Source organism: Gavia stellata, chromosome 24 (assembly GCF_030936135.1).
Source record: "Gavia stellata isolate bGavSte3 chromosome 24, bGavSte3.hap2, whole genome shotgun sequence".
Lineage (NCBI taxonomy): Eukaryota > Metazoa > Chordata > Aves > Gaviiformes > Gaviidae > Gavia > Gavia stellata.
In genome coordinates this window covers 9,089,256-9,158,678 of record NC_082617.1, presented here as the reverse complement: position 1 = coordinate 9,158,678, position 69,423 = coordinate 9,089,256, and the positions used below count along the sequence as shown (strand labels likewise).

Here is a 69,423-nt window from a genome sequence, read left to right as displayed (position 1 = left end):
ATACATCAACTGATTGAAAGATTTACACCGTGAATAACCCGTTGGTGGTGGTGGAGGAAAGCAGGTGATTATAACCTCAACGCTATACTTAAAACCTACGAACGATTTGGCTCCTGGCTGCTGCTGGTCTGTTTATCCCACAAACTTGGCAGGCACAGGACACTTCCCAAATGGCAAGAAGGGTTGATAAAAGTTGTGGCTGGCCAGCGGCCAGCTCTCGAGGCTATGGACTGGCTCCCAAACTGCGGATACCAATTAGCACTTTCCTTCTGTAAAAATTTACGTTGCAAAGTCTAGGGGACTCACGGCTTTTTGCGCTCTGTGTTTGTACAGCCCCCAGCACAATGAGACCGTGCTCGCAGCAGAGGTCTTGCACACCGCTGCAATGTAGAAATATATTATAAAAACCTTTGCCTCCTTCATAGGTAACTGATCTTCACAAAATTGCTCTTAGAGTAAGTGGACCTTGTGTTAGTCCAGAAAACAAGGTCTATATTTGCTCAAGGCAGCCCAAGTATTTGCTAAGTCCTTGTTATAACATTGGGTTTTTTCTTGCTTCTATCCTGGGCTCAGATTAGTGGAGAATTGCTTTGACATACCCACTGGGAAGCGAGGAGGCTGTTTATTGCAGTACAGGAGTCCAGGCATAGAAACCAAAATGAATGGCCCAAGCCAAGAACCTCTGTCGTTCATATTTCTGAACAAAGATACAATGATAAATTGCTAGACAATGACGTTTGACCCACAAAAGTAATAAAAAGCTAAAATTGTTCTTTTCCTGGCATAGCTTTTCAACGTCTTTTGCACATAGTCCAAGCAACCTTGAAGCAAAACTGAACAGGAACCATGACATAGACAGTTCAGTACTAACCGATATGGTCTATAATAATTAAACATTAATAGTCTTAAGTAGACTCTCTGAAGATAAACCATATTTTGCCCCCTTCCTTTCATTTCTTGTCATTAAACTTGGTGGCTTGCCTTCCAGATCTCTGCACAGGCGTTTGAACTGCGTGTAAAGTATGCTGAAATTACTGGCAGTAATTAGTTTATTTAGAGAGCAATTAATTAAACGCAACTGTTTCCCTCTCTATAGATTAAAAGAGTGCTATAAGCGATAGCATCTTAAAAAGAGCAGATGTGCTATAAAAGGACCAGGGACTAATTATTCTCATCAGTCAACAAGGACAGAACAAGCATCGACGGGCTAAAACTGCCAAAGAGAAAAATTAAGTTAGCTCTTTGGAATAACTTTGGGACTGCAAACGCAAGTCAGGCCAGGGAAATAAATGCTGTGGGCCAAAAGTCACGCATCCTGACAGACGGAGGCACTCCAGGCTGAACGCACTCATCTTCCCAGCGTCATCGCCGCGAGGCTGGAAGAGGCGGTGGCCTGCAGAAGGGTCCCTGCTACCCGAGGAGTTTGACAGCTTGCAGACAACGTGGGTGACAGCAGCCGAGGCTGGTGGCAGGGGGTGCAATTAGGCAGGGCTGGCAGGGCCTCCCGAGACGCGCTGAGCATCCTCCGTGCCCGGGGGAGCGAAGGCACTGCGCTGCTCTGCAGAGAGCCCGGGGACGAGCGGCTGCTGAGCCCAGGGGATGCAGTGGGAGAGCTGGGGCAGTTTTTGCTTCCCAGTCACACCAGCTTGGGGATGGGGGGACAACCTCCTCGCGGGGCTGTGACAGTCCTTTCCGTGCCAGTGCCTCTGCAGGTTGCCCACCTGCTGGAGGGGTAAGGGCAACTCGCATCACCGGGTTTTGTCCTAAGTTCTATTACCAAGCGCTGCTTTTTCCAGCTCTGGGTCGTGATAACCATCCTGACACTAACGAAGTCTTGCGAATCACCACTGCTAGTGCCGAATGTGCCCTGTACAGCGCCGGCGTCTTCAGAGGAAGCTGGGGACGAGGACTTCTAAAGTAGCTGAGGTTGTGCTGGAATGGGCACGGATTTGGGAAGAGAGAAGCTCCCCTCCCCGGGGGTGGCTGTCACCGAAACCCGACAGCAAAAGCCTCAGCGCAGCTCCTGATAAACAGCGCATGGGACAAAGTCACGTCACGGGCAAAATGCCCCGGGACCCTTGTGGGGCTCAACGGGGGACACCGCGAGGTTTCCCTTGGTTTTCCCCCCCTTTCTCACGGCGGGGGGGGGGGGGTGGGGGTGGTGGGATGCTTTCCCTGCGCCAGCACCGGGGATGAAGACTCCCTCGGCCAAACAGCCGTGTCCCCCGGGTGCGTGGGGGGGGTGACCCGGCTCCGTGGGGGGGTGACCCGGCTCCGGGGGGGGGTGACCCGGCTCCGCGGGGCCGGCCCCGCTCTCCCCCAGCGCGGGCCGCCGGGACAGGCCCGCATCCCGGGGAGCGGGACGCGGCGGCCGCCTCCCGCTCCGCCGCGGCCGGGGCCGGGGTGGGGGGGGCGGTGCGGGCGGGGGCCGGCAGCACGCGCGGCTGCCCGTGCGGCCCCGGTGCGGGGCTCGGGGGGGCGCCGCTCCGCTCCGCGCCGCCGTCATTGGCGGCACCGGCGGCGCTGGGGCGCGGGGCGGGGAGGGAGCGCTCCCCCGCAGAGCCGCCGCTGCCGGGCCCGGCCATGTGCCGAGAGGGTGTCTGCTGCCGGCTCGCCTGCTCGGCACCCTCAGCTGGCGCCCGCCTTTTCGCTCTTATTTTTTAATTAATTTTTTTTTTAATCATTATTCTTATTTTTTGTTTATTTTTTGCATTGGTGCTCTCCGAGCTGGAGACTTCGGGAGACGCGGTCCTCACCTGAGAGATCCAGCACAATTCCCCCGTTTGAAGGTAAGCGGGGAGGGCAGAGCGGCGGAGCGGGGAGAGGGCACCGGCGCGGCGGCTCCGCCGCTCGCAGCGGACCTCCCCCGGCTTTGCCCGGGCTCCTTCTCCCCGTCCTTCGCAAGGCTGGGGTCTTTTGCCGTGCTTTCCCCCTGTTTACTGCTCTCCCACCCCACCCCGCCCTCCTCCCGGTGCATCCTGAGCTGCCTTTCAGCAGCGGTGGGATTGCTGCTCCGGGGGAACCGGCAGCTAAGCCCCGCGTCCCGGGGGAATGCCTGCAAGGAGGAAAGCAGAGGATAGCCCCGGCTGCCAGAGTTGGGGCTGGGAAGGGATTTGGAGCGGGGAGGCAGAGCGAATAGGGACATGGAGAACTGCACAGCATCCGCTCCCCCATAGCCTGGCTCAGGGGGACTGGTCAAGTCCCACCACCTTAAACCGGGATGAAAAATACCGGGGTGCTCCAGGCTTGGTTTTCCCTGGTCCTACAGCACCTTTCGCTTCAAAGGCATGCCTATGAAGGAGGTCATGAAAGCATCTCTCAGGGATGGGGTGGGAAAGCTGCCCCCATCCCGTGCCTTGCCTGGGTGTGCGGGTCGCGTCCCTCTCTGCCCCGGGGACAGCTCGTCCTCCTTCGCGTGCTCAGCGTGGGGCTGAAACTGGCCTCTCTCGGTCGCTTGGCTGGGCATCTCACCTGGAGCCACGCGCCTAGGACAAAGGTTTGTTCCTGTATCATGTCCTGGCCCCGAAGGACGTAGGAACCCCCCACTCCATCCAGATGAGTTTGGAGAGACCACCCCAGCCCCAGGTTAGGCAGCAAGCCAGCGCGCTAGCTCACACACAACGAAGCGATGGCGATGGAGAGGAATCCAGAGGTGAATGCGAGGAAGGTGATAGCACAATTATCTGTGAGTTGTTTTTGTCACTATGTGGTTAATACAGCAGGCGTCTAGGTCCGCGCTCTCGGAAGCACATGGATGTTGTTCAGTACGTTAAAGGTAGTCTGCAGGCTCGGGGGGGCTGTGGGAGGGAGAGAGAAATCCCCCAAGGGAAGACGGCTTTTCATTTCCCCGTATCGACTGGTTTCAGACAGGATTATTTATATTTGACATAACAGATCACCAAACTTGGAAGGTAGTGGGGGTGTGCTCACACTCATTAAGGTAGACAGTTTTCTGACAGAATAAATTAAAGGTAAGAGAAGACTGCACTTTGAGGTTCAACAGATTGTCTTCTAGCCTAAAACGAGCAGTGAAATCAGCATAAAGCCTAGATGGTAAAATAATGCGCTTCAGTCTTTCATGATGGATGCCTGTCATTTTAGGAAAACTGGAGGATATCCCAACGTTTAGAGTGCAGACAGTGCTCCTGGGTGACCTCGTTAGAGCAAAACTACCCGGAATGATGGGGATTTTTAGTGATTGTATCTTGTCTTCACTGAGTAAGCATCTAAATTATAATGCTGTTAAGGGAAAATAGTTTATGTAAATTGTGCATGAGCTAAGCGCCTGAACTATCCACACACCTGTATTTAGACTCTTGCCCCGTTGCGATGGCATGTGAATAACAGAAGGTTGTTCGCAACCTTTTGTGGTTGGTTTTCATCTAGTCTGAAATGAGCAGAAAGATGCATTACAGCTGTCAGTTGGTGAAAAGTGATTTCAAACACCTTAAAGACCGTGCAGCTGTAATTGGAAGTGTAACCTCCTTCCTCTGTGTGTCAGGATTTCTGTGCAGAACGATGACAGGACCTCTTAGGGAACGGTGCTGGTGCTCGGTGGATATAAAGAACTTCAACAAAATCCCCCGCAAAGTGACTGATGTTGGTTTATCACCCTTCAGTGCATTGGTTCTCACTTAGGAAAGATGTGGGGATGTGAGGGGAAAGGAAGGAAACAGCATTTGTTCCTTTCTGCTTTATTGTCAGTGAACACAGATTACAAATACAGGCACTTCTTAAATCCCTCTGCCTAGCTGAGCACAAGAGAGTTGCAGAATGTTACCAGTGCCGTGGTTACGGGCTGTATCTCTGCCGTGTTTCTCCTGGCTTTCCAGCAAAGCCTGATAGATTGGTCTAGCTGTCACGTCTCCTCCTGATCCTTTTCCATTGCAACTGCAGCAGTCCCCAAACCCTCGTGTAGGTGACATGAGAGTCAAGCCTGAAGGTTTGGTCTCACGGGCTTTGCAATCTAAGGAGAAGATGTGCAGAAGTGGCTAAGTGACAGAGGACCCGCTCGCTGTCAGTGGCATATTGACCCAAGTCTTTCTGAAGGTATTCCCACGTCTAAAGCTGAAGAACACCTGCTGACCCCATAGCCATACCGGAGCTCCTCCCTTAGGACCCTTTAAAAGTTTTCCTGGGGGCCCAGTACAAAGAGGTAAAGGTACTTAATGCCCTCAGGCATTTATGTGCAGCCCGGAAAGCTTAGCTGCATCCTTGCAGGCTGAAGAAATCTGTGCCACCGACCTTTGGGCACGTCAGGATATGTCCTCGGTACCCAGCACGTAGGTGAGTGCGGGGTTTTGCAGCTGGCTAAGGTGTGAGCTATTTACGTAACTCGGACCTTTCCATTTGGCTGCGCGGTTCCTAGCTGTATTAGTGCTGGTGTAAGAAATGGGGATAACTTGGTGTCTTCTCACTCGTCGTGTTCTGGTACCTGGCTGTCGTGTTGTCATGGATGTGGATAAGGACATGGCGAGTGAAGAGGTGCTTGATGCTGGCAGGGCTCCCGCAGCCATGGCTTGTGATGCCACTTAAAACACTGAAGAAGAGCGGGGAAGGGGTGGAGGAGAGGTGGCAGGTGTTGGGGTTGAACTCGCAACTCGTTCCCGTTCTAATTTACACTTCTTCCCGTGTCATTGTCTGTTACCTCCTTCTCTCCTCATGATCTAATTTATTACAGTAGGCAGGATTTGTTCACCCTTTGCCTGAGAAAAAAGCGCCACAGGTTGGCAGAGGGATGATAAATATATGGGGTGATGGACTCTGACCCTCTTCAGACCTTCCAGCCACGTTCAGATCACAGCTGAGGCCAACCCGGACGAGGCTGGAACCTCAGGAACCTGCAAACCCTGCAATCCCTGCGAGAACAGCCCTGGGCAGAGGTCAGCTGGAAAGGCTGGGGAACAAAATTAAAAGTCCTAATAACATTTTGAAACATCCTTGGACGCATTTCTCCCTGGAAAGCTTAATAACAGCCTTGACCCGTTAATAGCAGTTCAGGGCACCGGAGGGAGGACCTGGCTCCCCTGGACTGTGCGGTTCTCGAGGTGCCTGTGTCAGAGGCAGCACCGAGTGGGGACGGGAGCGGAGCTGATTTAGGCAAAAATCTAAACACTGGTGATTTTGCCCCATCCTACACGGCCGGGAGTACGGATTTTTCACTGTAGTTAGGGGAGAGGCAGTGGGACACTGTCGGGAGATGCTGGCATCTCCCTCGGCATGTGCTGGTGCTCCTCTTGGCAGGCCATGGAGTGGAGAAAAGAGATGAGCTGGGGGCTGGGGGAGTTTTATTTACCCTCGCACTTCAGACAAGAGTTTTATCTTGCTTGTTGAAACAAGCACCTGTGATGGGGCACAAGATGGGTCGAGCCACCTTCCCCAAGTTTGCCTGACCACGAGGGCAGCTCAGCCCCTCCTTGCTGTCTCCAATGCTTCTCTCCCCATCTCTTACCTCCAGGACAATAGCCACCCGCAGCGACAAACCAGCCAGGATGGCAGTTTGTGAGCTTGCCAAGCTTTGCTTGACAGCAACGCTAATTTTCTCCCCAGCTGGAAAGCACATGCTGCTTTTACCTGCCCATGAGCTGCAAGGAGGGATGCTTCTCCTGCACGGGGCTGAGTTGAACGTGCACGCAGCTCTGCCGCCCTGGGAAACATCTCTCTGCTCCACAGCTTTTATCAAAGAGATGGAAACTTGTCACATTCTCTTTGCGACAATATCTGACATTATCCAAGCAATTTGCCCTTGGTGTGTTTCCAGAAATAGTTGGGCCTACAGTAGACAAGGGTGACATCTGGATGCATTACTGTTGAGTTCAGAAACATTCAGTAAACAAGACAGGATCTATTGTTTAAAGGTTATTTCAAGAGGCTCCTAGCGAGTTATCTGGCTGTGCAATGGGGAAAGCCTTAATGGTACTGTGATAATTGCCTTTTTCTGAAGGACATTTTAGAGGCAAGTTACCAGAAACACAAAAGCAAGTCTCAGCCCATCCTTGCCAGGCCAGGGACCTGATCCAACCTGAAAAATGTGAGGAGTTTTTCTCTTCACTTCGGTGCTGGTCAGCTCAAGCCCGGGAAGTGTGCGTCTGGCTGTGGGAAGAGCAGGCGGGGGGGCACAGGCGGGGGATGTAGGAGAGACCCCCAGCAGTTCAACAGTGAAGAAAAGTCTCAGATCAGCATAACAGGGCAGCAGGCTTCGCATCAGGAGGGAGGGGGAGAGAAAGAGTCTTCCCCGAGGCTTTGAAAAGAAAATAAATATCATTAGCAGTGGATAAAGCAACTGCCTGTGAGCACCTGAGACGAGGGCGGGAGGCTCTGCGTGGAGAGGGGGGCTGCAAGGTCTGCCAGCACTCCGAGGGCTCAGCGGGGCCGCTGCAGGAGACACTCTGCAGCCCACATCGTTATTCGTCACGTCCCTGTTCAGTTAATAGCCTCCTTATAAAAAAAAAAAAAGCAGGGCGAGTGAATTTTTGGCAGAAGCAAAGTGCCAGCCGTCATCCCCTTCCCTCGCCCAGGTGACAAGGATGCTTGCTCACATGTGGCAGGAGGGAAGTGATGTGGCTTTGCTGTCACTCACACCAGCCTTGCATCTGCACGCACTCCTGCCAGAAATCACTCCTGGCTTCTTTTCTTGGCCCCAGGGCAAACAGAATTAATTCTCACCGTTAATTTCATGCCTCTCGGAGAGCCGTGATGGGGAGGAAATCATGTCACGGTCTCCCACATCTGTCTGGTTTGCCACTGATTTTCTCTGAGGAGGGGGGGTTTGCCCACAGAGCCCTGGAGATGACCGGAGTGCTCTGCCCGCAGCGGGACCATCCCATCCCAGGCACTGGCTCCAGCCCTCCTCTGCCTTACCTGGTGCTGCCGTGAGGCTGTGGCAGTGCTGCAGAGGAGCTCTGGCAGCGGGTGCCGGCAGAAAGTCGTTCAGAGCTGTTCAGAGCCCACGCACCCCATGCCTCTCCCTATCTGCCTTCTCCCTTCTGCTCATCTGCTGGTGCTCCTGCCCTGCCCTCCCGTGGGTCAGTCACTGAGACATCACTTACGAAAACTTAGGTGGTGAGATAACCATTGGAAGCTGCCAGCCTGAAAAATAAGCTTTGGTGGAAAAGCTCATAGGTTTTTTCTTTCAATTGCCACTAAACTCCAGCTTAGGCTCTTCCAAGGCTGCACTGGTTGGCCTCTCTTGGGCAGGGGATAAAGGAGATGATCTTCTTGCTAGGTAGGGGACGAAGCCCGCCGCACTGCCAGCTTTAGGTATGGCTTTGAGGCCACGCTATGGCTTTTCTCTAGCTATAAATTCATCCCAGGGTCTGAGCTGCAGAAGCTCATAAGCTCATTACATTGGGGGAATTGCAGGCGGTGGGCACGCCACACAGCTGGGATTTCCTTCCTTTCTACTGGGGGGGAAACTGGGAGGGAAAGTCCTTTGTGGTTTCATTTTTTCCTGTGCAGAGCGGTCCCTTGTTCCTCAGCTGCCTGAAAATCTAGTCTGGACCGTAATGGACAAAAGTGTCCTCTTGTAGGACTGCCTGTTCCGCTCAGACCTGCAGAGCTGGCATCAGTCGAAGCCAGGTTGCCTCGTTACTCACTGAGAGTTTCGGACTGTTTGAGATTAAAGGGGAGAACACATCAGCATTAATGAAAGGAAACTGGCTGCCTGGGGGAAGACAAATACCCAGACTGCTGGGTGATGTGGCTGCTTTGAAACCCTCTGGGGACTGCCGCAGCCTTGTGACGGATTCAGAAGTCGTTGTCTCCCCCGACCTCTCCCCAGCTCGGGTCACTTCAACTGAAGTGGATCAAAATGTCTCGAGATTCAAAGACTTGTAAACCTGCACTGATCACAGCAGAGAGATGTCTTGAAGTTTGTTGTAAAAGATGATACCCGGGCTCCATCGAAGCGGGTATTTGCTGCGGTGATGCGGGAGCGTGCCTGGAGACAGAGGGAGTTCACAGGCAAGTGCCAGACGAGTCCCCAAAGCAGCGGCGTTACAGCATGCAAATCGCAGCTCTGCTAAAGCATTCACTTATGGGCGCCGTTTCCTGTGAGAAAAACAACTTACCTGCAAATAGCTTTGCTCAATTTTATTCCCAATATTCCACCTTCGCTCCTCTGGGTTGTTTGGTTTTTATTCGCTGGGAAATTTCTTTACTGAGAGAGTGGTGAGACACTGGAATAAACTGCCCAGGGCGGTGGAGTCACCATCACTGGAGGTGTTCAAGGAACGTGTGGACATGGCACTGCAGGACATGGTTTAGTGGGCATGGTGGGGTTGGGTTGGTGTTGGACTTGATGATCTTACACGTCTTTTCCAACCTTAGTGATTCTGTGAAATAATACAGTATTTTCTGAGGTGACCGGCAGGGAGAGTGCGATCCCAGTCCAGAGCTCCTGTTCTGAAACCCGTGTTTGCTTCCCTATTTAAGCGGAGGATGTTGCTTGGGCTTTGCTATGCGGTTTACATCTGGATTCCCTTTGCTCTCAGTGCGGATTTTTTTTAAGACTTGTCGTGGGTCTTCCTGCCTGAGCTTTGGCAAACCGTTAAAACTCTTCTTTTTGTTCCCTGCCTTCATTGCTAGATTACAGCTTGTGCGGTGCAGGGAGGCTCTCCCTAACGGGTGTCTGCCTGCATTGCCCCTCCAGGCAGTGATGCTCCTTCTTCCTCCTGGTTTCCCACCCTTGCATCCGCAGAACAAGAGTGTGCACGTTGTCACTCCTTAGTTTACACAACATACGTGAGTTACATAGCAAGACATGATGCTTTTTGTGGCAATCCAAGCTAAACTGCCTCCCCCCTGGGGAGAAAATCTAGTACAGAGGCTGCCAGAGGCTCAGTTTTGAGCAAGTGCTGCGGTGCTCCGGCTGCGGGAGGGTGGCCTAGGAGATGCACAGGATCTCTCCCTGTCTCTCTCTGCAAGCCAGTGCAAGCAGGGATTTGCAGGGATGCATTTTATAAGGCTCTCATGTGGAAGGAAAAAGAGGCATCTTCGTTTGATTGGTGTCGCCTGCTGGGTAGCTAAGCCCTCGGAAGATTAGTGGTGGGATCTGGGGAAAAATAGCCGTGCTGCGAGAGTGGGAGTGGAGTTGGGAGGGGAAGGATAATAAGTGTTGATTTGGGTTTGCTGTTAGGCGAATTTTGTGGGTTTATTGCTATATTACACAAAGGAGGGGCTGGGGGAATCATTCAAACTTATGTCTGTCCCATGGGTTTCCTTTGAGACGCCTTTCCCTGTGCAAACAGGGACAGGCAAAAAGCTGCCTGGTTCGGCGGCTGCCGGTAGCCGCAGCTCTCCCGAGAGCGTGCCGCTCGGCAGAGAGCAGGGCCAGCCCCCCCTTCCCCACCCAAATGCATTAAAGCACTTGAAAGGTGTTTCTCCAGGTGACCTCTCTGGTCCAGCTGTCTCCAAAGCCACTTTCTTACTGATCACGAAGACGTACCCGGAGAAGGGCAGCTCTGGTCTGCAGCGCCGGGTGCTGGCACCGCTGAGCTCGCTCTGGCTCGGGCAGAAGCTCCCAGGGCATTTGGCACCTCGGGGACACACAACCACCCTGTGCCTAATTCTGGGCTGTAAGAAGTGCCGGAGGTGCCTGCCGTGCAGGCGTCGCAGAGCAGAGGAGCGGGGCAGGCTGCCACGTCTTCACGGCTGCTTCTGTCCGGGTTCGTTCCATCCGGGTTCATGAGTGGGATGATCCCGGCTGCTCTTTGCAAGGGAGGCTGGTATCCCCTCTGTCCGGCTGCGGATGTGAAATCCTGTGAGCAGGCATATCCCCCTGAGATAAAGACAAGCATGATATTTATGCAATTAATATTAGACAGTTCCAGCTTGCTTTTTGTGATTTGCAACAGTTTAGCGTTACTGACTTCTCAAGAGTTATTCCTGATTCTCACGGTAGCTCGTGGGAGCAGATTCAGCCCACAGAAAATGGGGTTTTCTTGGTTGCACATATTTTCCCTTGTGTTTCCGGCATCACATCTTTGTTTTTGTTGTATTTTTAAATAAAACAACGTAGGTTATGGAAGACACAAGACTGTGATACTGGTTTCTGAGAAACCAAGCACAGATCTTACTTGCTTTCTGGATACCTTTGTAAATATTATGTTGTATTGTTGAATGTTAGGATTGGCAGACAAAGGGTTGGTCTTTAAAATACTGTCTGACTTGATTGGTAGTAAATATAAAGCATGAATATTGCTGAGCTATGGCAGTACTATTGACTGCAGAGGATTAGAGTTGCCCAGCCTCAGAAATGCGTAACACTGGCACGCTGCTGCTGCAGCCAGTTTTTGTTTTGCTCAAAAAGAGAAGATTTCCAAAAATGAATACGGATGAGAATATTTTCAGGAACCCAAAAAAGAAGAAAATGCTTTGTTTGATACAAATGCTAACATAGCCGTGTCACCTGAATATCACAACCCTGTGCAATTTCGTGATACCTTAATGAAACCAACCAGAAGCAGAACCGAAGCATCCTGTGATCACAGCAGAGGTTCCTGGGCTCCCATGCGCTGCCCGGTCTCTCCGCTGTCAAGCCCAGGAGCAGTGGCAGCCAGGGTGCAGGGTGTTTTATTAACCAGGCCCGTGGCTCGAATGAATGTATTCCCGATTCCCAGAGGAGACCTGTGGTCTGTTTAACCTTCCGAGGGGCCTCTCCGGCAGGCAGAGCTCCATCGCGAGTCAGGCACCTGCGTTTCGATCGGCTCTGCTCTGCTCACCAGGCACAGGGCAGTGAAGATGCTCACATTTGCAGGTCTGGGTTTTGTAAGAAAGACACAAACTTTCTGTTAGGCAGGTGTCTGTAGGGTTTACCATTGAGGCAGGCTGTTAACGAAGTGCTCGTTATGGTACTACAGCACCAGCGTGGCCAGGGTGATGTCTAGAGAGCTCAGAAAATCAGCGTAGGTTCAGTGGAATGTTTTGCTACTTTGGTGATGGGTTCCCCATTCATCACAACTGCAAGGTTAGCTCTGGCGTGGAAAGTGTTATTTAACAGCGTAACGTACCTACTTCCCAACAAGTTCAAGCAAACGTGTTCAAGTGAAGTGAGCTTACTCACCGTGCAAGTGAAGAAAGGTGAAATTCAGCCGGGATTCGGAGGGTGGAGTGGGGCAGCACTGGTGTGTGAGTCTCCTCCTGCTTTCCGGGCTGGATGGAGGCGTTTCTGCCTGCACATCCCTAGGGGGTTACGTGATCTGACCCCCCCCGGGGCTGCAGGAGGCAGAGCCCATCCCACAGCACGTGCAGGTGCTGTTGGTACCCTGGCCCGTTGCCCTTCGGCAAGGCCAAGGAAGGGCTCAAGCGCTCAGGGGTGATCAGGGTGCTGGTGTAAGGCTTGGCTTTCAAAGAGCAGATACTTGGCATTTTCTAGTCCTTTGAAGTGCCGCAAGCCAGGCATCGCTGAAGTGAGGAAGGCAGAAACAGCAGCCTGCTCAGGAAGATGCTGGCACTGATCTGCTGCAAACACGAGGAGCTGGGGAGCGCGGAGCCTGACATGTGCAGGCGTCGAATGCCAGAAGCGTCAGGAGCACCCTGCCCCACCAGCCTCGCCTGCCTCAGTTTCCCATGCTGTTCGGTGCCAGCCAAAGCCTTGCTTTGGCTCCTGGGGATGGCGAGAAGATGGGAGAGGGAGGGTGCAGGGAGCACGAACCGCCGCATCGCTCTCAAGGGCCTCTCTAGCATCAAGGAGTCATTTCAAAGGCAGGGGTTGCGTCGTCCTAATGCTGACACTAGGCAAAAAGATCCATCACGTGTGTTTTGATTTCTGAAAGATGCTGTCCCTGGGAACAGTCGATATTTCAAACATTTGATCCCAGCAGCTCTGTTAAGCCCACATGGTTCTGAGTAGAGCAATTTGTGTGAAGGTTTTTCTCTGTTTCTTTATTCGCCTAATGACGGTTGTCAGCTGAGCTGTATGAATTACTTTATCTTTTCTGCTTTTTTGCTTATGATTTTGTTGTTGTGGGTTTTGGTTTTTTTCCTCTGAGTTAAATCTTTCTCTTTCACATCTCCCAGGAAAAGCTGTAACAGAATTAAGGTGAGAAAAAAGGAAAATTTACTGGAACTGGTTCAGTGTAAGTTGCCAAGAATCTGAAAATTACCCTCTCAGACGGGTCTGTATTAATTCCCCTAATGCAGCAATGATAAATCCTTATGAAAAAGGATAACACAAGGAGATTTCACTGCCTGTAGGAAAACTCCTGGTCACAAACAATGAGGAAGCCCATTGCCTCCTTATTCATGAGCAGAGCGGTTTGCAAATGTGCGTGTCCTTCCCCATGAGCCGCAGTGCTGACACTGGCCCGAAGCGCGTGATGTTACGTTGTTCAAGGCACAGATACGAAGCAAGGTAAGCCCCATGTCCCCAAGTCCTGTGGACAGTGATTCTGCTTTGGCAGCAGCACTGCATCTCTGCAGATGCACTGCTTGCACCGGCTCCCCGGCTCCCTGGACGCCCAGCCCTGGGAGCACCACGCAGACAGTCATTTAAATGAAGCAGTTTTTGGCCTCTGACCACTTCAAGCGGCATGAATGTGCGTCTCCTTGCCGTGCTGATGAGAGGGGTGCTGTGAGGGTTCCTTCCCTCCCCGCCTGCAAATGCAACTCATGCCCCATGCAATCAATGGATCAGGCAGGGCAGGGAGCGCAGCGCTAGCGACAGCCTCCCTTGCCAGTCCTTAACATTATTTCCAAAATCACTGAGCTCTCTCTCTATCCCTCTCTCTATCCTCTTCGCTTCTTTATTCATGCGCCATGCTACCTTGCTGGGCTGGAGTGGGAAAAACACTCTGCTTGCTTCTCGTTACACGGGCTGAACCTGAGCCTTTGCCAGAGCAATGTAAAGCTGTAGCTATGGAAACTCCCTACCCTTTTTTGTGATTTTTTTTTTTTTAAGGCAGTAACATATATCTCTTTGGAGATCCCAGGTGGGGCTGCTGGTGCCTGAGCAGTCGCTGAGGCAGCCCCGAGGGCTTGTCTCAGGAGATGCTGGGTGATCGGTCGCAGCCAGCACCCAGGGATTCACCCGGTGTCACGCAGCAGCAGGAGCTGGAAGCACAGAGCCGGGTCACACTGCAGGGAGTCTGTGTCACAACGGCAGAGGAGCGGGGACTGATGAGGAATAAGTGGGTTGCATGGAGAGCCGGAGCCCAGGGCAGCTCAGGAACCGGCGTGTGACAGCAGGGTGCTGGGGGGACAGCGTGGGGCTGCTGGAGGTGTCACCGGCCATCAGCTGCCCAGCCACAGCCGGGGGGGCAAGGACAGAGGGGTGCTGGTCCCCATTACTGCGGCTGGATGGAGGGTGGTCCCTGGAGCTCCCAGGTTGCTGCATTTAATGAGCACCAAGAAAATGGTTCTCCCTGCTGCCCCCACCCCAGCCTGTTTGGGTCCGTGAATCCTGAGCAAATGAGAGCGAGCTGTGCAGCTGACAAAGACTTTAATCTGCTAAGGGTCTTCCCGTCCCACGGAGCTGTGTTCATACCTCTCGGAAATGCAAAGCTGTTGGATTTACTGCTTACTGGAAACGTGCGCTGTACGTGTCCTTCCTTCCCCAGCCCCTGATCGATGGCTCATCTGCGTCTCAGGATCGATAGCTCATCTGTGTCTCAGGACATCTGCAGGGGCCACTGGGTCAGGTGTGGGGACTCATCCTTCCCAACCACTGGTGCAGGGGGTGGAAGGAGAGTGGAGCTGATCCCAGCTCACTGCTTACCCAGTGCCTGGCCTGGGGGAAGCCACCTTAGTCTGGAAATGGGCTGATATTTGATAGACTTCAAGCAACCTAGCTTCAAAAGCAGAGCCTTAACCAGCCCAGAGCTCAGGGTCCCTGTCTGTAAAATGGGTATTGGCATAGCGGTGCTTTCCCTTTTGGGCACAGTACTGCTTCATTTGCCAGAGCCAGAGAGGAGCCGAGGCTTGAGGCCTTGGGCTGAACCAGGGCTTTAGCTCAGATGTTGCGCAGAGGCTGGACGTGCAGCTGGGGCTGGCTGCATCCGCTGCTGCTCCTCGCGGTGCCGCGCAGGGGTCTGCGTGGCTTTGTGGCTGCCTAAGGCAAAAGCTAAAAGGTGCAAAGACGAGCTTTGAAGCATGTAGTGTTCCTAATGGCACAGGGCTGCATCCCAGCAGGGCTGACTCAGTCCATCTCCCCCAGGCCAGTTACTGCAATGTCTTCCCATAGGAATGAGGCTCCATGCAGACGCCACTGCACGGCCAGAGCCAACACATCCCTGGAGCTAATGCAGCCACTAATGGGAGGGCCACCATGAGAGCTGCTGCTCCTGTTGCTTTGCATGGCCATCAGAGGGTACCAAGACCTTGCTCTCCCTCTGTGCGAGGGAGCCTTGTCCCCAGGACCGTGGTGGATGGGAGTGCCGGACCCATCCCTGCTGCGGTGCCGGTGCCTCTGGGGCCAGGAGGCAGCTCCAGCTCCCAGCCAGGGTTGTAACCTCCCGAGAGCTGAGCCGGCGATTCTGTGTGAGTCTATTCCTATCCACATGCCCCAGCAGTCCCGTCTGAACAATGAAACCCAGCTCTCGAGGCGTTTGCTGGGAGATGTGACAGCAGAAAAGCTGGTGTGAGCTATCGGTGTAAGGCACCGGGTCCCACGGGGCTCCCCTGGCTGCGTCGGGCTCTCGGGGCAGCAGCAGCTGGTTTTCAGCCTGAAAAGCTTTCAAAATCCAGAGGAATGGAGCAATTCTGGAAAGACTTGCTCTTTCAGAAGGACAAATTCCCTTTTTTCCACTTTTGGTGCATCATTTCAGCAGCTTTTTCTGACAATTAAGGCTTTTTGATCTTTCCGCCGGCGCTCCAGCAGACTGTGCCTTGCTGGGGGGGCTGCAGTGCGCTCTCCTGGGGGACGGTGATGGAGAGGGACCAATGCCTGCTCCGTGAATAGCAGGAAGAAGTACTGATCAGGAGTAAGATTTATTGTTAGTTCTCAGTAAGCTAACCCAAGCTTTTCAGTTTGGCCAGGGGACATTTCCAGCCTGCAAAACTGCTCTGCTAGGAGAAGTCCCTGGGGTGGGTGGGTGCTCCCCACCCTCCGACTTATTTCCCACTCAGCAGTGATTGCAGTAGCTTATCTCAAGCTGCTAATACCAAAACCTGCTCTCTCTGATGCTAATATCTCAGGCTGACTAAACCATAATTCAAGAGGCGATTAAATGATGCAGGGTGGAAAGACAGCCTGTCTTTCTTTCTTTTTTCTTTTTTTTTTTTTTTTTTTTGAAGGAGTTTAGGCTGCTTATGGGTGTTTGGGATTACAGTCTGCTTTCCAGCTGATGTATGGAAATAATTCCTGGTACATAAGCAACGTGTGATTGTTTAGGCAGTGAAAGGTGGGATTGGGGAGGGTAAAACCCTCTGGTGTGGTTTGATAGCAGCTCTCAAATCCTGACAGGGACTGGCTGGCTGTGAGCCCCTGCTGCAGCAGCTCACCATGCGCAGGGTTGGACACAGAGGCGAGTCCATCACGTCGGCACCGGTTCCTTCCTTGGGCCCGGTTTTTGGCTTTACTTCTCCTGGAGTGATGCCAGTGTAGGGCTGGTGTGCGGGGATGCACTGCTGGGCAGCGCTGAGTCGCTAGCATCCCTATCGATGTTGCTAGCATCCCTATTGATGTCGCTAGCATCCCTATCCATGCTTTTTAGGATGGGGTCTGTACAGTTTTACGGAGGATCAGAAGGGCAGAGCAGGGTGAATATATCCTGCTTTATTCCAGGTGATGCTGAAGTGTCCGCAGGCACCTTCCCTTGTCCCTTTGGGATAGCATCACCTTTGGGATGGCCCCAGGGGCACTGGAAGGGGACGTTCCCGAGGGCAGTGCATGCACTGTCCAGGTGATTCAGCGTTTTCCCCGGTCCTTCCCCAGCAGCACCGCTGCACTCCATTTAGCATCTGCAGTCATTTAAATTCGTGCCTGGAGTTGTGCTTAGTAAGCCTCAATGCCACTTTGATGAGTTGTGCAAATATTATTTTTCATTAGGCGTGATTTGGTTGTATTAAATGACATTATTGCCTCATTATTGCAGAGCACATATTCCGTCTCGCGCGCTGCTGGGGCAGGCATCCCCTCGATCATTGCGCTTTGAAGGCAGCCTGCTTAAGTGTGCTGAAAATTCAGACGGCTCACGAAGTGCCAGTCTCTGTTTTAAAAACTAATAATGGTGATTGGTGGGAGGGGATCCCTAGTTGTCCCATGAACTTCTGCTTTTTTTTTAAGCTTCAGAAAAACCCGAAATTTGGAGTGGCTGCTGCTGTATGATGTATCTCCCGAACAGCCTGGACCTCCTTTGCTGGGTTTCATTGCCGAGGAGCTGCTCTCGTGCAGGAGTAGAGCCGGGCAGCTCCGGCAGTGCCGATACTAGCAGGGACACATGCAGGGATACGTCTACAGTGTGTCCTCAGCATATGGAAAAAGCTTATACAACTTCTTGGAAAAGCCATGGCTTTTCTAGGAGTTTTTGGGCTGTCGTGCAATATTTAACAAAACACTTTTTGGATTATAAAATTCTGGTTTTTAATGATGTATAATATTGTTATTATATATCGTTATATCAGATGATAATAAGAGCAGACAGAAGGAGCAGGTCGCTGTGACGTTTGACTTTCCCCATTCCCCATTTCAGCCCCACCATCGGCACTGCTCTGGGAACACTGGAGGAGCGTTTCTGGCTGTAAAGGGCTGAGCTGAAAATGGGCAGAGAGGGGAGGAACGGTCCCCGTCCCCTCCAGTCCCCTGGAGGAGTTTATTATGGGTTATGATTGCTGCAAATACGGGCGGTACATCCCCGTATCATCCCAATGCTCATCTTACGTTAGCCTGATGTGCTACCAGGCTTAACTCCCAGTGCCAGGGCACTAAAACCGGGATGGGAGAGCACCGAGCTGGTGCCTGCGGGCGGAGAGGGCTGTCTCGCACCCCAGCTCTCGTCACCTTTCCATGTCCATGGTGTTGTCCTCCGGCCCTCGGCCATTCCCAGGCGCCCCATGAGCCTGGTCCCCAGCACAGCCTGCCCCGAGCTGCCATCCCAGCCCTGCCCAGTGCAGCTTGGAGGTGGCCGGGATCCTGTTCTGCAGAGCTCAGCACTATTCCAACAATGTCCTATCTGCTGAATAATTTATCAGGCACTGTGTATAGATTGCCTTTGAAATGTGTTGTTTCTGGTCTGGACATCAGTGGGAGCTGAAGTATGGGGGTCTGTCCCGGTGGGCAGGAGGGCTGGGGGTGCGTTGGTGGGGGGGGGAGCCGCAGGGGCCACTGCAGGCTTGGCTGAACCTTTGGCTGTGAGTTCCCTCTGTGAGGGTATCGGTGACCTCTGTAATTGCCTTCAGCCCCGGTAACCGCTCTGAGACTGCCAGAACAGGACATGCAGTTTCAGGTGGGTGTGAAATGTTTTGCTCCCCGTTCTGATTTGTCGTTTAAAAGCCCACGGCAGCGTTACGGCCCGCGAGTGCCAGCCCAGACCTGGCTGCATCTCCCAGGTGGTGGAGCCGTCTCCAATGTGCCGTAGACTCACTTCCAAAAATCCTTCTTATTGTAGGAATACAATATTTGTAGGAATACAATATTGTAGGAATACAATCCTTCTTATCGATAGTGGTGCAAACCCCCATTTTCAGGGTAGGGGAAGCACCTCCCGAGTGCAGGAGCTGCTCTGCAAAGGGCTGGTGTCCGAGCAGAGATGGGGGCGAGCGCAGTCCCGGCGGGTGCGGGTGGGAGGATGGGGCTGCTGGGGACCCAGAGCTGTCTCCAGCACCCAGGAGGACCCATCTGCTATGGATTAGCCTGGGAAATTGTGAGTAGCATTCTCCAAACAGGGGACAGCAGGGAGTTAAGTACCCTCTGCTCATAAAATATTCCAAAGAAACTTGGAGTATGGCATGCCTGGAGATACGGGAGGGTCCCACACGGGAAGTACTTGTGCTGAGATGGGGAAGCATTGATTGATGAGACATGTCTCGTCTTGTCCTTGTGTTGAGGAGTGCTCAGATGGTCTTGTCGAAGCGATAGGTCCGCAGGCACTGAGCCCCCACGCACCCCTTCCCCAGCCCACCCGCGGTCAAGCCTGGCTGTTTAAATCCCTGCTGTTCACGCAGCGCGTCAGCCCCCAGGCCAGGAGCGCTGCTGTCAGGAGGAGGAGAGAGAAAAGCAAACAAAAGTGATGCAGGCCACCTTCTCGAAGTGTTTTTCATATGGAAAGCCACGTTCTCCGCCTGTGTTTCTGGCAGCTGCCCTGTCCGCTGGCTCCATAAATGCAAAGTCTTCTGCTGGCACGCTGCCCGGCTGTTCCTAGCAGCCCGGCTCTTATTCATTGACTGGGTAGGATTACAGGAACTGGGGGAAATGCAGAAATAAGGCTGTATTTGCCACCAAACTGTTTTTGGCTTCTAACTTATTTGCTGCTTTCCCACCTCCCAGGCTGGTGGCTGCTGGCCGGGCAGTGGCTTTGCTCCATGCCGATGCTCTCCGGGGTTTACCCTTGGGCAGAGCCATGGCACTTATGTGGCATGGGGGGGGGGACAACAGGGGAGTGTAAGCCAGGGTCACCCTGAAACTTTGCAGCATCAAGGGCTCAGATCCAGTCTCCTCTGCCCCGGTGTTTTCTTGTTGCTCTGGGCCAAGGTCCCGGGCCCCGAATGCTGCCTGCACCCAGCTCCGGGGCGGAAAGCAGCAGCGGCAGCAAGACCCAGCGGCTCGGGAAAGCGGCGTCTCGGACAGCCGGCATCACTCACGTGCTCTCCTGTTTCCCCGGCTTCTTGCTGAGCTCTTTTCCTTTCTTCTGAAGAGGGGCTCGGTCAGAAGTGTCGGCATCAGGGTTCGTTGTGCATGGATGGGCTGGGAAATGGATGCATTGCCCACCCGGGGCAAGACCTGCGGAGCTTGTCACCCTCTGCCATGGAGGGTCAGACTTGTGCTCCCCCATACACAGCTGCTTAATCCCCATAGGACTTAATCTTCCCAACCTGAATGTCCTCTCCGGTGAGGTCCGTCCCTTGGGTCCTCTCCCCAGAGCGACCCAAACAAGCTGACCCACCACCAGCCATCGCTCCTGATGCCCAGAGGAGGGTCAGTGCCGGCAGCATGGGGACGCTGCCCGGGGGACCGTGCTGGTGTGCAGGGTCGCTCCCCCCTCGGAGGCCCTTCCCGGGTGCGGGAGGACACCCACGCACGGCAGCAGGGCTCGGCGCAGAATCAACTCGGCCAAGCACACAGCACGGCCAGGGATGTGCAAGTGCAGAGCAGAGCCAAGACGAGGCAGGATGGTGTTACTTCAGGACACGGCGCTGGCCTCCTCCGCTCCCTGGGAAGGGTGGGGTGGGTTTTTTTACTTTTTTTCTCTCCTTTTTCCATCTTGACCATTTGGAAGCACAAGGCAGAGCTAATCCCCGCTCCCCTCCGCACACGAGACCACCGTTGTGATCAGCGGAACGGCTAGGATGAGGGCCAGAGGTCTCATGCAGAAGGTCTAAGCCGAGTGTCCCTCGAGCGTGGGGTGTTTCTGGCTGTGTGTTTATTATAGTGGGGGTGCAAGCTCCCGTCTGCTCTCATGCTGGGGTACCAGGCGTAAGCAGTCCTGCCAGCACGCGCGTCTGTGCTGCCAGTTGTTTCGTACCTCGTTTGGCTACTTTGTTTAAATCTCCAGCTTCTGGAGTCAGGTGAATAAGGGCAATTCCCAGCTTCCTTGTTAACTAGAGGGTTGTGCTGCTTCTGTCTGCAGAGGAAGCAGGTCCCAGGGCTGCTGTAGGATGCAGGCAGTGCTACAGTAGAACAAACGGTGGGCTACAGCTCTTTGCAGGTAAGGCACCATATCCCTGTGCAGGCACAGTTTCAGTGGGACCAGGACTCCCTTTTTTTGGTGCTTGCCATGACAGCACTTCCAGCTAGTGCAAAAGGCTTTGGGGTGACTGTGTTGCTCTGGAGATGGGAGTAGGGATGGGATGGATGGGATGGGATGGGATGGGATGGGATGGGATGGGATGGGATGGGATGGAGCGGAAGCCCCATTCATGTAGAGGTCTGGCCTGTGCTTAAGATTGTGCTTAAGACCTGTAAATTCCAGAAGCTGGCTTAGCTGGGCACTTGAGGATCTCTTAAAGAAACCTTGGTGTGGTCTCCTTATCATTCCCTGTGTTGTCTTCTCCAACAGCTTCGGCCGGCAGGGTCAGGTCAGTCCACAGGAGCCGGCCGTGGCTGGAGTGCTCCAGCACCTGGAGCTCAGCATTTCGGAGCCGCCGTTAGCCGGGTGTCAGCTGAAGCCCTCGGATGGGCTGAGCTCAGCCCCCCCGGCTGCTCTGAAGCCTTCCTCCCACGCAGGCTCCCGAGAGGCGCTGGCTGCACAGCCAGTCTGCCCCATCTCCGCAGAGCCGGCCCAGGAGCGAGGCGCAGCTGTGAGCAGCCTCTCCCTGCACCGGGCACCCTCGGTGGTCCAGGGGCCGCGTTCAGGATGCTGGGGAGAGTGACGTGGGATGATTTCTCATCCCACCCCTTTTCCTCTCTGCATTGTCAAGTGCAATTCTGTGCTGTCCTGTTCTTTGTTGCTCGTGGGAAGCTTTCCCCGACCCCGCTCCAGCCTCCTGGGTTGGGCTGCAGCACGTTGGGAAGGTCTGTCAGTCCCTCGTGGCAGTGCCCAAGCGAAGTGGGGAGCAGAGGCTGACACAGACCTGGCTCCTAGTGAGCAGCGTGACCTCAAAGCCCACATCTTCAGCCACGGCAGGGACGTGCAGGGGGTGTCAATGAGTAAAGGAGCCACCAGTCCGGGGCTGGAGCCGATGGGAGCTCTGCTTGTGTCTTCTCCAAGCTGCAAGGAATAGAAAAGGCCACTTTCTCACACCCTGGGACTTCCCAGCCACTGCAGGGCTGCAGGGATGGTGCTGCTGTAGCTGCAGCAATAGATGTCCTGGCAAAAGCTGGCAAGCGGCACAGGATTGTGTCTAAAACCAAACAGCTCATCCCGGAGCAGCCTGTAGCAACCACGCAGTGACGTGTCTTTGGTTTGTTGCGGCACGACCTGTCCTTTGTGCACTGGGAAAGTAAAGCAGGGTGCCGGGGGAAGCGGGGGGAGCGTTGCACCCGAGCACCGATCTGCCCGCAGTGACATCGAGAGGCACCATCCCCTGTCACCCCCGTGGCTCTGGGGACCACTTTCCCCCAGCAAAGGGCTCCTGGGCCCGGGGCAAACAGTCTGTGTGGAGTTATCCCCCCACAGCCCCTTCCCTGCTGTCTGGCAGCAATGGAGGACGTACTGGGGGTTGGATTTGGAAGGGGCAGAGGGGCTGCGGGGGTTCAGGCATCCTCGGTAGCTTGAGGGCTCCTAACGTTACTGAAGGGCAAGGAAGGAGCCAAGTGACCATCTACTGGGACCGCATCTCTCGGTGCCTGCATTCCTAATACCGGGGCTCCTGCATACTTTCTCCGAGACCACAGTGGAGCTGCAAAGCACTTCCTTTTACCAGGATATTTATTACTAAATATATGAATCTGGGAGCCTGTGGAGCGTGAAATTAGGAACAAATGTATAAAGGAGGTCTAGACAGGAATTGTTCTGCTTATGGGCCTCCGCATGCTCTGCTTTCCTCCCCCTTTGCACGCTGGAGAGTTTAATGCTTCAAGGTACGCCGCTTTAATCAGACAAGTATGTTATGGGAGGAAAAAATAGCGAAATGCAAATGGTCTTGCTCTGGATGGAGCAGTGGCTGTGATGCTACGTCTGGCTGACTGCGACTGGATGGAAACCATGAAAATTGGCTCTGTGCGACCCTCGCTGTCCCCTGGGGTTAGGCGGCTGTTTAATTAACCGTCGAGGAAGCCAGGGAGCCCTCCCTGCCTGAGCCCTGCCTGCCATCTTTCATCTTGGGCTGGCAAGGAGCTCGCTCAGATGCTGATCCTCCCTGATGGCTGCAGCACCCATCCCTGAGAGGCTGCAGGGCTGAGCCCGGCCACCCCAGGGCCAGGTCCTGCGCCTGCCCTGCACGTCCCTGCCCTGCACGTCCCTGCCCCGGGCTCCGTGGCAGGACGGTGATTGCAAATGGGAGCAGCAAAGGACCCACGGATGGGCATTTCCAGCCGGCTCTACCAGGCTGGTGCAGGCATCCACGGCACGCGGTGCAGCCCGAGGTCTGCAGCCGAGTGCCTCCATCCCTCTTTAAAGTTTCTAAATCACTAATGCAATTTTTGCAAAACTTTCCCCTGATTGTGTTCCTCCCCCCCGACCCTCCTCAGAGTATTTTGCCCAAGGAATGAGGGCAGGATTTGGCCTGGTGCTTGCCCTGTGGCCGCGTGGTGCGAGAAGGCATTCAGACGTCGTTATAAATTACCGTCCCTCCTACAGCGCTGCTCAGCAGCAACATAAAATGTGATACTGCTTTATCCATTCAGCACTTACCCAACTTTAGCAGGACATTAAGCGCCTGAAAATATGCCACAGATTTATTTTCTTTGGAAGCAGGTTAAATCCCTGACAGATACGGTTGCTTTTCCTCGGGTGCTGAAGTAATTTGGGGCTGGGGTGGCTGGTTTTTTGATTTAACTTGATAGCAGGAGCTGGAGGCCAGCTTTGGTAAAGCGCTTGTAGAGTAGGTGGTCAGGGTACAATTTCTCTCTTAATTTATGTTGCTTCTCCTATTCCCAGCCCGATACTTGTGACACTAAGGAGATGCTGGAGCTTTAGCTGCAGTGATGCTGGTGTTGTGCCACTGTCTGCATAGCTGCTAGCAGGTGGTGCAGGCAGGTACACATCTCCCCAGCATCCTTTTTGTGGCAAAGAGCTTGGTCTTATTCTGCGTGGGATGGAGGGAAGTTCAAGCCCTCCCACGAGCTCTCGGAGCAGAGATGCTCAGAGCAAGACCCGTGCTGGCGTGGCGGGGCTCGTGCGCTGCGCTTGATGTGCAGCATCTGCCTTCAGGGTGAGCCCAGCAGTGCCAGAAGCAGGGACCTTCCACTGCTATCAGTTCTGTGTCAGCACCCAGATTCCTCCAAGGGGCATTCCAGGGAGAGGAGGGTGCTGGTCGTACCCCAAAACGCAAGCGTGGGGCCAAGCTGAGCCACAGCATCTCCATGATGTCCGGCATACTTGGTCCCAGCTGCAGCGTTTGCTGTGGTGAGAATGAACAGCTCGCCTGAGGCTGCAAGAAGCATCATCCCAGGGTGCCCCTGCAGCCCCCCCAACACTGTGGCTTGGCCCTAGTGAAGGCGAGGAGCTTGGTCCCTCCTGCGGCGGGCAGACACAGCCCATAGCCCAGCTTGCTGCTCAGGGAGGGGAGAGCGCCTGTCCCTGCAGTCATTAAAGGCTCACTTAGCAGCTTCAGTTACTCCAAATTAAAATACCACATTGTTTTCATGGGGAAAATGGATTATAGGCTCAGAGAAAAATGTGTACAGCCCAGAAAGCCTTACTGCAACGTTCCTTCTCCCATCACTGAGGCTCTCCACCACCAGGCAGGAGCCAGGAGGGTGCCCTGGGTGCCACAGGCATTGGACAGAAGGTTTTATTTCCCTTGGATTCCCCCTCCTGCATGCAGAACAGCCCAATGTGACCCCAGAGCTGCTGCTCGCTAAATCTCTCAAGCATGAAGCTTTCTTTACCACCCTGCACCTGCAAGGTGGCATTTTTGGGGGGGCATGGGGACTCCCTGATGGCTTTCACGGGTGCCCAGTGCCAGGATCTGGCCCGATCTTGCCCATCACCTCCCACAGAGCCCGCCTGTTTTCTAGCCCCCTGCAAACAGGGGTGAGCTGAGGGTTTGGGGACCTGCTGCCGGGTGCATCACCCAGCGCCAGCCTCACCCCGGCCCCCCGCTGCACCCCGTCACCCCGTGCGCTCGCTTTTGCAGGCTGTTAATGGAGAAGAGGGCGGATGACAGCCGGGACCGTGGTCATCACAGGTGGAATATTAGCGACTGTCATTTTACTTTGTATCATCGCTGTCCTGTGCTACTGTAGGCTCCAGGTAAGGCTGGGGGGACGCGGCCCCAAAGGGTGCTGTGATGGGGAGCGCGGGCAGCCCGGCATCCCCTGCCTGCCATTCCCCGGGGCTGGTGTGCATGGAGCAGCCCCTCAGTGACAGGGTGGGCAGTTTGGGATGCCGGCTGAGCCCCGGCCCCGCGGGGCCATCCCATTTCAGTACTACTGCTGCAAGAAGGATGAGTCCGAGGAGGATGAGGAGGAGCCCGACTTCGCCGTGCACTCCCACATCCCGCCGCTCCACTGCAACCGCAACGTAGTGCTGACCAACGGCCCGTCCCTCTACGCCTCATCACCCTTTGGCAAGAAGCCGGCACCGAGCCGGCCCAGCTGCCCCGGCTGCGCGCCGTACGAGCCCCCCACCTTCTTCCTGCAGGAGCCCCCCGAGGAGCTGCACAACGGGGGTGACCGGGTGAGCTACAAGACGGTGAGCCAGGAAGATCTCGACCTGCCGGTGAGCGTGGCCAACCTGCAGGCACTCAACCCCAACCGGCTCTCGGCCATGCGGGAAGCCTTCTCCCGCAGCCGCAGCATAAGCACCGACGTGTGAGGCACTGGCTGATCGCCCAGCCCGGAGCATCACATCACGCCTCGCTGCTGCCGATGGAGCTTTTAACAGCGGGGAGAACTTTCTGAAATTCATGGAAGCATTTTGAAAAAGAAAGAAGACAAAAAATTGAGTGTATTTCCATGTTCTGTAGGCAGAGATGTGCTAAATGGCAATATAAAAGTGTAGCAAAAAAATAACAAAAAGGGGAGCGAGGGGGAGGACGGTTGCAGCTGGGACGCAAGGTTTTCTAGCGCTGGGTTGCATTTTTTTTTTCTTTTATAAAGAGGATTTTGATATTGTGCATTGTTTTATACAGAGTAAACACACACCCTCCTCAACATGTTGCTGGAGTGGCGAGTGATGACAAGCAAGTAATGGGGCACAGGGTTGGCTGCAAAATGGCTCGTGCTGCAGGTCAGTGGGCAGCTGCTGCCATGTCGTGGGGGCACACTGCAGCTGACTGCTCCTGGCCGTAGTGTGCACACACATGCACACACACACCACCCACTATGGTCCCATAGCAAAGCAGGGCTGCTATCCCCCACCCTTCTGCCACCCCATCCTGCACCACTCCATACTACAGCCATGCATGTGTGTGTGCGCGTGCATGCACAGCCCTGCCCTATTCCCAGGCTGTCTCACTCCTCAAGTTGGTCATTTATTCCGGGGTGACAGGCACGATCCCGTCAGGGTTAGGATGGCCGGTGTGCGCGCACAGCCTGTCCCTGCCCCTCGAGTGGCCCCAGGGCCTCCCCCAACGGAGCTGGGCTGGGGGCGGTTTGCAAACCCATTGCATTACCTGGCTATGGAAATAATACACAGCGCAATTTCAGATGGAGGAATACACCCATAGCTGCCCCTTCCGAATAACCAGCATCCCCACTCCAAATAATGCCACACACGGCTTCTGATTGAGGGCTGGGCGAGCAAGAGTGTGACCGTGTATGTGCCCACCCCCCTGCATGCACATTTTAACATGCCTTTGGGTTTTTTTCATAAAAAAAAAAGCCATGACATTTTGTCCCCAGCCAGGAATGTGTCAAAACAGTTTAGATTTAGGCAAAGCCACCTCTTCTGCATTTTCCATCGAGCCATTTCCCACGGCCGGGCAGCCTGGCCAGGGCTGCAGCACCGGCTCTGCCCCAGCTCCACCGGCCACCCTGGACCCGGCCAGGGCTGCGCTGGCAGAGCAGCAGGCACGGAGCCGGCCACCGACCGCGTCCCTCTGCGCTAAACACGCTGCAAAGGAGCCGTTTGGTTAGTTCAGCGCTTTGGGAGGAGGAATCAGTCATTGCAGCAGTGCCGACGTAGGGACTATCACGCTGTGGTTTCTCCTGGCTCGCTCGATTCCTCCCCTCCAACCTTGTAATACTCACAGTTTGGCTGACAAAACACCCTCTTTCTCCTGGGTTGTGCGTTATTCAGGTTAAAAGCATCGCGCCGGACTCGGGGACGGCTGGCTCAGCCGCAGCAGAGGATGGACTGGCTGCAAAGAGACTCTAATGGCCTCAGCGCTGTGCTCTGGGTCAGCGTTCCTTTTTAAAGATGCAACGGGAAGAAAAAGCTGTTGCTTCAGCCCCATCAGCTCACAGACACTGTTTGCAGCCCAGCTGGATATTTTACTTTTAACCGTGAGGTCTTTTAATTCCACAGGAAATCTTTTGAAGTACAAGTCAGTCTTTGCAAATGAGTATCATCTCTGACTTTCTCGGGGGGTTCTGTTTGGGGCGGGGGGGCTGGGTTTGGTTTGGTACATGTTTTAATATTCTGGGCTTGGTCCCTGCGGCGCCGCATCCCGGGAGCACGATGCCTCTGCTCCGGGGGGACGGCAGCCGCTGCGGCCATGCTCCTGTGTACAGTTCTCACCGGGGTTTGTTTCCACGCATCGAGTCCTCTTCTTCTTTGCATCTCGTGAGCGTACTTCTCTCACCAGCCTTCCTTTCTTCCTTTTCTCTTTTTCATTTTTCCTTCCCGTGTAGCTTGGAAACTAAGCAAATGGTCAGCTTACACTAACCTTCACCTGGTGATCTGTTGTACAGGACTTTGGGAATCACGGGGTGGGGGGCAGGGGAGAAAAAAAAAAGAAATAAATTACTTACTTTGACATGGGTTTTGAGGTTGATCTTTTTGTCGCTGCGTCTTCAAACACACGGTGTTGTTTGCAAAGCTTTCACGGAGGTGCAGGAGTTTCCCCGCTGCTGAGGGGAGCGACGCAGCAGTAACGGCGGTGCACACAGTAGTACGGGGGATGCAGAAACACAGAGCAATAACCGCCCTTAGGAGCATGGAAAGGCCCTTTTCTTGCTGGCACCATATCAAACCTCTTTCCTTGCAAGCTCCTGAGAAGCTTCAGCGTTGCAGTTCCTAAAGCCACACACATAACCCCAAAGGGCCCCTGACCCAGGGCAACCATCCCAAAATCCCCAGCTCCCCTGCTCCTGGGACTTTGCCTTGCATCACTGTCCGAGCAGCCGCGATTGCCTGACTGATGGCAGCTCTGCTCCCCCCAGGCACCAGCAGGTCCATTGCCCCGACTCCAGCGTCCCCAGCACACGGGGCAATCACCCACTACAAACTGGAGAATAAAACAAGATACCACCATAAATATGACAACTTTATTAAAATATACATATGAGTACAAATTAATGATTATGTGGATAAAGTTCACTGTCTGTAAACAAATATATTAAAAAAGAGCACGTCTTTTTTGTGATATAAAGTGCAGTTATGTTTCCATATTATATACAATATGTCAGCATTACAGGGGGGTTGTAAGGACTATGGAACTAACATTTGATTATAAGATAAAATTCTCTGAAAAAGTATACACCTACATATTACAAAAAAAGGGCTTGAGTTCATCTAGCAAACGAAAATCAGCTTCCCACCATGTTAAATGCAGCTAATGAGACAGTGCAGGTTTCGGGGATAAATTAGGAGAGAGGCGCTAACCCCCTCTGCGAAGGGAAACTTGCACTTCGCAGAGTTCACGCCTTCCCATCATCAACCCCAAACTTGCACAGAGGAAAGAAACCAAAGGACAAGACCTTGTGAAACACGTGCATGTGTCTGCAGTTCGGGGGAATCAAATATACACGACTTTATGTACAGCTCTGATAACGAGGGCTACCAATGTACAGCGGTAACGGCTTTGCAACCGAGCCGTGCCGGCACCGTTCCTCTACCCGGGAGCGGGACAAGGATAGTAGTTCTGCATCAGTGGGAAAAAAAAACCAACCCAAAAGCATCCTTAACATCAGTCTGTGGGATGTGTAGAGCTTGCTAAATGGTATACAGAGCCCTTGCTAAGGGAGGCGCAGCCCAGGGGTGCTGGCCTGGCGCGTGCCGTGGGTGCTGGGTGCTGCCGGGGACTAGGAGTGGGGCGCGCGGCAGGAGCGGCAGCAGGCTTTGCTGTAGTACCAGTGGCTGCACAGGTTGACTTTGATGGCCAAAGCGCAGTTGGTTCCTGCCTGGTCCTGGCAGCTGTCATCTGGGGGAGAGAAGGCAAAAGGCACCGATACGGAAAAGAACGAGAAAATAGACCGTTGCAAGCTCACGAGCTCATTTTTCCCCCATACACAGCCTGCCCACGGGCTGGGCAACAAATCACCCCGGCTGCAACCGCCACCTCCCCAATATCTGGCAGAGCATCCCGTGGAAAACGCCATGGAGCTTCTCCATAAATATCATCGTCAGTCTAAGCAAAGGCATGAGAAGGTTGACCCGTTCCATCACACCTAACCTGGCGAGTCTTGTTTGGTCCCAGCGCCAAAACTCAAGCTCTTCCCCACGAAACAGAGCTGCCCAGGGATTACTGGAGCCACCAAGGGAGCCTGGCACTGAGCTGCCCCCAAGCCAAGGGCCTCCCATGGTAGGGCACACCGTGACCCCAACACACTCACAATTTCTGCCCCGGAGAGGCTGTGTGAGAAAGGGAACAGGAATCCAGCAGCATTACAGCGGGAGTTGGGGGCAAGTGAGCTGCTGGAGAGAGGGAGGAGGGCAGAAACCGCTATGACGCTCTTCCAGTTCCCTTCAGATCAGTATTTTGCTTCAAACCCATAAGATTTACAGTTATATATACAAATTTTGCTTAAAATCCATACGATGCATGAAACTAGGCTGCTCCTAGGGCAGGCAGCTTGCTACGAGGGGCCCACAAGGCACCTCGCAAACACCGTGCCACATCCCGGACCCTGCAGGAGAGGCCAGCCGAGGGCACCCAGCAGGTCTGGAGCCAAGCCAGGAGCCAGCCCCAAATCTGTCTCCCATTTTCATGCTTTTCTCCCACAGCGTGCTTATTCCCAAATCCTATTAAAGAATTAGAACCGTGTGTTCACTAAAGATCACAGGGGCTTTGAGCCAGCAGACGAGTCAAATAATGAGATAGTTACAAATCCCGCAGGACATTTGGAGACCAAAAATCATTAAAATAATGGCACAGACAAAACTTCTAGACATTAGCTGGAATCACACAGAAGCAGCACCTGAGTCAGTTCGCCAAAGCTGCCTTTTATCTTAAGGTCAGAGCATGCTTTTTTTAAACTCTCCCCTTAATTTAACGGGGTTACCTCCAGAAATAGCCAGTGCATGGTGCCCCATTACTTGGGCACAGATGGAGAGCTGTTCCCTTTACATCTTCCCTGGGACAACTGTCAAATTAGGGGTTGGTGGAAGCTAAGATGCTGGGCAGTGCTGCCGGGGTGGGGGGGGATCGGTGGAAAAATCAATGCTGGGGGGTGCTGCCAGCAGTGGGGCTCACCTGGGGGCTCTGTGGGGCAGGGCTGCAGGTCGCAGGTCTGTTTGCCCACCGGCTTAACCAGCGGGTCACAGCCCCGGACGATGTCCTTCCCTTGGTAGCACTTCACGTCCCGCATCCTCACGCCGATGCCGCAGGTTTTCGTGCACTGGGGAACAGAGAGAGGGGGTGAGGCGAGACCCTGCCGTCGCGGAGATCTGTGCTAAGCCAGAACCTGCTAAAAAAATAATGTGCTTGCTGGAGATGTCAGGGCAGGGAGGTGAACTCTTCCCCTGGCTGAATGTCATGTCTCAGCCCTGCACTGCTGGCCTTTCGCTCCATCTTTGCTGCCAGCAACATCAGCCGCCTGCAGCAGCCTCTGCCCGGGGATACGGGGATGCGCTCCCATCCCCCTGGCACTGCAATCCTCCCTCCTCCCGCTGCCCTTTGCAAAGGGTCACGCACAAGCTGGCCCGCTCCATACGCTGCTCCGGGGCACCAAGGTGGCTGCAGCCCCCCGAGGCCACGGGACCCCCACCAGCACCCCGGGCCAGGGGCTGCAGAGCCCGTGTCTCTGCAGATCGCACTGTGGGATTGCAGAGCTGCCGCTGCGCCCAGCGCTCGCTGCCTGCTGCCCTTTGGACGCCTCGTCAGGCTGGGATTACAGCAGGGCTGCTTTGGCTAACTGCAGGCTGCAAGGACCGTTTGCAAGACTAAACAAAACGAGGCGCCTGAAGCACGGACGAGGAGGGCTGCATCAGGGAGGGCTTGCAGGGAGCTGGCCGCAGCCCTTCACAGCTCCTCACCCACGCTCGCCGGGCTTGTCCCCACAGCCACCGAGCCCTGGTGACTTTGCGGAGCATGCAGGGTGCCGGGGCAAACTGCATCCCCAGCCCCTGCATGCCCAAGCCCTGCATCCAAACCCCTGCATCCCCAGGGCAGTCATTCCGCGGGCTCCATGTACATCCCACCAGTGGCTGCAAGGTAAGTGCGGAAGAAGGAAAAAAAAAAAAAAGAGAGAAAAAAAGCCAAAGCTGACCCCAAACACCTCCTCTCATTCCTGTTCTCCCTGAGCACAGCCAGTCCCGATCGCACCGTGGCAGGGCAGGCTCTCTGCCCCGAGCTGCCAGCGCAGCGAAAGGGCCCCCCTGGGTGCTCTCTTGGGGGCTGCGTGCCGCAGAGCTTCGCCCACCTCCTTGGGTTATTTTGCAGGTGGTGTGGCCCTTGGTACGAGGAGACAGGGCACCACACACTCAGGGCAAGCTCATGTTGAAGGAAGGGTATTTCCCCATCTCCCTCCCACAGATCCCCCGAGGTGCCCTCGGCTCCCTGCCGCTCACCTCCGACCAGGGGGTCGTGTACCACTTGAAGCACGGCCGCTCAAAACACGTGGTCTCCTCCACGGGCTTCTTGGCGACGTCGCAGTCGGCGGGATTGCGGGTCTTGATCTTGCCGTTGATGATCTCCAGGCAGAGCACAATCCTCTTCTTCACGCCCCGGCCGCACGTGGTGTTGCACTGCGGGGGTGCCAGCGGGGCCAGGTGAAACCCGTGCACCCTGGCCCGACCCCATCGCAGGGCATCCCTCCTCCTCCATCGCCCCCCAAGCCAAGCCCCCCCCACCAGCACCCCCCGGCGAGGGTGGGCTGCACTTACCCGCTCCCAGTCCTGCGCCAGCCAGTGCGAGGGGCAGTTCTTGTCCCCACAGGGATGGATGGCCAGCGGCTTCGTCTCCAGGTTGCACTGTGACTCCGGCACCACCCGTCCATCGCTGGTTTTGCAGTACACATGCCGGATCATCCTGCCCTGCCCGCAGCCGCCGCTGCACTGAAACCGCACCGGGCATGCCGGGCAGTCAGCACCGCGAAGGCAGCACGGACCGATCCCCATCCCCGCAGACTCTCCAGGACGGGGTCCAAGATGCCTCCATGGGGCTCAGCCACCTCCCCAACCCCACCTTCCCCAAATCATGGAAGGATCCTTGGGGCTCAGCTTAAAATAGCTGCAGAGAAGCTCAGCACATCCTTCCCTGGGCAGCTCTGCTGCAGCCAACCCACCCCATGGCCCCATCGCGCTGGCGCTGAGCAAAATTTAGCATCTCTTGGGCCCGGCAGGAGGGGAAGCACCGTGAGCAGGGAACCCTAGAGCGGCTCTCAAAGAGGTCAAGGCAAACAGGACCACGCAAGTGGCTGCAAATATTCCCCTCTCCCCTGCAAAGGGCCAGGCAGGCACTGCCCCGAGTGCTGGTGGAGGCAGGGAGTGCTCCCCAGCTCTTGCGGCTGCTCTTGAAGAGCCGTACGGTGTTTCACAGCGCCGCTGCTGCCATGGAAACTACTTATTTTTAGCTGATGCTAATGTATCAAAACCTGGGTAAAAATAGCTTGGGATGGAGGGGGTCTCTGTAACAGAATTGTGCAGGAAGGGAAAAGGGGTGGGGGGGAAGGAAAAGTTGGGGGGAAAAAGGGAAAAGCTTCATTTTCTGGGCACAGAGCGTCAGCATTGTTAAGGTACACTGTGCAGCAGACAGGCAGGGGGATTTTGACACCCACTAAGGCCCTCAGCCAGGTCTCTTGGGGTTTAACCCCTCCTGCATCCCATCCCCTGCAAGGGAGGAACCCCAGGGAGGACCTGCCGGGAAGCCATGGGACACCCCCGGATGCTGGATCAGCCCCGGTGCTGGAGCCCATCCGGCAGCTCATCCCTGCCCTGCGCAAGGAGGAGCCTTGTGAAGAGGAGTGCTCAGCGCTCACAGACACCACCAAACCCGCGTGCTGCCACGGGCACAGAGCCGGGGCGCTCGGTCAGGGTGACCCAGGGTGGCTGCGCTGGCGGGCAAGTCCTGGTGACGAGACAGAGACTTGAGGTGACACGGGGACTAGGAGAGCCAAAGCGGCCCAATTGTTTGGAGGTCGGCTCGGGGTCCAGGCTGCTTGCGGGTCTGTCGGAGCTGGGAGCTGCCGGGGAGGGTGAATCCAGCCCCAAAACTCCCAGCGCCGGAGACACAAGCAAGCCTGCAAGCAGGGCCAGCTGCAAGGGGTCACGATGGCCACTCAGCCGGCCACCCCGGGGTCTCACCGGTCCCCAGTCGGAGACGGTCCACTGCCGGTCGCAGGGTGGTCCGGTGCAGTTCTTCTCGGCCAGGGGCCGGGCGCTGGCGTCACACAGCTTCTCATCCTCCGAGCAGCGGATGTCCCGTGTCACCACGCTCCGCTCTCCGCACCGGGCTGAGCACTGCCGGGAGGGGACGGCATCAGCAGGGGCTACCGCCAACTGAGAGCTGCTTTCTGGTTTGGTTTTTTTTTTTGTTTTTTTGTTTTTTTTTTTTTTAACGTTTTTAACATGAAACTCTTAAAAAAACACACCCTGACCATGCATAGGTGACTGTAAAACAATCCATAGCAAAGCTGCCCTTCTTCCCCAAAACGCCTCAACAGCTTCAGCAGTCAGATTACGGTGCAGGAGGGCTGCATCCTGCCCGGGTGCTGTGCAAGCTCTCTGCTGGGTGATGCCAGAAGGTGAAAACACAAGGCACCAAAAATGTCTGATCAGAGCTGAAAAGTTTTAGCTGTCACTTAGACACAGGGTGAGATCTCCCTCTCCTCCTTCCCAGGAACCGCCAGCTCCTTTCTGTCTCTTTGGAGAGTGTTTTCCCCAAACCGCACAACTGAGATTTTTATGCTGTGGATAAATTTGGCACTGCACAGCCCCGTGACATTATTTAGAACTGGATTTGAGTTACTACAGTCTCACATACACACATTTGCTCCATGCATAACGTCAAGCAGGGAAAAGTGTCAACAGCACAGCGCTCAGACGCACCGCGCTGATATGTTAATCTGCAGATCCCTGAAATGTGCTTTTTTTTTAATGCCTATTTCCCCAGCCAACTTGGCACCCTGCTTCAGATGGGATCCAAATGAGATTAGCTTTGCTGCTGGCTAGGAACGAACTACTCCAGGACTGTCTCAAGCAATCTGTCCCTGACACATGCTGGAGGAGAATACGGATTTCTGTAAAATAAACCACTCTGCTTTGCTACGCCAGTCAAAATAACGCGCCAGCACGTGCGCTGGGAGCTCCTCTCTACCCAGCTGGGAAAGTCAAAACATCCTGCAACACCAGGGAACACACCAGCCCCTCCATCAGCTCGAGGGAAACGACTCACCCCAGCTTGAAGGCGAAGAGAGACATTTAAACTACGACCAACAAGCATTTTGGGAGCCTCCCATGAGGAAGAGTCCGATCCCTCACAGTATGAACCGTGGGGCAGGTTCGCACCCGCAGACGGCTTGGCTCAGAGCTCAGTCTGCTCTTGCTTAGAAGGGGTTTGGGCTTGATTTGGGAGCACGAATGACGTTTGCTCCTTTGCAGAGAGTCAATGAGCGTGCAGGCTGCTGGGCACAAATGCCACGCTCCGCGCGCAGCCGTCACCAGCACGGGGGGCTGGCGGTGACACCCCGGGCGAGCTCAGAGACGGACACAGACCCGAAACCTCACTCTCCCCATGCACGCCCCGCGTCTAGAAGACACTGAAGAGGGAGGGCTGTTTCCTAGCAATGCCCAGGGACATACTTACACCCCTCCACGTGTTTTATACCTTCGCTGTGAGCCATGCTGGGTTCCCCTCCCTGCACCACGAGTGTTAATCCAGCGCAACACCGGTGGCAGCCGGGGGACTGGCTCCCGAGCCACCCGAGCTCAGAGACCGGCCCCGACTCCCTAAGGAAGTGGCACTGGTTTGGTCATTTCCACGGGTTTATGTTTGCAAGCAACGTGCCGGAGCGCTGGCCGTGCCTGGAAATTAATTGAGGGGCACAAATCTTTTCACAGGTTTTCCCAAGCAAACCGACGAGCTAAAGCAAGAGCAGCACTGCACTGCCCCAAACCACCTTCCCACTGCTTTAGGGATCTGCTTGAGGCACAGCTAGGAAAAGGTTTCATTCTTCAGGTGGTGCAGTGAAATTGGAGATGAGGAAAGGAAGTTTATGGGAATGTAATTCACGTGTGAGGTGGGATCCCCTCCCCACCGTGTTGTACCGCAGGGCAAAGAGGCTGCCAAGCAAGTAGCGGTGGGAGGATCTCAGCCACGGACTCCTGCCCTATCTCAGCAGGCAATGCCAGCACCTCGCGTGTGGTCAAAGACCCCACGAGTGACCGATGGTGGTGACCTCCCTATCCTGGAGCGGACCCAAGGCTTCATTTTAGGGAAAAAAAATTACTGGTTCATGTTGGTCCACGTGCAACGACTGCAGCCAGTGTCCTAAAAGGCAGTCTCTGATGGCCACGGATGAATTTCAATCGGAAGAGGAACAGAGAAGCGCAGGGACGTGAGCTCGCCCTCAGCGCTGCCAGGCCAGCAGTCCCCAGGGACCTACCTCGGACCACTCCGACATCTCCCACTGGGGCCCGCAGGCTGGGTTCTTGCAGACCTTGCGCTCATCCGGCCGGGTGATGTCGGCGGACTCGCAGAGATCACTGTAGACGGAGCTGTCGAATCCCGGAGAGATCATCTTCCAGCAGCGGACGATGCGGAACTGGTAGCCCTCCCCGCAGGTGCGGGAGCACTCGCTCCAGCTGCTCGTCTCCCACCTATGGAGGCAAGAGAGGCCATCGCACTGGGCACGGCTGGACCAGGGCCGGAGCATCCCATGGGAAAACCCTGCCTGCTCTTGGCTGGAAGGAGACAGCTGCAATAGGAATGAGCTGCAGTCAGGCTGCCAGCGTGCCAGAGGTTTTCCTACGGGATGGGATGTATTAATGGATGGTGGTTTCACCCAGCAGACCTGAGCTCATGCCTGCAGCAGTGGATGCTAAAACCAGACTGACGAGAGGAAGGAGGTGCCTGCACGGTGAGGCAGACCGGTGCACTTGCTGCCGAGCGTTTGTAGCCCGCAGGCTGCACGATCCCTGGGTACAACCCTGCACGTACGAGCACATTTCTCCGCCATGCCTTTTGCCCGCATTCGACCGCTCTTTTTTGCCTGATCAGCTAAAGGACAGAGAGGACATGACCATCATTCACCCTGCAAATCCCAGCAATAATGTCACACAAAGCTGTCTGAGTCCCGGTGGGACAGGCATTCATGTACCACCGTCAATCCAACTCTGCTAACCTCATGCAATGGGCTGGAAGAGCTGGGATCTGCTCCGAGACACTGCCTGTCCCTTACTGCTCCCTGCCACTACCGTCCTGACATTGCAAGAGGAGAGCAGCTTGTAAGCCACGGGAAAAGACATAAAAATTCAGTATTTTTACAGCACAGTCACAGTATGACAATTCTGAATTAAAGAATAATCTAAAAAATGTAAAAATCTAAATGAATCAGAATTCACAGCTCCCCTGGACAGGCGGCTGCCCCATGCATCCCCCGGCTGCACGCCGGCCTCGTGCCCCACGTGGGGCTCCAGGCACAAAAAGCAGCCGTAGCGAGATGTCGCACATTTAGAGGTGCCACCTAAAATCAGAACGGAGATGAAACCAAGGTCTTTCCCATCCAGATAAGGCAAAATTCTCTTAGCACCTTCTGTTGGAAAAGCATTGCCAGCCCAAGCAGCATCCCATCTGCTAAAGTGCTAGCGAATGTGCCCGGCTGCCCCGTCTGAGTTCCCGGCAGCTCCTTGGTTTACCCACCGCCGAGCTGCAATCACCAGTAAATCACAGAGCGGCTCTTCTCTCTCACAGTGCAAGCCCGTGGAGCTGGAACAGCACAACTATAAGGAGGAGTGGTTTTATAAAAGACCAGTGGGATAATCTAAGCATGAAAATAGCCCTAATGTTCATGCTAAAAATCTACGAAGTTAATGCAAACAGAGATTAAAGTCCCCATGGTGTCTACAAGGCAGGTATGTTCCCAGCAGTAGCACCATCCACCTCCCCACACTTTTCTTGCCTCAATTGCAGCCTGCCTCGGCTTTCAGCCTTAACATGCAAAGTTCAACGAGATCTTACACTGCAAAGGGCACATGCTTTCCTCCCCCATCCTCCTTCACAATTACCCAGGGCGAAAGCAAGCACTCTCCCGGGACTAGGTGCCATACCTGGTCCCTGGCAGAATTCTAGCCTTGCTTTGCACTGTTCACAAGTGACACCATTCCAGGGCATGCACCAGACAGCTTTACTTCTCCCTTCACCCTGTCCATAGTCTGACACCATCACAGTCCTCCTCCCTTTGACAGACACCGGTCTGTCCTGCCCATGACTGCTGTTACTTGCAAACCTTCCAACAAGCACGCCCCATATAACAAACCACGAGCGGAGGTGTCCCGAGCCGGACAGCCTGGCTCTGGACCACAGTCGCGCTTTTGGGATAAAGAGCCGCATCAGAAGGGAAACCTTCCGAAGGGCTTCAGCACGGGTTCCCCTCTGCACCAGCTCTCGCCCCGATACAAGCAAACCTCAGCGATGTTTAGGATGCTGAAGGGACCAGAGGGCTGGATCCGTGGCACAGTTTGCAAGCCCGGACTCTCCGCCCAAGTCACACACACGTTCCTCCAAGCGTGGGCCAGGGCAGGATACTGCCTGTACTGTTAGAAGTCAGACCTGATGGGAGGTGCAAAGTCTGCCAGGATTTACGGAAATTTTAACCTGGCAGCTTGAGCTACAGCACTCGGGAGGAAAGTCTTGCTGCTTCCCAGTGCAGCCGGGAAGATGCAACTAGGGAAGGAGGGACGGGCGTGCTACGGGCCATCCCTGCGGCTCCCCACCCCCCCAAATCCACGACGACCCCCTCCCCCAAATACATCCACGGCAGAGAAAGCGCGGAGCCCCCCGGGAGCGCCCTGTCGAGGTGGTACCTTGGCTGGCACTCTCTCCCAGCACAGAACTCATGGACGGGCTCGGGGCGGGTCATGGCATCACAGTACGTATCATCCACTTCGATCCCATCATAGCGAACACACATAGCATATGTGGACATCACTCCTAGTTTCAAAGAAAATACATACACACAACAGAGGACGCTTGGTGATTTTGACATCCAAACTCTTTTTTTTTTTCTTTTTTTTTTTTTTTTTTTTTTTGAGCTGCATTTTCCAAAATTTCCTCCCGACGGAAAGCAGCAAGCGGGACCTTCTGGCCCGCGGGATGGATGCTGCCGGGAGGGGAGGACTGCTGTGGCCACCCAGCCAACACGGGCAGCGCAGCTGAGTTTGGCCGGCTCCAAAGGCGGGCATGGCCACCCCTGCCAGGGCTTGCCACCAAGATCAATATATGACTAACACGTTTTTATAGGAAACGCTCAGGGCAACAAGTCTGCTCGGCAGCTCCCTCCGCCTCGCAGCCACCAGCTCCCACCCTGCCGGGCTCGTGGGTGGAGGCGACCGAAAATGGTCCCCAACCCGCTCCGTCCACCCACTCTCTCTATATGCATTACACCCCCTTTGTGCCCAGGTGCCCCCCAGGTGCACCCAGCGCTCCGGGCCGAGGAAGGGCTCCCGGGGGCTTTGCAAGGGGGCACCTGCCCCTCCTGCTCCCCCGCGGAAAGCGCAGGCAGCCAGTGTCCTCAGACCGAGACCTTTTCCCCCGCAGCCTGCCGTGCCAGAGTAAATGTTGTGAAGTCCATTCTGGGACCTGGCTGGCAACCAGGAGGCTGCTCTGGCTACAGGTAACAAGAATTGCAGCTCTCGGGAACATATGGTTTACATGAAACTAAAAAAAAAAAAAAAAGATCTACGGCTCTTGACATGGTATTGCTTCTCTGCAATATGTCATTAAGAAAAGGCAATGAGAAAGGAGAAATTTAAGTAAAACCTCTCCCTGCTAGCTGCATACCGGCGCAGAGCAACCTGGCCCAGTCAAGGGGGAAATTTGTTCAGAGGGGATCAAAGAAGTCAAAAATGTCCCAGCACACGTGGCTGAGGGGATCGTGGGGAAAGGGACAGCTTGCAAAGCTCCTGCTGCTGGCACGCTGTGGGCATGTGTCTGCTGGACTAGAACAAATGCTCTGGCACGCTTAAAAAAATAAAATCCTTGCATCTGCTCTTTTAAGATATGTCCCTTAGACAGCAGTCTCCTCTCTCCCCCTTTTTTCCTTCCTTCTAATTCCAGAAGCACAGCAGGATCTGGATTATTTCAGGGATGGTGCCGTTGGGGAGCGGTGCAGGCGAGCGCACAACCCACACGCATGCTTCATCACAAGTGATGGTTTGCAGGGGCCAGGACCCCTAAGCAAGGAGTAAAGGAAGCGAGAGATCAGGTGGCTCGAGGCTTTTCAGGGGGCAAAAAGGGGGAATTTATGCAAAAAGAATACAGGCCAAGTTTTGATATCCCTGGCATCTACATCGCTGTTCCAGATTTACACCCTCGCAGCCGAGATCAGGCTCCAGGGTAGAAGGGGTGGGAGAAACAAAACAAAATCAAAAAGCCAAATGCTATTTTGTTTCCTGCCAGAGCTGAACAATCTTCAAAATTTCACTCTGTGGGGAAGCAGACGAGCTTTTCAAACCCCTCTGAATGGTCAAAAAGAGGAGGAAGGAAAAAAAAAAAGAGGCAATATGCTGAGACTCAGCACAGGTTTGGGGATCCTGCCGAGCCCCAGCACATCCCCTCTGGGCTGGGAAGCAAAGGCGACGTTCAGAGCTCCCCAAGGGAGAGTGCTTTGCAGGATGATGGACACGCTGGGCACCAACGCCCGGCCCCCAGCGCACCCGCAAGGTCGGTGGGCTTTGCACGCCGTGCACCCCGGCTCCTCTCCCCGTGTTTGCACCCGGGTGGAGCGGATTCGGGGTCGTGCTAAACCAGCTCCAGAGATCACGAGATCCCTTACACATCACCAGCTCCTTCCCATCCCTAACAGACATAAAAGTGACTCACACACCAGGTGATTTCAGCGGTTGTGCAGAATTTGGCTGCTTCTTATAACTACCTGTGGTACATGTAGAGCTGCAGGGTTCATGGGAGGAAAGCTTCCACCTGTACATGTCAGCAGCACTCACACCTTGGCCCTTTCTTAACAACTTCAATCTGTTTCTAGCGATAAGCAAACAAAACAAAAAAACAAAACAAAACAAAAAAGGCATTTACAAGGCGAGCGGTGACAGGCCATGTCAGACACACACATCTGCCAGCAGGCTGCAGTTCGGTTGGGTTCGGGTTTGGGAGGGGATTTGCTTTGTTTGGCGGTTGGGTTTGGTTTTTCTGATTTTTTGGGGTTTGTTTGTTTTAATCGGTTTGGTTTGTTTCACAACATACCTGTCCTGAGCCCCAAGTAGAATCCCCAGCCCGGTTAGAGGCAGAGCTTCCACTGTCTAGAAATAGAGAGAATGGGATAAAAATACCCACAAGTAGAAACAGTTCAGAATTTAACAAAGTTTGCATTTTCTGCTCAAATACACCTGGCCCTTGGCATACAGCGACTAAAGGTGCAGTATCTCCTCCCCTGCGTCTCCAGGGCCGGGCACGCCGACTCGTGCTGCTCAACACGGCAGAGCTCTCGGCTGCTCAAATCTCAGCAGCTCGCTCCTTCCGAAAGCCTACACGTGGCACAGGAGCTTCTCAAAGCACGCTTTGCTTTTAAACACCAAGGCATGCCATTTGCCTACCCGCTGCTTTCGCCACTCGTTTTGGTTTATTTTATTTTAGATAGGTAATTTGCATCTCTCATATCCACGCTGTGCTCAAACACGTAATGCCATCGGAAAAGGAGTAACGGAGTCAGCCTGGTGTACGAAAAAGCATTTGTCAAAGCAAGAATAACAGCTTCTCCCCGTTCAGTGCATCCTACACTCTGTGACGTTATAACACATCAGGGATACTGCACCTTTACAACAAAAGACTTTAATTCTGTTCTCATACCTTTGTTCAAACCCTTGAAACGGCTACACTGAAATAGCGTACAAGGTTGTATCCTGACATCCAGTTGTCTCTGGCCTGGCGAGATATGCAGCTTGTATGATTTCTAGGCAGCAGAAGCTCTGAAATTGCCTTATTTAGTTGTTCGTAGGAAAAAGTTGAGGTCCAGTCTATCAAATCAACCTTTAAAAGGACACTGTTGAGAATCCAGCCGCTTCCTTTCAGACCCACCCTCCTTCCACCGCCAGCACTGAGCCTCCAGAAGGATTAAAAACAACAACAATCTCATTTTCCCTGTTGATTTTGCCTCTGTCAGTTTGGCAAATGGTCGCTTCCTGCGTTTGAAACGGAACCGAAATGAATGTGACTATTTTTTGCGGAAAAAATAACAACCTCGGCTCACTATAAATAGGTACTTTATCTTGCCAAAACAGCCCTGCCTGGGGACCCGCATCAAGCCCCCGATCCCGGCTGCCGGCGGAGTCCTGCCTGCTGCCACCCAGCCAGGAGAGGGCTCACAAGATGACAGTTTTCAGTAAGATCCATTAAAACATAGTCAACAGTGGGTTTGGCACTTTAATTTGCCTGGAAAACAGGGTACTACGTAGATCCTCGGGTCTCTACCCTGCTCCCGGAGGCACCAAAAAGCCACCAAGTTATCCCGTGACCAGGACTCCTCTCCCTTGAAAGGAGAAAGTAATCTTCAAAATAAGCTTGATACCACATCTGAGGACAGAAAATCTTTCAACAGTGTCCCATTAATGGACGTGATCCTAGATAAAGAGCTTCTTCTATGTGTAACGAGGTCACAGGGACAAGTTCTTTCCAGAGAAATCAGACGTTTGGTCATAGGGCATTTCAAGCAAAGACAAAACTGTCATTTTGTTCTCCTCTAAATGGAAACAGCAGCACATTGTCCTACAAAGCTGGTGGGTTTCTCCTCTTTTATTTTTTCCTCTTTATTAAAAGCTTTTTTATAAAGTCAAGTATTTTCTTCCCTGCCTGCACTTTGCTTCTGCTTTTCAAGCAAGCGACTGCACCAAAAATTAGCACCAGCCCCTCACCCCCAGCTTATGTCTTGGCTGCCCATCTTCCCAAAACAGTCTCCACAGCAGAAGAATAATCCTAACAAGTGCACACGAACACCACAGATCAACATCCAGAGTCCCTGGGCTCACATTTCTGTTTTATTTCAATTTTTACTTTTAAGTAAAGGGGGAAAAGTCATGGCTCCTGTTGCAGGATCAGCCCTGGCTGCAGACTGCAGCACAGGATGAAGGACGAAGGGTGCCTGGATCTGTCCTGGGACACCACGGAAGGACTTTAACTGCTCCAGGAGAGGAAAAGCAGCACTGCGCCCCTACCACGGCACAAGAACCACCTGCCCATTCCCGTGCCAGCGGGGCTTGTTCCCAGAGAGGAAATATAACATGCCACACTGATGCAAGGTGTTCCTATAACTGGATAACTCCATCCGCACCGAGAACTACAACAGGTTAGAAAGAAATAAAACGCCCCACCTCTGACCCACACTGTCCCACACATACAGACTGGCTGGTTACAGCCTGCAAAGAGATGATCCTCCCTTGCTTGTTCATCGTCAGGGAGTGAAAATGAGCCAGAAGCCACCGTCCATCCCAAACTGAGCCTGGGAAGTATTTGGAAGGTCTCAAGTCCAAGCTCCTGCCCGGAACTAGGCTGACCCCAGTAAGAGACTGGGTCCCACAGTGCCTTGCACAGTCCAGTTTTGCCCATCTCCAAGGATGGGGATCCCCCACCCTGCCCCACGCCCAGGGCAAGACGTTTTCCCGTGTGCCCCCTCGCCATTCCCTTCACTGCAGCTTCTGGCTGTCCCCTCCACCACCCTTCCTCCTGGAGGAAGAAGTCCGGTCCCCAGCGCTCTTCCCATGCCTCGTGCTGCAGCAGCCTGCCCATGACACGCCAAACGCACACCCACATCCCGCTGTCGGTATGGGCTTTATCCTGCTGCGCTGGGTGCCAGCAGGAGCTTTAACCCTGCCCTTGGTGAGCTGAGCTGGGGCTCTTCATCCATCATTCCCACCCAGGAGATGCAGATTAGTGACGAGCATTACAATTGCAACTGGGCTTAAAGTAATAAATAAGGAGGTGGGGGGAAGCGATAAAGGCCTGGGCACGACCAGGCTGTCCCAACACAGTCCCTTCTGCCCCACCCCCTGAAGCGAGGATCGCCCATCCCTGCAGTGGTGGCAAACAGCTGGACCCCGAGCCTGCAAACACGCCCGTCTCTCCCTCCTCCACAAGTGCCCACACATGCAGATGCTCTCCTTGTCGATGACATTATGGGACTTTCGGAAGTGCCGGGGTGGAGAGCAATGCCTCCACGCAGGGGGTGAAGCCTCTTAAAAGGAGGTGCAGGTTGGTTTTTTGCCTCCCCCCATTTATATACTTTTTTTTTATAAAGTGACATGCCTCCAAAGAGCATGCTTCCCACACTGCAGCTGCCCCACATCTGCCTCCGCTGGCCTTTCAGCCACCCCTCAGAGCCCCTTGAGCCCACCTACCACAGCCAGCGAGGAGCTGAGCACCTCCAGCCCACCCTACAGCTCCGGCTGGGCCTGGATGCAGCCTTTTGGCTAGTGCAAAAGCTGAACTAAACACCTTTTGAGATAGGAACGTTTAGATCTGAAAAGTTAATATTTTATTCTAGAGTGGGGGGAATAAGAGGGAACACTGTAGAATAACCAAGGGAAGAATGCAGGGGGAAATGACAACGCTGGGTATCCTTCCTGAAGGGATTTAAATCCCTGCCCTGCATCTTCAATAAGAGGGGCAGCCAGGGATAGCGCAAGGAGCTTTGTTGTACCACAAAAAATTGCTCTGGAGCCACTGACAGTCTTTTGTGATTATCCTGTAACAGCCAAGCTGCTCTGAAGTTTGAAGCATGTGAAGGTCCCTGTACTCCCAGGAGGTGGGGAAGCATTACACCCCTGTAACGGCTACTGGGTGTGGGTACAGGGCGCCAGGCAGGGCCACCCCAGGAGGGTGGTGGGGACCCCACCACAGAAGGGCAGCCCCCTTCCTCGCCCCATGGCACGGTAAGGCAGGGGAGCTGATAGCGCTGCCCTCGCCTGTCAGTGCTCAGGAAACGCCTGCTTTGGCAGCTGAAGGCAAAGTTTCCAAAGCCAAGCCATGAGAAGAGATGACAGACTCAAACCCTTGGCAGTGTTTTAATGTTCTTATCATTAAGAAGTTTGTTGATACCTTTGGCTGCATAGACATTTTCTTTAGCATAAGTTGCTTTAGCATAAGCTAGTATAAGTTCTGGGTAAATACAGCTAACTAGAACCAGAGAGCATCTGCTCAGTGCTTTACATCTTCTGAAGCTCAGCATCATAACCCATGTTTTACTGGTGGTGAAGACTGGGAGACAGAAGAGTCAAAGCAGCAGAGCCAGGAGGACACCCACAGGAAAGACTTGGGTGCCCTGGGCCCCAAGCACAGCAGGACCCAAATCCACAGCTGTGGGTCTGGGACCTAGATGACTCCCAAGGCACTGATTTCAGCCCCCGCTATCCACAGATTACTTTAATCTGTGGCTGTTCCCGAGAGCACTCCAAAAGATCCTAGACACAACCTTGTGGATAGGCACTACCCTGAGACTCCCTTTCACCCATCCCACCCCGGATGAATTCTGTTGCTAAAGATAAGTTAAGCCTCTTTTACCTTCCCACTACATTTTATAATACTACCACTCCAAACCAGCCATTCAAGGAACCCTGAAGTGATGGCCCTAATATCAATCAATGAGCTGCCACGGGAGAGCTTTTGATATCCTTGTCAGCAGTGACTAATTGCACCGCTTCTGCATCCATCAAGGCAGCAAACACAGGCTATTTCTGCAGGTCCTACAGAAGAGCTCCTGTTGTCCTGCGCTGCCTCCTCCAGCAGGAGTTAAGCAGGCAGGGCCATGGAAGCATGTTCCTGCCAACGCAATGAGGAGGGTCGTGGGTGGCAGTCAACAGGGTGGGTAAAAAGGGGCCAGGACCAACTTCTGCTGCATCAGAACTCAGAGGAAGGGGCCTGGGGAATCAGAGCAGGGCATCAAGAGAAGACGAGAGGCCATGGCTCTGATAATGAGCTATGACAGGCAGAGAGCAATGCACAAGCTGACAGTCTTCAGCATGGACTTGCCAACACCCCCACTAAGGAGAACGGTGAGTTTTCCTCTTGCTTAAACGCTCTCTTGACTTTCTGCTCCCAAACCTCTGGCCCTTCCTTCCAAATTAACCCCCGACAGAAAGCTTTCTTATACATCATCCTACCCCACTTACCTTCTGATTCCAAAGCAGATAGAAACCATGCAATGGGGTCTGCATTGAGTACAGGGCTATTATGAGTCAAGAATAGCAACAAACGAGATTAACTATAGCCAAAGACATGTCTCCTACCTTGCTTTGTGGGTTCTGTTCCCCTGAGTGCTGGTCATGGTGACAGTGGCATTTGAAAACGGCATCTCTGCAGATGTGTTGATGGCTTTGCCATTGCTCAGCTCCATGTAGGTGCTATTAATAGTGTAGGTCACAACGCCATCAGTATCCTCGTAGTCAACATAGAGGCTGTCAATGTGTGACCCCACAGAGTTGATTGGGTCTCCCTGGGCAAAGATGCTGTTCATGGTCATGTTGAGCACCAACTCCTTGGAGTCTGAGGTCTTGTCCAGCAGCTTGTCCGTGATGGCATTCTCCGAAAGGAATTCCCTGGAGGTGAACCTGGGGTCGAAGTCTCTGTCGTCATGGTCTGTCTGGTAAGTAGACCTGGTTACGTTTGAATCTAGATTGGAGCCAACAGGGGGAAACAACAGTGACAACCACAAAATGCATTCAGGCTGGGAGGCGAAAGCAGCCCGGAGCAGCGGGGGCACGCCAGAGCCTGAGCAGCCACCCAGGAGGCTAGAGGCAGGAGCTGGGGTCCTAGGGAGGGGGAATCTCTTGGGGTTGTACCCCCTTGGGAAGAGTGTGCAGCTCTGTGGGTCTCATCCTGCTATCACATGGCCAGAGGAGAGCTCAGCACCTGCCAGCACTGCCCCAAGCAATAGCAGAGGTCAGAAAGGAAGAGGCCCTCCTGGCCCCAGAGCCCATGCAGCCATGCTGGGAAAGCACTCAAGGCAGTTTAGTGGTGGGATGCCCAAGGGACGGGTGTGGGAAGGAGGTTACTGGGGGCTGGGCAGACATGGGAGGTGATGGAAGATGTTGTGATGGGGACCTCTATGCACCCAGGGCTCCCTCCTGTCCTTGGCATGAGGCAAAGCACGGCATGGCACCGGCAGGGAGACCTTACCCACGGCCACTCCCCCACCCACCAGAAACCAGAACCTGAAGGGCAAAGAGGATTTATGAGCAGAAACATTTTAAAGAACTTTCCAAGGTTTCCAAAAAACAAACCAGCAGAATCACCAGAGGTAGAAACAGAGCGTTTCTCAAGAGCTCTGAGAAGCAGAACAGTGAGGCCCAAGTCTCCTTACCTTGGGGTTGTTTGCCCTTCAGTTTTGGCTCACAGTCAATTGTTTCTGCTCTTTCATAGACCTCATTGGTTTCCTGACCTTTGCTCAAGTTTAAATCTTCCTCCGTGTCCTGCCTTCCAAACACCTGGTTCTCCAAGTCTATCCTTTCCCTGGAGATTTTCCCAAAATAGGTTGCATTGTGCTGGATAAAACCCAATGGCACATCTCCATCAAACTCTCTGCTTTCTTCGCTATCTGACTCAGAGAAGGTGTAGTAGATGGGCTGCAGATTTTTTGAGTGTGGCTTCCTCAGGAGGGTGTATTCAAATGTGATGGATGGATTCTTGCCATTTTGATTCCAGACCTAGCAAACAAATTAAATTATTAGCGGATGCAGTGAGTATACGGTACACAAAGCTTGTGATTCATCTGGGACTTGACAGTTGGTGAGCATCTGCTTTGCTATTTCCAATCTGCTTTCCATCGTATTGCCAGCTTCTTACAACTGGAGCCCAGCACAATTTTCCAAGGGTTATTTGGCAGCACTGCCCTGGGGATTAGCCCCAGCTCAGGACTGGGAGCTGCAGGTCACACTCCCTCCTCTGCTGCTGAGCCACCAGAGACTCGGGAGAGCCACTTCAGAAGTTACTGACCATCACTTGCAAACCCATTTTTTGAGGCTTCATGGTGAATGAGGAGCATGCATACACACCCCTTCAGCAACTACAGCCCCACTGGGGATGGGGACTCCCAGCTGATACACTACAACATTTTTTACTGGTCCAATGCTTTATAAGCACCCAAGCAGCCATGCCTTCCCCTTCCAGAGGAGCCCAGGGCTACATGGAAAATGGCAGGAGTTGGGCTCTGGCTGGCTCCCAAGACGAAAAATTAAGTGACTTTTCTTCATACGCCTGGTTTTAGAGGGTTTGCTTTCAAGAAAGGGTTGGGGTTTAAGTATTGTGCACTTCTCTAAGCAATCTGGCCCAATTTCTTATTTCTACTTTTCCTGCCAGGTAACTTGGGTGAGAATGCCAAGGAGTAGAAGAGAAATCCCCCCGCAGTGCCTGAGGCATCTTCTCCCTGCTGAGAAAGGCGTTACCAAGCCCACGTTCCTTATTCACAGCCCTGCCTGCATCCGACAGCACTGACACAAATAAATTAGGTTCATGCAAGGAACTGGGCACAGTCACTGCTCCCACTCCCCTCCTCAAGCTGCCCAAGAACAGTGGGAAGGCATGGCAGGACTCTGCTCCCACATCAACCCCTTCCTTGATCCAACATAGATTTTTCCCTTCCCCATCACCCCCAGCCTTGTAAACTTGAAGAGTCAAAGCACACCATTATATTTAACCCTTGATTTGTCGGTCCTTGTGCAACAATATACTCTATGCCGGTCTCATAAACATCCATGGGCCTGCGGTACTTGAACACCGTGCCTGCAATGTTGAAGTTCTTCGGACTGTCAACTTTGTAGTTCCCATTGAAGAAATAGTAGCCAGCTTCATCAGCCACAGCTTCAAACAAGAGAGAAAAAAAAAAAAAAAAAAAATCAGTGCCATCAGATGTAAGAACGGAGGTAATGGCAATACTGCCACTTGTCCATTCAGGGGATAAAATTATTAGACAGCTCTGCCACCTCCATCGTGAGACGGATGGTGTGGCCACCAACATTTCCGTGAGGCAACACGTAGGTCATCTCCTTGGTGTGTTGTCATGTGGCCATTGCACATTCCCCAAGTGGGAGAAGATCAGGGGGATCACAAGAGAGGTGAAGTCACTTGGCTATCTGTGATCTGGCACCAGTGCGTTCGTCATACCACACCGAAGTAGCAATAGTATTGACGAACAGTTTCTGCATTAAAGCAATCAGTGTTGATCTATACAACCCAGGTGCTCAGACTGCAACGAGGAGAAATGCACTGGCTTAGACAACGCGGTTGTGATTTACATTGACTATGTGTTTAGCTCATGTCTGCAATAAAACTACATTCAGCTTCACATTGGAAAAAGCATTAGCTAGTATAGGCATGCATTGTAGGGAAGTACCAAGAGGTTATACACACCCAGAACATCTGCAGATTTTTTCCGTTCTACTATCTGGATATCCCTTGCTCCAGCAGGAATGTGCGTTACCAGAGAATAGCCTATGGGAAACTACAGATTAATGAAAGGAACTTTGTAACAAATAATCTGAACGAAACACTCTGTAGTCAATACTGCAATATATCAAGCAAACTGGCCTTGATCCAAAGTTATTTTTAAGGAGATACGGATCAAAAAACCTAACCTTCATAACTGTTAGGCTGCAAACAGGACCGTATCAATAACGGAAAAGAATGTGTGAACTATGCATCGTGGTTTATGGTGGAAAAAACACAGCCAAGGGGGGAAAAGGATGCAATCCTTACATGCACAAATATCATGTTTATCTAAACTGGCGTAAGAAAAGATATCTGGAGATTGCTTTGTTAGCTGGAGAAGCTGTCCTGTAGTTCAGTATTGACCCTGTGCTAGCCAGCCTTCCCAAAACCCCAGCAAGAGATTGCAACTTGCTTCTCCTCCGACTCCCCTTTGCTTAGCACTAGGTAAGAGATGGGACAAGACCTCCTAAGGCCACTGAAATTCCTGCAGCTTACTCCATCTTAAACTGATCCTCAGAGAGCATTAATCATTATTCCCGAGTTAGATTGCTATATTTAGGACAAGCAGGTTCTGTTGCTTTATACCCCACTAGTTTGGGAAATCCTGGTCTTTCAACATATCCTCGCTTCCTGTTATTACAAATCATTTATTTCTAGTCTTACTGGGTCATGAGAAAGACGAAAATAGACACCAGCCTCTTGCATAACCCTTTTGCACCATTCAGCATCAGAGACCTCAGACAAGCATCGTGCAAGGTTACTGGTTTTCTTTAAAGAAGGCTTTCCTGGCCCAAATTTAAGCAGCGTTAACACACACAACACATGGGGAGAAACTGAGGCAGGGCAGTTGGTAAGAGCTGAAAGCAATTTACCAAAAATAAGTACACTTAAAAAATAGCCCTTTGATACAAATAGAGCAAAAGGTCCCCAAAAAAGCCTTACCAAGATGAGAATTTCCTTTCCGGTAACTGCCGGTCACGTGGGTGCAGCTGCTCCCATCTCCTTGGCAAACTCCACATTTGTCCAAGGTGTGGGTGGAAAAGAGAATGCCATCGCATCCGATCGGCTAAAAAAATGCACAAACAGAGTATTGAGGGTCAGGCAAACGTCGCACCCAGTGTAATTTGCTGAATGCTACTAACAATATTTTTGCTATAATGTTTAACAACCTCACATTTTCCAGACACGCAAACCCCTCGGAAATCAGTGTATTTGCAGGATGTTCCATCCCGAGCCTGAACCATTAACTGTCTCTGACCATCCACAGTGGTGCAATGGAGGTCACAGGGCTTGCTAGAAATGTGAACATAGTCATCTAAGGGGAAAGGATATAAAGATATATTCAAAACAGCAGAAACAAAATCACTTTCATCCTACCAATGTCAATGAATCTCTGCCAAGCTAAACAACAGCAGCAACAGCACAATTGCACAGCAGCCAGCGGTTCAGAAGCGACTATCTCTTGTGTTTCAGGCTGGACAGGAGATTGCACTTCTGACAGCGTGACAGCCCACTGCTGCAACCCTTTGCACAGCCAGGCAGCCCTCTCTGCTGCCAGGAACAGATGCACCTGGTGATGCTAGCGGTAGCGCTAACATCAGCCCAGGGGATGCACTGAAGCAGTAACAGCCACTATTCTGTGCAAGGACTTGCAGTAGGGATATACATACACATTACACAAAGACATATGCATGTTCACATATCAACATTTAATACATAAGTTAAATTAACATAGATCATTGTTATAAATACATATACAAGTAAGACTATATTCAAAACCATAGCAGCTTAAAACATAAGAACTTTTCCATAAACATTCACCCAAGTTGGACTTCATTTGCCCTTCGCTTTCTGCGGGCAACTGGCTGGCTGCATCCACTGGCCCAGCAGTCCCACACCCAACAGACATTTTATAATATCCACCAGAAGCAAGGGACAAATCCATATTTGCATCAGAAACCCAACGCTAAGTGTTACGCTCTGCCAACTAGTCAGCGGTTATATACCCACTGGCCTGCGTGCCCAAGCAAGACAGCATCAATGTCAAAACATTATTCTGCAAATCCCCCAGGAGCCACGTGAACGCCTGCTAAAAAACAAAACAATTCACTGTAACTATTCTGGTGAATCATCTGGAAGAGCAAATACGTTCAAAGAAATTGTCACCTTGCCATAGGAAAGGGACAAAAGCCGCCAAGTAGCTATAGCTAACCAGCCTGCCACGGGCCAAGCTCTACCACGCTGACCCTGCCAAGGTGGCTGGTGAGACAAGGGCTTGTTTCACGTAAGAGGAGACAACAAGTAATTTCATGAAGTATTATTGTTCTTAGGTATGTACAGAGACACCTAAAATAAGAAAGATGCATTAGATCCCATTTCTATTTTTCAACACCCAAACGGCACCGTGAATCTGAAGAACCAGTGCTCAGGAGCCTCCTCCCCAGGAGGAGTCCTGTGTTCCCAACAGCTCTAAAAATTGGCCATGCTTTTTTTTTTAATGCTTGATTTTGATAGGAGTTAGGTGTCTAGAAATTACATAACTTAGGAGCCAGAGACTTACATTTTCTCTGCAGTTCTGCGTCGCTCACCCCAGATGACCAAACTGACTGACCGTGTCTCGGTGACATTTGACAGAGCACATGAAGGGTGCAGGGGTGAGTAAACGTCACCGAAACACAACACAGCCAGTAGTGGCCCCAGCAAAAAAGGACACTTGTTTGGGGGAGCTGGGCTCTCCCCGCCATCACCCCATGTCCTCGCATCCTCCTCCAGCCTTTCACCTCTCTGGTCCTCGTGAGCCCTGACCAACACAGGCTGCAGCCATGAATTCAAGTTATTTTATTTTTAAGCTACCCTGCAGCTGCAAGACGGGCCTTTGAACTTGGGAGACAGCTGATTGTGTCTCTGAAAAATCACTTTAAAACAGCAGAGGAACTGTTTTATAACCCTGCAGGCTATAGCATCATAACTATCAAAATATTTTGGCTAAGCGTTATGAAACACACAAAGAATGTCTTGTTACCAGGATATAAAGGTTTCCATTGATACGTTCTGCCGTTATACACATGGGAGTTAAACGATGAACACTGCTCCTCTCGAAAGCTCCTTCCGTTCGCAGGGCACTCCTAGAATGGGATACATTAATATCCTGATGAAAACAAAACGCAGGAAAGGTTTCTGGCACATCTTGACCGGCTGCAAGGAGCGTTTCCATCACCTGCCCCATCCAGAGCCACATCCTCCTCCTCCCACTGCAGGGACAGCCGGGGAAACCCCCCCGGGAGATGGTGCGAGGACCACCCACTGGGTTTTATGACCCCAGTACAGGCAGAAGGCCCAAAGCCCTGACACAATGGTGATGGGCACCGAAGAAGGGAACTCCAGTTGCTTGGAGAAGCAACAGGGTGATAGCTATAGGACAAACAGTGTCCCCTCTCCAAGGGGCCCAGAAATGCCATCACACGAAGCAAGCATGACTGTCCACATTTTTTATTGAGTGTTTCCGATGAAAAAAAGGATATCCTTACTTGTACTTTGCAGAGCTGGTATCTTTTGGATGTTCCAGTGCAAGTTTTATTAGCCAGCCCACTCACTGACTTTCTTCTGAATAAAGAAATGGTTAGACAGGGGTCAGAAACCCTTCTTTTCCCTTTTTTAAATATATTTGCCACTGCTTTTGTAAGATGGGTCTCCATGTAGCAGAGCTGCACAGAGATTATCATGATCTCTCTGGCTGTGTTACCTGCAGCATCAACTATTCTTATTACAGCATCCTAGGAGGTATCATGGGGACAAGGGCCTGGGGACAAGGCTTGCAAGGTGCCTTCTGGCAACCACACAGCCTGGAAAGGGCGGAACCATGCACAGAGCAGCCGGGATCAGCGGGTCCCAATCAACCCTGCACAGCGGTGTCCTCGCTGATGTGCCTAGAAGCCTGAGAACGGGCTTACGCTATATCTGCCACCCATCTGCACTAATCCCCGCAGTAGAAACTTCAGGGCCAGCACAGGAATAGCTTGGCTGGTCCTCCCAGCAGGGATGCCCAGGGCACAGCATCCTCGTGGCAGCATGCTTGGGGCACACTTACCTTCTGCACAAGGAGGGTTTGCCAGACAACACCTTTTCACCAATGCTTATCTACGGAGCGATGACCTCCTGGATCAAGTCTACCTCCAGCAAGCTGGAGTTGCCCACAGCCTGGCAGGCGGGTGCCGTACCTCTGCCGCAGGCAGTGCCTCTCCTGGGACTTGACGCCTCCCCCGCAGGTCCTGGTGCACGCCGTCCACTTGGTCCACTCGCCCCACCAGTACGCGGTGACGTCTGCTCCTTCCTCCAGGCTGTTGGAGGTCTGCGTCAGGTCCTGCTCAAAGCATCAGGCAGGCGGGGGAAGAGAAGCAGCAGTCAGCATCTGCACCGCAGAGCCCGCGCGGGTAGACCGAGGGCACCCCCCGCCCAGCCTGCCCTGAGCAAACAGGGCCTTTCCTTCTCCATCTGAGGTCAAGTCTGAGATTTCATCTTGCAAGAAACCCTGCATTTTTCCAGTTGCTTTCATTACAAATTGGAATGAAATGGCAATATTTGGGATTCCTCGGGAAAGGAAGTGTTCATTGCTTCACTCAGTTGGCAAAACCAAGCTCCAAACAACCCTAAACCCTCCAAGTCCTTTGGTGCTCTCTGACTCTTGCTCCACAATGAATTCAGGGAGCTGAAGAGCCAGTTGCAGCCAAAAGCTTCACTGAAAGCTTAAGCAAACCCTTGCAAAACCACTCTGCAGCAGGACAGCATGCCAGTGGACACTAGCAGGCTGGAGGAGCCCATGTGCTCTCTCTGCAAGTACAGGTTTCTCACTTCAGGAGGGTCCTTGATGCCCCCACCTCCCACCCCTCAGCCACTGCAGGCAGCGGTGTGACGGTGCATCAGAGGGCAAAGGAGCTGCTCCATCGGCAGCATCACCACCGCATGCCTGCACTCAGCAAGGCGTTCGCATCCCTTCGCAAGGGGCAAAGAACCTCCTGGGGGGTCCCAGCTATTGCTCATTGCAGGGGGAGGGATATTTTTCCATCCAGAATCAGCTGCTGGTTAGGGGACTTTATAATTCTGTGTTTACTGGGAAAGGGATAGTAATATTCCATGCAAAGTAAATGAAAGCTCCAACCACTGCAGGGACTGAGGAAGCGTGCTCACCCAGGAGCAGGGCATGGCCTTTCAGAGCCCTGGAAATGATCTGTGCACGCTCTTAGCCAAGGAAGGTACAACTCAGGTTAAGCCCAGACTAAAGAGCTCAGCCAAGCCATATGTCCTCACACTTTCTGGAGACTTGATGCATGCACAGACCACTCCAGCCAGTTGCAGGGGTTACCATCCCAGACATCGCACCATTTTAAAATGCGACGCACTTACCTGAGCTATCACGAAGGCAACGTTGCCCACAAGAAGAAGGGCCAGGGTGCCTTTCAGCTGGGATCGTGCACTGATGGCGATGCTGCTCCACCTCCACTTAGATATCTTCATCCTAGAAAGCAACCAAACACCACGCTAAGCAAAACTCCATCCAGCCCCACTGCCTGTCGAAGCAGGGGCTGCTTTGCAGCCTGGGCTACACAGCACACGTCTTCTTCAGCATTCTCGGTCAGCTAAATGACACCAACCACCAGTGACTGCAAGGGCTTGATCCTGAAGCTATATTTAATTAGTGGAAGCATTAATACGGTACAGGTTCACATCCCATGCTGTCTTCCAAACCACAACTTTGCACTGGTTCCCAGTGGCTGCACCTGATACCACTGGTGTGAGCTGAGGCTCCAAGCCTGTCTTGGAAGAGAGCGTGGCTTACACCAAAGCAAGCGTTGCACAAGAGGCAGCAAGTAACAAGACGTGCCCCTGGATCTATAAAAGCAGTGCATTTAAATATCCCCATTTACAGAATTGCTCCTAAAAGAATGAGATGAAAGGCTTCATAAACAAAAAGATGCAATTAACAGCCATTATTTTTCCTTTTTTCATTCCTTCCACTCTGATTCCCAGGGAAGAAGCCTGTTCTTATAGAAAAGAAACCACCCACAATTAAAGAGCAGAAATGAAGTATCCCAAGTGTCAGCCTTTCATCTCTTTCTCCATCTGCCTCATGAAAGAGAATAACCCAGAATGGCATTTTCTTAAATAAAACCCAGCTCAAAACCACAATATGTTTTATTGTGAACCTCACTGCAAGAGCCAGAAAGGAGCAGGTTTCAGGAAATCATGCTTCCAGGCAATCAAAGCAGCTCATGTCTGTAAGAAAAAGAAAAAAAAAATGTTCTCCCCTAAGCTAATTTCCCTTGAAAAGTAACTAGACGGTATCTTTGGGAAGTAGGGAGGTGGGAGAGGTGCTGCTCCTGGGGAGAGGGGGCAGGACTGCAGACCTGCAACATAAAGAGCTTCTTTCCTACCCCTTTTTCTTCTTGCAAGGGCTTTTGCAGCAGTTTTGGAAACGCAGAATTGCCGGCAGTGCCAGCACGGCTTTGGCATCTGGCTTAGAGAAATTACCAGAGGGCTTCCAGGTCCCCAACTCCGCTTTGCCATCGCCCCAGGGTAGAGGTCCAGCATGCAAAAGACACTTTCCAAGAGGCAGATCCATTGATTAATGGAAGGCCAGAGCGCTTGGCCGGGGATCCCGGGGACAGGTGGCTGAGACTTGCCTTACACTTGGTTTTCATTAAGGCTTCCAGACACTTCTGACTCAAAGCCAATAACAGAGCTCGCTCAGAGTTTATCCCAGAGCCGGTCAGAGCTGCACGGTGAAGCAGAAGAGAAATTAAAGACGGGGGGGGGAGGATGCCGCCGACAAGCACCGCGGAGCCGGGAGCGGGGGGAGCCCCGCCGGCAGCCTGCAGACCCGCCCGCCGCGGGAGCGCGATGCGGGAGCGCGATGCCGGAGCGGCGGCGGAGCGGCGCGGGGGCTCAGCCCGCAGCGGAGCGGGGAGCGGGGAAGGGGCCGGCGGGGCGCGACCCCCGCGGGGCCGGGACGGGCCGTACCTGGAGGCGGCGGGGCCGGGCGGGGCGATGCGCCGGGGCCGGGCGGTATAGTAGCGGCGGCGGCGCGGAGCAGCAGCAGCAGCAGCAGCGGCAGCGGCAGCGGCGGCCCCAGACGCTCCCTCCCTCCTTCTCCCTCTCCGACTTCAAAGGGCAGCCAAAAGCGCCGGGGCTTGCAGCGAGGAGGAGCCGCCGCAGTGGCTCCCCCCAGCCCGCGCCGGCCGCTCTTATAGCGGCGGGGGGGGGGGGGGGGGGGGGGGGAGTGTGGAGGGGGGGGAGCGGGCGGAATTCACACCTCTCGGCCCGGGATGCCCCCACCCCGGTTAACCCCTCGCCTCCCCCGGCGCCGGCCCGCGGCCGCCAGCCGGTTTCCTGCGGCGAGGCCGGGGGGGCACAGGCGGGGGGAGCACGCACGCATGCGTCCCCGCCGCCGCCCGCCCGGCACACGCAGCGCCGGGCCCCCCCCCCCCCCGCCGGGCCCAGCCCGGGGAGATGCTGCGCTCCCCACCCCGGGCGGGGGGACGGTACCTGCCGCCCCCCCCACCGCCCCCCCCCCGCATCGCCGGCGCTGAGCGGAGTGGCCAAAAGAGTCCGGGTACCTCCGCGGGCACCGTGCGGCCGCATGCTGCCCCTGGGAGTGCGGGGAGGGCTGGACACGGCCTGCCAGGTTTTTAATTGCACTTTCTGCTGACAAATAAAGGAAGTCCCCCCGATCCTGGGCTCTTGGTGGCTTTTGCTAAGGCTCGGCGTCAGTCATGCCGCTTGAAACGGTTTTCTGCCACGCAGAGGAATGGTGGTGGTCAGAAAACGGGCTTGGTGCACGTGAAGAGCTGTTTTGGATGAGAACAGTCCCCCCGCTCAGTGACAGCCGTGCACGTATTGTATCTGATCTCTCTGCGTGTGTGGCAGAGAGAAAAGCCTATGGCGTAAAGAAGGACACAGTTACACGCTGTACATAACCTACATACGATATATGCGGTCTGTTCTCTGCGGTCTTTACGTGTAAAACATGGTTGATGAGACACCTCACCTACGTGGTGACGCACATTCCCGTGCATTCCTTAGCACTCCCCCTGCACACGCGGTGGTCACATCCCACCAGCTTTGAGCAGCCCACCCGAACGATTTCCTTCGTTGCACCAGAGATGCTTCAGCTCAAGTCTTTTCTCCTTCCCCTCTAGACCTGCCCCACACAGGGCAAAACCAGTGCTCCCAGCGGGACACCACACCTCAGCACTGGCTCTGCACCACCGGCGATCACTGCAGTTTATCGTGGTTATCACCACCGGCTGCTCCCGGTCCTTGGCGGCAACATTCAGCCCCGTCATCATTTGCCATGGGCCAGAAGCCACCGTCTGCAGGGCTCGGGGTGTGCTCCCACCCCACCACGGGGCACGGATCCCTGCACAGCTCCCAGCACCCTGCGGGAATCACTGCGGGTCCGTGGTGGTGTCAGTTTGGACCCAATCCTCCCAGGGATGGCTGTGTGAAGCTGAGCAGAGAATCCGTCCCAAAAAATTTACATGGGAAATGAAGTCTCCTTTTCTGTTTGGCTAAATGTCTGCCAGCCTGTTTTAATTTACCCAGCTCGGTTGATTTGCAACTTTCAATTTTCCATCGGTTGGCTGTGACCAGGACACTGGGAAAATTTAGCACTTGAGTTCACCCAACTTCTGCATTTCAAAATATCCCAGCCTGAGACACGCAGGAGAAAACCCTTTCCGTTTTGGAACAACTGGGAGGGAAAAGTCTGAACACGAGAGGTTTTAAAAGCATCAAAATATTTCACATTGAAAACGCCAGAGCAGCCTGGGTCCGTGCGAGCCCCAGCGTCCCCCCAGCCCTGGGGTCTGGCAGGAGGCTGCACCCCAGGGGACCCCATCCCTGGGTGACCCCGCACCCTGTCCTACCATAGGGATGGCCCGGGGCTGGGGTGGGGGGGGAGGACAGCGGGAGGGTGGGGAAGGCTGTCCCCGAGGCAAGCGCTGGGGCAGCCAGCAGCAGGCGAGACGCATTCGGTCTCTGCGCTTCACCAAAAGTTCATCAAAGCCAAAGGATTTTTTTTAATTTTTTTTTTTTTATGAAACAGTTGAGATGACTCAGCGGTTTCTGACGCAATCCCCGTTTCATCGGAAAATTCCTAACCAGCTCCTAGTGGCAACTGATTGCTCCCATAAATCACGCAGTGTTATCCCTGGCCGCAGCAGCGCGGCTTACGCAGCCCCAGCTCGTCCTCGTGAAATCAGCAGGAGTGATGCCATCGCCTCGCTGGGAGCAAAAACAACCCTAAAAACCAAACACACCGGAGAGCAGATCCAAAACATGAGCCTCCGTCCAGCTTCACATTGGCCAAACCCCCAATGTGGGGCTGGCCCGGCCCCTGCTCCCGCCACCCCAAAACCCCCAGGGCCAGTGCTGCCCCCAAAACCCCAGGGCTGCGGGTGCTGCTGCCAAGGCTGCCGGCGGGTACGGCATTAATCACCGACAGCCAGGCTCAGACGCCAGCGTTTTCTATCTCCCAGTTTTTGGCATAAGCGTTAGAAATGATTTGCAGATGTTATTTACTGCTTTTGGGCTTGGATTAAATTGAGACAAGATGCACCTGCATGGACAGTGAGAGGCTTTCCCACCCAGGGATGGTCGCTGCGGGCTCGCATCGGACTTTCCCAGAGAAATTTAGGATTTGAGCGAGGGTCCCTGAGCCAGCCCCACTCCCTGCGTCCCGCACGTCGGCAGGGCAGCCCGGCGGTCCCGGTGCTGGGCATTCACCTCCCAGGACTGCACAAGGTGGGCTCTTACCCTGACGGCTGCACCAAGGGAATTGCAGCAGCCATCCGGCAGGCAGCTGCCAGGCTTTCCATCCCAAAACGGTGCCGTGCATAATTCAGTGTGCAAATAAGAGGAGCAACAGACACTCAAAAATAACCTCCTCCAGCCGGGGAAGAGTTGCCGGCGACTGGCTGCTGGTTTGGCCAGAGAAGTGCCTGCAGAGGAAAGGAGTTTCCTTGGCTGAAATGAGTTCAACAAAGCCCTGGGCTGGACACTGTCACTGCTCAGGAGGAGCTGGGGCTGCTCAGCTGAGCGGAAGCACTCTGTGTTTTGCAGGATCAGGCCCTCCCTCACCTGGGGAGGGGTGGGGTGATCCCTTTGCCAGGGCAGCCTTTGCTGCGGTAGAGGGACCTCCATCCTTGACCTGGAGCAGAGAGCGATGGTAAGCTCTGATCCAGGCACAAGATGTTGACCGTCTTGCTGTACTCCCCATCGCAGGACACCTTCCCATCCTGACCCAAGCACCAGCCCTCGGACCTGCCCGAGCTGACGCCCAGCACCACCGAGCCCCAAGCACGTCCCTAGAGCAGGTCCTCTGTGAACAATGTACCACAGGACCTGCTCTTGGTGAACCAGAGCCGTGGCCTGGCCACGGGCTGCCGCATTCCAGCACCATGTTCCCAGCAAAATTAGCCCTTTTCTGGCCCAGCCCTTGTGCTGGCGCAGCAGACGGGATGGCTTTGTCATAACCAGCCCCACTGAAATGCCTGCTCAGGTCCAGGAGAGCCAGGCTGGAGGAGGAGCAGGAGCGTGGTCTAGAGTCTGTAGGCCCAGGACCCCCCAGCAGCTTCGTCTTCACCCAGGGGCGAGACGACTGATTGATTTTCTTCTTTTTTAAGACTGTCTATGGAAGTGACTCATTTGTTCAACACTTCTGCACAACTACATACGTTATTTCCCGGCGAGCCCGGAGTGGTGTGGGCAGATCTAAGCCATCCATGGAGTGAGTGAGGTCCCTGCATGGACAGAACATTGCCAGGGGGATCAAAATGTGGTGAAGCCCCAAAAAAAGGCCCTGGCAGCCAACCCTACCTTCTTCTCAAGAGTTGTGGCTATGGCCTACCACTGGGTAACTAAAACAAGCAAGAGGGGACCAAAAAAAAGTGTCCTTTAGAGACAGTCCCGGTCCCTTGCAGAGTGACCTATGGTGCAGTGTTGGGCAAGGCACTTCATCGCTGCGTGCCTCCTTGCAATGCGGATAGCAATGATTTATATCATGTTAGCGTGAGGGTTTCATCCATGGAGATTTGCAAAACGTTGAGTCAAACAGAACGAGCCAAAGCCACCAAGCTGCTCTTGCCATCAGATTCCTATTAAAAAATATCTCTGGGCGGTCTGAAAGCCACAAGCAACCACAGTGACCCCAGGTATGGTCATGGCCATAGTTTCAACAACTTTAAAAGCCTCTTTTTTCTCTGCAGATTTCGTTCACTTTAATTTTACCTGTCCCCAAAGAGTACACATTCCTGGAGCTTCCAGACAAGTTACGCTTGGTTCAAAATTTTAGCTATGCAAAGATTTAAAAAACAAAAAAAGTACAAAGCCTTTTCTTTTAATGGAATGAGTCTCGCATGGAAGTTGTGCAGTATTGTGCTGAGGGACATCAGCTATGCAGCATTGCCAACCACAAGCATTCAAAAATCATGAGTCAGACTCCCCAAAAACCTAAGACTGGTTTCGTTCCCTTCTCAACTTTGAGCCTTGAAGCATCACAACTTCGAGCCTTGAAGCATCACAACTTCAAGCTTTTCTCTTCAAAAAATCACATTTTTGACCAACGGGGCGAGAGCTAAGACCCTCACATTGCCACTGGGCTCCAGGAGTCATGACTGTAAAAAAAACCTCATTAAACATCATGAAACAAGCAATAAACCCCTGCATTGCCCCCCCCCCTCCGAATTTGGCAGCAGGATGGCCACCCCAGGACACCCCAAAGGGTAGGAGCAATGGAAATCTGGTGACAAGAAAAGAGATATTCTCACCATTAATGGTGACATGCTGGTAATGGGCCACGACAGGGTGGAGCAGAAGGGAAGAGTGAAAAAAACCCTAAGGAAAAAAGAAGCAGGGATACCTGCAAGGAATATGCATAATAGGTTTATTCAACAGGAAGACGGGAAGGGGGAATTTTTTTAAGGGCAAGTATTCAGCTAAAGCTGCCTAAAATGGGGCCAGGCTTTACGGAGAATGGATATTTTAAGTGGCAATTTATTCCACTAATAAAAAAAGAAGGATGCAGGTGCTTTGGCAGGGCTGTGGACAGGAGCAGGCGAGAGCTGCGGTTGATCAGAGCCGGGTCTGCAGCGCCGGCCGTGCGAGGGGCTCAGGCACAGCTGGTGGCTCTGTGTTTATTGGGCTCCTGTTCTCCCGTGCCAGGGCCCGTGTATGGATGTTAGCTATCCAGAAAGCACTACCCGCACCGGTGTCTCATGCAATGGCTCTGATCACAGGCTGCGGTAGGTGGTGAGAGGTATTTTATCCAGATGCTACAGCCGTCCCTTCTCCAGCTGGGCAGGGAAGGGCTCGTGCCCATGGGCTGCTCCACACTTGCACGAGGTTCTTTCACGCCAGGAGGTTTCTTGGTCAAGAAGACAAGAAATCTTTACAAGTCAGACGGTGCCGTGCACGTCAAATTGCTCAGGGCTCCTTGGGGCTGACCGTGCTGCTCCAGAGCTGCGGCTCTTGCACATCATCCTGCTGAAACCAGACCCTTGTCCAGCTTTTCACCAGTATCCCTAAGTCCAGAGTGCACGAGTCAAAGGGTTGTAGAGATGAAAAATTAGACTCTGAAGTAACGGAAGCGGTAAATAACACTTTGCAGTAAGCACTGAATTGGCGCGGCCGTCCGTGCATACCTGCTCACACTGACACTCGTAGCGCAGCACCAGCAAGCCCATATAGAAGCTGCAAGCTTGACTCTCCATTTTAGTGTCCTTATCACCATGATTTCAAACCTGGCAGTAACCGGGGACGCTGTGCAAGTTTCAATTCCGATAACGTCTATACCCCACACAGATGAAAGATCATCCTTTACTTATCCCAAGGAGAATATGCTCTCAATACTCTCAGTTGGCACAGATCCCTCATCCTCTGTTCCAGTATATACTACTTTCAAACTATCACCCTCGTATTAAAAATAAAACAAAACTATCTATGTCTCTCTCCTTCACTGCAGTGTCTGAGTTGAAAGGGTAGAAGTGCTTACAGAAAGTCACGGTTAATGTTACCCTGGCAGGATCCAGGACAGCATACCAGAACCTGGTTTTGGCATCTGGGAACCAGTTTTCAGCCATATATATCACCGTTCCTGCGTGCACTCTGGTCCACACAAAATTAGCCCTGTGGAATGTGGATTTAAAATTCGCTTTCCAGAAGTACTTAAATGCAGGAGCTAAAATTTGCTCTTTCTACATTTCCTACCTGTTTAGGAGAGAAGGAACAAAGTCCTGGCCCTTTGTTATTTGGGTTTCTTCCCAGGAAGGTTTGCAAAGCCCACGTCTAGCGCTGCGGTTTGTTTGCAGCCTGAACAAAGACCTTTTAAGCAGCAGCTCCCGACAGGAGCTCACCACCTGCCTGCCCCTTGCCTCGCGGTTTACTTTGGGGTCTCTTTTTCAATAATAGCTGGAACACGTGTGCGAACCGGTGTGATTTTTTTTCCCTCTATGCCTACAGCGCTGGCTGCAAACCAAACGCCAGCCCAGGGTGTGCAGCTGGGAGAGGGAAAAAAAAAAAAACCCAACAACCTGTGGAATGTTTTCTTGCTCCTGAGAGCTCCAACACTTCCCTGCTCGGGGGAACGCTTGCCATGGCTGGCACTGGCTGCATCCAGCAGCCAACGGGGTTTCCTTTCCAGTGGGCTCCAGCTAGATTTTGGGCAAAGGAGGGGGGCGAGGGGGATGCATTTAACAACTGCTCGATCGTATTTTTCAACTGATGCCATTTGGCTTGTTGCACAACCACCACCCTTGCACGTCCTTGCAAATGGTGGCTTGTTGCACAACTGCCATGTCCTTGGAAATGGTCCCAGGAGGGCGAGGGGGGCTGCTTTGCACCAGACGTGGAAGTTTGTCCTCATCAACAGGTTTTGAACTGTGTTTTCACCTCTCTGACACCAACCTCATGGCCACAAAAGCAGGGCGGACGTGGTTTTCTTAGCCAGGAATCCAGAGCGGTTTGTGCAAACAGCTAACCCCAACCCCACTCAAGACTCTCCCGGAGACAAGCCTGGCCGTGCAGCACGCAGCGGCCCCGAGCACCTTCCTCAGTCCAAGCAGCTCATGCAAGAATTACATGGAATAACGGATACATCTGAGGATATGGCACAGAAAAGGAACGGGGTACTTTGGGGTGTGCTGGCACTCTGCTCCACTTCCCGCTCAGCGCTGGACGCCTGGAGAGAAGCAGGGTATTTATGTGCTGGCTTGGAGGGATTAATTTTCGTGGTAAATAGGGACACCAGAGTTTTTCACTATTTATTGGTAGAGATTCAATTTTGCAGGGGTTTGTGCTAAGTTTATGGCTTGTCCAGGATGGAGGGCGGCTGGAGACATGGTGTGGGCAGCATGGAAGCCCCACGCTCTGCGGAGGGATGCTGCCTGCAGCCGGCCAGGGAACGTGGATGGTTCCTGCAATATCAGCTAAAAACGGGAGCCCTACGCAGCTCATCTCAGCTGTGCCCAAGGAAGGCTCTCAGCACAGCCCCCTCGGGTCAGTGCTTTAATGCTGTCGTGCCATTCTCACCGCACACAAAACACCCCTGCGCTCCCTCTCCCAGAGCCCTTTCCAACTTGGCTGGAGTGCTTTAAAGAGCATTTTTTCCTCTGTGCATGCCTGCCTTTCCACCGGACCCCCTCCCGGGGGACAGGCGAGCCAGTCCTATCGGCCTCAGAAATAGACGGTGGCTCATATCGCAGCTCGCAGCCTCCTCCCCAAACCCATAGCCACAAAGGCGGTTGCTCAAGCGTAGCATTCCGGCTCCCTGCGTCCCGGGAACAGCTGTACCGAAAAGATGCCGAGAATCCCTGCGAGGCTCCAAGGAAAAGATATTAACCCAGGAGGGGAGCAGCAGTGATATAATAAAAAGTTGTAATAAAAGAGAGAAGCCACTGAGTGGATTAGCAGCCCAAACGTTGCTTGGCTTTTGGTTTCCTTTCCTCCAGCTTTTCTGCACCGCATGGTCATCTGCTCAAATTCCTCCACCCCAGAGATGCTCAGCTCCTGAATTTCAGACAGATCTCCTGGAGGTGTCCACACTGCAAAGCCTGAGGGCATGGCTGAAAAACCTAACTGCACCGGAGCACACAGGAGGGCACGTAGGCAGGAGGGCATGTAGGCACCATAGCAGGCGTTAGGTGCTGCATCACCCGAGCTCCCCGATGCCTGTGCTCCGCTAGAGCAGGGCCACCCCTTCCAGGTCTGCCCACCCCTTCCAGGTCTGCCCACCCCTTCCAGGTCTGCCCTTGCGGAGAAATAGAAGGCAGATTTGGAGCTTGGTGTGTATTTCTTAGGCACAGCAAAGGTAGCAGGATATGTCCCGCTGTTTTAAAAACCCCTGGTACCTGCCACATACCAGTTCTTCCCTACTTCGTGCCAGCGTGGAGCAGAGGATGGTTTTTCCCTTTCCCGTTTTTTTCCAGGCTGCTCCAGCAGCACTGACCCAGGCTTGGCGTGGGGGCAGCAGGATGCAGAGGTGGGGTGTCCCCATGGGAAGCAAGCAAACCCGCAGTCCTCACCCACTGTGCACCCAGAGCCGACACCCAGCACAAGGCGTGCAAGGACGGCATTCCCCTTCGCTCCTTTAGAAACATCCGGGGAGATATTGAGGGTACAGAGCATCTGCCACCCGGAGCCGCCGGCTGCGTCAGGAATTTCACTGTTGGGGAGAGACAGGAGCGAAGGGGGTGGCTGCAGTGGCGGTGGCAGCTGTTCCCTGCCCGCAGCCCTCCCCACCATGCAGGGCATTTAAATTTTAAAGCACGCTCACCACGGCTGTTTTCTCCGCCGTCCCCGTCCAGCTCACAGAGACCCCATCCCCAGGAGCCGCCAGCCTGTGAGGCACCCATGGGTTCACTGGTGGCCAAGCTCCTTCTGCCCACCATCAGCACCTTGGTCTTCCTCCCTACCATCAGCATCGCAGCCAAGCGGCGCTTCCACATGGAAGCCATGGTCTACTTCTTCACCATGTTCTTCGTGGCGGTAAGATGTCCCCGACCCTCCCCACCGCGTGTTTCACCCCCCCGAATGCCCCCTGGATCGGGTCTCCACTGAGAAGGGTAGCTGGATCTCACCTAACACCAGCGAGCGTGACCCCAGAATATCCATTTTCAGTTATTTCCCACCTTGTGTGGCGCTGAGTAGCTGATTCTTCAGTTTAGGATGTCCTAAGGGGTGGACTTACATAGATTTAATGGTGTTTTATGGTTGTGAGGTTAGGGAGAGGGTCTGGGTGCAAAGCGACTTGATTGATTCACAGTCTTTTGGAGCTGGTTTTTCTCTTTGTTTTACAGCTGGTAAATGGCCATGCTGAATTTGGGGTTTAAATTGTATCCAGAGTCTCTTGCTATGCTTCTGTCGTTTTAGCCAAAAGCACGTAGTCGAATTACTGATTTTGCAATTGCTAAGTGGTGATGGGAGCAATGCTGGAGTCAGGGGAGTTTTTGCGCTGGGAAAGGAAAGACTAAAACATGCTGCTAAGCTATCAAGAAAAATAATTATTTACCCTCTACCCTGGCAGAGCGGTTTGAAAGCATGTGTTTCACCAGGCTCAGAATCAGCCTGCCTTCTCTCGCATGGGAATAACGAGTGGAGAAAGTCAGTTGTCTGTATATGTACAAAATAATTCATTTTCCTGCTCCCGGCAGTAAGCTGCCCTGCGCTTTGTGTCACTGCTAAGTGCCTCCGAACACACACGGGCTGAGCACCTAAAGCAGCATTCCCACTGGAAGAAATCTCCCATTTAATCCCGTGGCAATGCTCTGCTAAAGAATAGGAAGGAAATAGCCCAGCAACCCAATCAATATTGCATTTACCTCTTCTCCCTACCCATCTCAAGGCACCTCATGAGGGTTGTCACATCCCTTGCACAGAGACAGAGAAACTGAGGCAGGGAGTAGATAAGGACCTTCCCTGTGTGAAAAGCTCTTCCACAGCAGCACTGAGGGTAAAGCAGGGCTCTGAACCAGGCCAGCCTCTTATTCCTAAGGATCCACCATTTAAGCCTCCAATTAAAGCACAATGCAGGGGCAGAAATTCTGCCAGTTCCATAAAAACTAGAGGACTAGTTAATAAAAACGTCCCAAGTGAGCCCCCCCAGCTCCCCGGGGAAGCCAGACATCTACAATTTCATTCTGCACCGGTTTTGTGTCTGCTCCACCTCCCCGAGAAGTCAATAGGAAAATTGGCACGTGTTTCGACAGGAGGTGGAACAGGTCCTCGCCGAAGAGACTGAAGAGGCAAAATATCTGTGCGTGGGGAAAGGAAGGCAGCTGCCAGCATGGTCGGGGGGGTAGGAAGGGCAGCAGCTGCTGCTGTTGCCTTTCTTGTAGCATCCCACTCCTCCTCCCCCAGGAGACCTCATCAGAGCAGTGAAAGCATATGTCCATCGCAGACAAGTGCCGCGACGCCGGCCAGAAACACGCTCTTTGTCTTCCACCCTTTCTTCCCCCCGTCTCCAGACTCCTCGAACCCAATCTCAAGCAGAGAAAAGAATTACGGCTGCAGTGCAATCTTTTCTAGAAACCGCAGTGAGCCAAAGGACTTGCAGCAATTCCCATTATAAATAATATCAGCCTCCCCGCTGGGCCGTGACAGCGAGGATTGTTCCAAGGGCGTCCTGCCAAGCGGTGAAGGGACTTCTTCAGAAACATTGAAGCACACTGGTGCTACCACTAGAAAACTCGCAGGGCTGAGTGCTCGGAGGAAAAGGCGAGCGCCAAGCAAACACTGGGAGCATTCCTCTGATTGCACTGGAAAATTTCTCTTGGCTTCATTTGCATCTATGTTGCATGACAATGGCTTTTTTTGCAAATAACCTAATCAATGAGCTGATGGGCAGGAACCAGCAGCTTTTAAAGGACTGCGCTAATGAGTGAATTCCCCAGTATTCAGACTCCAGCCATATAAACTCTAGTTCGCCTGGACAGTGACCTGGCATCTATACACATTTCATCAGGACACTCGTTTCGAATTGTTTTACAAGAATCTTTCGCAATCAGAACCGTAACCTCAGAGTCCTCCTTCTGCTGGAGAGGACGTCCCCGCGCCGCCTGCGCCTTGGCTCGAAGCAGCTTGGTCATCAGATTGCAAATTCTGGCACAGACCGGGAGGCAAACTAAAGCTCGTCCACAAATAATTTGTGCTAAGAGAGAAGAATGCTGATTCTCAGGCAATTTGCAGTTGGGAACGGTGACATTATATCTCAAATACATTCATTACTGCATATCAGTGACCCTGGTGTATATGAGACTGTCCTGTTCCTGGCTGGCCACCCTCTCAAGAGCCGTGAAAAGGCTGTTTCAAACCAACTGATAAAAACAGAAGTCTCTTATTTTACCTTAGCAGTCTGTAGGTAGAGAACTAGCTTTCTTAATGTTGTGTTGGTTTTTTTTAAATAGTTTTACCATGCATGTGATGGCCCCGGCTTATCAGTGCTGTGCTTCATGCGCTACGATATCCTGGAGTACTTCAGCATCTATGGAACAGCTCTGTCCATCTGGGTGTCCCTGATGGGTAAGCACCGGTCTCTCGTGGTTCCTACAGAGCACCAGCGTTTGCAGGTCGGGCAGGATTTGTCAGCGTTGCCGGTTAGTGGGTACAGCCCCCAGAAATGCTGCTGCCTTTGGGCTCCCATCTGCAAGACTTAGCTCTGAGACTGTCTTTTATGGAAGTCAGCCTGTGCTATGGTTTAATCCATTTTTATAGCATTCATGCCTTGGAAAGCCATTGCACTCGGTGAGGTCCAGAAACACATGAAAACTGTCCTGAGTGGTGGCTGGGGAAGTTTTGCTCTTGGAGATAAACAGAGCTCTGGCGCCTGGTGTTTGTGTTAGCTGGGTGTTCCTCTGCCATCACCAGCTCCTATGCATGTCCTTACAACAGCAGAATTATTTATTTCAAATTGGCAAGTAACACGTGCAGCCTTGTGCTTTAGTTCAAGGCAGGACAGTACTATGAGATGACTTAGTTTGAAACTTCATACAGCAGGGAATCTCCCATTTCTCCTCATTTCCCCCATACTGAGCCCATCAGCTTGTCCTGTCCTGACTTGGGGGCATTAAGAAATGCAGAATCTGCCACTTCCCTTGGTAGCATGCAAATCGAAGTGGTTTAGTCAAAACAAATGTATCTTCCTACTTTATCAAAAGCCTGGGCTGGGCTGATGGGAAATACTAGATCTGCTTAGAAAAAGCAGAAACATATTTCACTTCCTTTTTATTAAAAATCCTGACACAGTTTTCCTTTTCCCGCATTCCTTTCACCCTCGTTTTTCTCATTTTGTTCCTCATTTGCCACTGAAACAAGGTATAATAGAAATGAAAAAAATATAACAGAACTAAAGAAGGACAAAAACTTCAAACCTATTATTTTCCCATTTTGTCAACACGGTTTTTTGAAGGACGTGAGTATTTCTGACAGGAGAAGAGAGTAGGGTAGGGAGAGAGATGAGGGGACAGTCACATTCCAACAGCAAAGGCTTTGCTCAACAGATTTGGACCATCTCCAGCAGCCGCACACCCGGTCCCCACTCCAGCCAGGCAGGGTCCCCAGCCCTCCCGGTGCTGAGCTGGGGTCACCATGCTGATGCGCAGCCCCAAAACTCTCACAGGACTTTCCCCTCTGGCCCTCAGGACCGCTGGGATGGTGCAGGACCTCTGGCCGGGATGGGGGGCTCCTGTGGCCCCTGAGCCCAGAAGGAGCCATGGGGCAGCACCCGCTCCACCCAGCGCAGGTCCATCCCTCCTCCCTTCACTGCCCAGCGGTGCAGACAGCAGCATCCCCCTTTCAGGGCATGCGACGGGATAAATCTTCCATGCAGGGAGAAATGAGTGGGGGAAATACTAACTTTAGAAATGGCTCTGTTGCCCCAAGGTGCGAGTCCCAAGGTGGGCTCCCACACCGTCCATGCACTTCAACGCTCTCTCTGCTCGGCTAGAAAAGGCAATGAGGCAAATCATCTCCAAAGGGCATTTTCAGTAGATAACAGCAGTGTCAGGGTAGGTCAGAGCCGATCCAGACACTTTGGCTCCTTGCAGCAAAATTCAACTTGATTGCTTCATTACTGCATTCAAAAATCTTGCAAAAAAGTACAAATCCCGGACTACAATGTTTAAAATATTGACCCGCAGGGAAACAACAGAGATTAAAATGCGGACATTATCCCTTAGCCAAACTCCCTATAAAACCACGATCCAAGGACATGGAAGGTGTGGTGACTGAAGCCCAGGGAAGCCTCTCGCTGTGGCTTGTAAAGCCCGAGCGCACATGTGCGGACACAGACCCTCGGGCACGCTTCCCGGAATGCAAATCCAGGACAGCCATAACACAGCTGTGCGAGCTGGAAAAGCATGGAGCCCACTGGGATCCATAACTTTTATCAGTTATTACCCCATTCTGTGCTAAACAAAAGCTTCTAATAATTTACTCGCGCTGGCGACTTCCAGCTTGCAAACCTCAGGCAGGTGCCGGCACGGCCAGGCAGCCCAGTCCCCATCGCACTGGCGAGCGCAGTCCTGCCAGAGTGGGGTGATGGGGCTGCATCCGGGTGAGCCGGCAAGTTTGGGAGGGTTGGAGAGGTAGGATGAACCCAAGAGCCAATTGCAGACTCACCGGCTGCAAGCATCTTTGCAATCACATCCGACTTCTGGGTCGAGGCAGGAAAGAGAAATACCGGTGGGAAATCTCCTTTAGCTTCCACACGCCACA

At 53.2% G+C, this 69,423-nt stretch overlaps 3 protein-coding genes across 4 annotated transcripts in view; 2 read left to right on the top strand and 1 right to left on the bottom strand.

Annotated features, from left to right (window-relative positions):
• The first annotated feature begins 24,854 nt into the window (after positions 1–24,854).
• Positions 24,855–25,511, top strand: FAM163B (family with sequence similarity 163 member B). Its single transcript, XM_059828969.1, has 2 exons — positions 24,855–24,947; positions 25,122–25,511. Exons 1-2 carry the CDS (start codon positions 24,855–24,857, stop codon positions 25,509–25,511), a joined length of 483 nt encoding a protein of 160 aa, XP_059684952.1.
• Positions 25,512–28,130: 2,619 nt separating this feature from the next.
• Positions 28,131–55,712, bottom strand: ADAMTSL2 (ADAMTS like 2). 2 transcript variants are annotated; one of them, XM_059828675.1, is made up of 20 exons: positions 55,678–55,712; positions 54,864–55,432; positions 54,064–54,175; positions 52,881–53,023; positions 52,191–52,266; positions 51,686–51,788; positions 49,833–49,978; positions 49,606–49,729; positions 48,586–48,666; positions 47,861–48,036; positions 46,541–46,883; positions 45,468–45,849; positions 40,112–40,209; positions 38,043–38,169; positions 35,624–35,837; positions 33,324–33,479; positions 31,905–32,075; positions 31,590–31,766; positions 30,274–30,418; positions 28,131–29,001 (listed from the first exon to the last, which is right to left on the bottom strand). In XM_059828675.1, the coding sequence occupies exons 3-20, from the start codon at positions 54,172–54,174 to the stop codon at positions 28,883–28,885; spliced, it is 2,892 nt and encodes a 963-aa protein (XP_059684658.1). In that variant the 5' UTR covers position 54,175; positions 54,864–55,432; positions 55,678–55,712; the 3' UTR covers positions 28,131–28,882. The 2 variants fall into 2 exon arrangements, with proteins under 2 accessions (XP_059684658.1, XP_059684659.1); XM_059828676.1 differs by lacking the exons at positions 38,043–38,169; positions 40,112–40,209.
• An 8,851-nt stretch (positions 55,713–64,563) lies between these two features.
• LOC132319097 (protein myomaker) overlaps positions 64,564–69,423 on the top strand; it is a 7,571-nt gene continuing 2,711 nt past the window's right edge. Inside the window, exons 1-2 of the mRNA XM_059828966.1 lie at positions 64,564–64,698; positions 67,116–67,230. Coding sequence (XP_059684949.1) covers positions 64,564–64,698; positions 67,116–67,230 — 250 coding nt within the window. The remainder of the gene's footprint in view (positions 64,699–67,115; positions 67,231–69,423) is intronic.

What these genes read in the sequence shown, in the direction of transcription:
- ADAMTSL2 (XM_059828675.1), bottom strand. Translation starts at nt 54,174, where the DNA reads ATGAAGATATCTAAGTGGAGGTGGAGCAGCATCGCCATCAGTGCACGA. An exon ending in ACCAGCTCTGCAAAGTACAA is followed by an intron (nt 51,789 to 52,190) that starts GTAAGGATATCC and finishes ATCCCATTCTAG; the next exon opens with GAGTGCCCTGCGAACGGAAG. An exon ending in ATGGAAACCTTTATATCCTG is followed by an intron (nt 49,979 to 51,685) that starts GTAACAAGACAT and finishes CTTTCCCCTTAG; the next exon opens with ATGACTATGTTCACATTTCT.
- FAM163B (XM_059828969.1), top strand. Translation starts at nt 24,855, where the DNA reads ATGACAGCCGGGACCGTGGTCATCACAGGTGGAATATTAGCGACTGTC. An exon ending in TGTGCTACTGTAGGCTCCAG is followed by an intron (nt 24,948 to 25,121) that starts GTAAGGCTGGGG and finishes ATCCCATTTCAG; the next exon opens with TACTACTGCTGCAAGAAGGA.